We start from the raw sequence: 72,089 nt of genomic DNA on the forward strand, positions 1-72,089 counted from the left end.
TCATAGTACTTTAGTACCGATTAGGTTCTTCGTGTTATCAGATATTTCATTGTACTGTAGTACCGATATGATGATTTTGTGTTATCAAAGATTTCATCGTACTTTAGTGCCGATAATATATTTCGTGTTATCAGAGATTTCATCGTACTTTAGTACCGATCAGGTGATTTCGTGTTATCTGAGATTTCATCGTACTTTAGTACCGATCAGGTGATTTCGTGTTATCTGAGATTTCATCGTACTTTAGTACCAATAAGGTGACTTCGTGTTATCTGAGATTTCATCGTACTTTACTACCGATAAGGTGATTTCGTTTTATCAAAGATTTCATCATACCTTCGTATCGATAAGGTGATTTCGTGTTATCAGAGATTTCATCGTACTTTAGTCCCGATAAGGTGATTTCGTGTTATCAGAAATTTTATCGTACTCTAGTACCGATAAGGTGATTTCGTGTTATCAAAGATTTCATCGTACTTTAGGACCGATAAAGTGATTTCGTGTTATCAGATATTTGATCGTACTTTTGTACCGATAAGGTGATTTCGTGTTATCAGAGATTTCATCGTACTTTAGTACCGATAAAGTGATTTCGTTTTATCAAAGATTTCATCATACCTTCGTACCGATAAGGTGATTTTGTGTTATCAGAGATTTCATCGTACTTTACTGCAGATAAGGTGATTTCGTGTTATCAGACATTTTATCGTACTCTAGTACCGATAAGGTGATTTTGTGTTATCAAAGATTTCATTGTACTTTAGGACCGATAAAGTGGTTTCGTGTTATCAGATATTTGATCGTACTTTTGTACCGATAAGGTGATTGCGTGTTATCAGAGATTTCATCGTACTTTAGTACCGATAAAGTGATTTCGTTTTATCAAAGATTTCACCGTACTTTAGTACCGATCAGGTGATTTCTTGTTATCAGAGATTTCATCGTACTTTAGTCCCGATAAGGGGATTTCGTGTTATCAGAGATTTCGTGGTACTTTAGTACCGATAAGGTGATTTCGTCTGATCAGAGATTTCATCCAACTTTAGTGCCCATAAGGTGATTTCAACTTATCAGCGATCTCATCGTACTTTACTGCTGATAAGGTGATTTCGAGTTATCAGAAATTTCATCGTACTTTAGTGCCGATAAGGTGGTTTCGAGTTATCAGAGATTTTATCGTACCTTAGTGCCGATAAGGTGATTTCATGTTTTCAGAGATTGCATCGTACTTTAGTGCCGATAAGGTGATTTCGTGTTATCAAAGATTTCATCGCACCTTAGTGCCGATAAGGTGATTTCGTGTTGTCAAAGATTTCATCGTACCTTACTGCCGATAAGGTGATTTCGTGTTATCAATGATTTCATCGTACCTTAGTGCCGATAAGGTGATTTCATCTTATCGGGGATTTCATCGTACTTCAGTCCCAATATGGTAAATTAGTGTTGTCAGATATTTCATCGAACTTTAGTACCAATAAGGTGACTTCGTGTTATCAGACATTTCATCGTACATTAGTACCGATAAGGCGATTTCGTGTGATCTGGAATTTCATCGTACTTTAGTACCGATAAGGCGAAATAGTGTTATCTGAGATTTCATCGTACTTTAGTCCCGATATGGAGATTTCGTGTTATCAGATTTCATCGTACTTTAGTCCCGATAAGGGGATTTCGTGTTATCAGAGATTTCATCGTACTTTACTGCCGACAAGGTGATTTCGTGTTATCAGAGATTTCATCGCACTTTAGTACCGATAAGGTGATTTCGTATTATCAGAGATTTCATTGTAATTTAGTACCGATAAGGTGATTTCATGTTATCAGAGATTTTATCAAACTTTAGTACCGATAAGGTATTTCGTGTTATCAGATATTACATCGTACTTTAGTACCGATACGGTGATTTCGTGTTATCAGATATCTCATCGTACTTTCGTACCGATAAGGTGATTTCGTGTTATCAGCGATTTTGTTGTACTTTAGTACTGATATGGTGATTTCGTGTTATCAGATATTTCATCGTACTTTAGTACTGACATGGTGATTTCGTGTTTTGAGATATTTCATCGTTCTGTAGTACCGATAAGGTGATATCGTGTTATCAGAGATTTCATCGTACTTTAGTACCGATAAGGTTTTTCGTGTTATCAGGTTTTTCATCGTACTTTAGTACCGATAAGGTGATTTTGTGTTATCAGAGATTTCATCGTACTTTAGTACCGATAAGGTGATTTCGTGTTATCAGAGATTTCATCATACTTTACCACCAATAAGGTGATTTCGTGTTATCAGATATTTCATCATACTTTAGTACCGATCAGGTGATTTCGTGTTATCAGAGATTTCATAGTACTTTAGTACCGATTAGGTTCTTCGTGTTATCAGATATTTCATTGTACTGTAGTACCGATATGGTGATTTTGTGTTATCAAAGATTTCATCGTACTTTAGTGCCGATAATATATTTCGTGTTTTCAGAGATTTCATCGTACTTTAGTACCGATCAGGTGATTTCATGTTATCTGAGATTTCATCGTACTTTAGTACCGATCAGGTGATTTCATGTTATCTGAGATTTCATCGTACTTTAGTACCAATAAGGTGACTTCGTGTTATCTGAGATTTCATCGTACTTTACTACCGATAAGGTGATTTCGTTTTATCAAAGATTTCATCATACCTTCGTAACTTATAAGGTGATTTCGTGTTATCAGAGATTTCATCGTACTTTAGTACCGATAAGGTGATTTCGTGTTATCAGATATTTCATCGTACTTTAGTCCCGATAAGGTGATTTCGTGTTATCAGAAATTTCATCGTACTTTAGTACGGATAAGGTGATTTCGTGTTATCAGAGATTTGATTGTACTTTAGTACCCATAACGTGATTTCGTGTTATCAGGCATTTCATCGTACTTTAGTACCGATAAGGTGATTTCGTGTTATCTGAGATTTCATTGTGCTTTGGTAGTGTTAAGGTGATTTGCTGTTATCTGAGATTTCATCGTACTTTAGTACCAATAAGGTGATTTCGTTTTATCAAAGATTTCATCGTACCTTAGTACCGACAAGCTCATTTCATGTTATCGGGTATTTCATCGAACTTTGGTCTAGATAAGGTGATTTCGAGCTATCAGAGATTTCATCATACTTTAGTCCCAATAAGGGGATTTCGTGTTATCAGAGATTTCATCGTACTTTAGTACCGATAAGGTGATATCGTGTTATCAGAGATTTCATCGTACTTTAGTACCGATAAGGTGATTTCGTGTTATGAGAGATTTCGTCGTACTTTAGTGCCGATGAGGTGATTTCGTGTTATCAGAGATTTCATCGTACTTTAGTGCCTATAAGGCGATTTCGTGTTATCAGAGATTTCATCGTACTTTACTGCAGATAAGGTGATTTCGTGTTATCAGACATTTTATCCTACTCTAGTACCGATAAGGTGATTTCGTGTTATCAAAGATTTCATCGCACTTTAGTACCGATAAAGTGATTTCGTTTTATCAAAGATTTCATCGTACTTTAGTACCGATCAGGTGATTTCTTGTTATCAGAGATTTCATCGTACTTTAGTCCCGATAAGTGGATTTCGTGTTATCAGATATTTCATCGTTCTTTAGTACCGATAAGGTGATTTCGTCTGATCAGAGATTTCATCCAACTTTAGTGCCCATAAGGTGATTTCAACTTATCAGCGATCTCATCGTACTTTACTGCTGATAAGGTGATTTCGAGTTATCAGAAATTTCATCGTACTTTAGTGCCGATAAGGTGGTTTCGAGTTATCAGAGATTTTATCGTACCTTAGTGCCGATAAGGTGATTTCATGTTTTCAGAGATTGCATCGTACTTTAGTGCCGATAAGGTGATTTCGTGTTATCAAAGATTTCATCGCACCTTAGTGCCGATAAGGTGATTTCGTGTTGTCAAAGATTTCATCGTCCCTTACTGCCGATAAGGTGATTTCGTGTTATCAAAGATTTCATCGTACCTTAGTATCGATAAGGTGATTTCATCTTATCGGGGATTTCATCGTACTTTAGTCCCAATATGGTAAATTCGTGTTGTCACATATTTCATCGAACTTTAGTACCAATAAGGTGACTTCGTGTTATCAGACATTTCATCGTACATTAGTACCGATAAGGCGATTTCGTGTGATCTGGGATTTCATCGTACTTTAGAACCGATAAGGCGAAATAGTGTTATCTGAGATTTCATCGTACTTTAGTCCCGATATGGAGATTTCGTGTTATCAGATTTCATCGTACTTTAGTCCCGATAAGGGGATTTCGTGTTATCAGAGATTTCATCGTACTTTACTGCCGACAAGGTGATTTCGTGTTATCAGAGATTTCATCGTACTTTAGTACCGATAAGGTGATTTCGTATTATCAGAGATTTCATTGTAATTTAGTACCGATAAGGTGATTTCATGTTATCAGAGATTTTATCATACTTTAGTACCGATAAGGTATTTCGTGTTATCAGATATTACATCGTACTTTAGTACCGATACGGTGATTTCGTGTTATCAGATATCTCATCGTACATTCGTACCGATAAGGTGATTTCGTGTTATCAGAGATTTTGTTGTACTTTAGTACTGATAAGGTGATTGCGTGTTATCAGAGATTTCATCGTACTTTAGTACTGACATGGTGATTTCGTGTTTTGAGATATTTCATCGTTCTTTAGTACCGATAAGGTGATATCGTGTTATCAGAGATTTCATCGTACTTTAGTACCGATAAGGTTTTTCGTGTTATCAGATATTTCATCGTACTTTAGTCCCGATAAGGTGATTTTGTGTTATCAGAGATTTCATCGTACTTTAGTACCGATAAGGTGATTTCGTGTTATCAGAGATTTCATCGTACTTTAGTCCCAATAAGGTAATTTCGTATTATCAAATATTTCGTCGTACTTTAGTACCAATAAGGTGATTTCGGGGTTATCAGACATTTCATCGTACTTTAGTACCGATAAGGTTATTTCGTGTTATCAGAGATTTCATCGTACTTTTGTACCGATACGGTGATTTCGTGTTATCTGACATTTCATCGTACTTTAGTACTGATATGGTGATTTCGTTTTATCAAAGATTTCATCGTACTTTAGTACCGATAAGGTGTTTTCGTGTTATCAGATATTTCATCGTACTTTAGCACCGATAAGGTGATTTCGTGTTATCAGAGATTTCATCGTTCTTTAGTCCCGGTAAGGTAATTTCGTATTATCAGATATTTTATCGTACTTTAATACCTCTAAGGTGGTTTCGTGTTATCAGATCTTTCATCGTACTTTAGTACCGATAAGGTGATTTCCTGTTATCGGAGATTTCATCGTACTTTAGTACCGATAAGGTGATTTCGTGTTATCAGATATTTCATCGTACTTTAGTACCGATCAGGTGATTTCGTGTTATCAGAGATTTTATTGTACTTTAGTACCGATAAGGTGATTTCGTGTTATCAGAGATTTCATCGTACTTTATATAGTATTGATATGTACCATTAATGTTATTACATCTAGAATATGAATGTAATACTGGGGTAAACAAAATCTGTCATTAATTGTTCCGCAGCTATAGTTTCGTAAAAATTTGAAGAGTTTAAAAATGATGAGTGGAGCTATGTATGTATTTGGAAGCACTGCACATTTTACTAAGACATATGTAGAGAGATTAAAAAAACGAAATAAATTCGTTTCAGATTTTCACCACCCACCCACCCCACTGTATGCTACAATAAAATACATACATAAGATGCTTATTTGATAATAAAATGAAAGAAACTAACCTTGTATTGCTATAATTTCTTCCTCTCTTCATCATGAGCAATTATTAAATAAAGGATATATGCACGAACTCTGTATGTGCTGTGTATGCATCCATACTACTGTGTCTATAAATTCTTCGGAGAATATAAAATCGTTTGATTAGTTCATGAATTTAATACTAATTTTGTTTTTCTTTTAAATAAAAAATCTATTCAATCCTGATTATAGAATATTCTTCACTTTATCTGTCATGAGGAAACTTGCTGACGAAAAGTATCGATCCCTATCGACTGTAACAGTGATCAGCAACTAAACATGAAAAGAGCATGCAGTCAAATTGTCCCAAGATAGGGTAGTATGAGATTGTTTATCACCATGCATAGCTTTGATATCACAGCACGTGACATTCAATCCGGATTTTACTGGATCACACCTTTAGGTTTATTTTGTCCAAACATTTTGACGTACTGGAGAATTGATTTTGCTATACGTATTTCTCTGTGTTAAATAATGACCTTCCAAAAGCATATGGTTATAATAGGAACCAAATATAGTGAATAATTGCCATTTAAATTGACATGTAATAAAATTCTAAACAAAAATTACAATTACATACCACTAAAATGTTTCGTGTTTAACTCCTTCATGACAAGTATGACTTTTACTATAACTGAGAACAGAGTAATAAATGGTAGCGAATGTGAAAAAAGAAAAATACCCTTTGCAGCAGTGGATCCTTGTGCCTTTTCAATTGCTTCTTCTTCTTTTCTTCTCTGATTTGCTGCAAAAGGCATGATAATGATGTGTGAAATTCATTCTGAGGCATTCCTACAGGTATAACAGTTCCAAATGAACAATACCAGGTGTGCGGAGCTTAAGGTGTAAGGAACATTGTATTCAGAAATAGACAACAAAACTAGAGGTGGTTGGTGTAAGCAGCGGGGAAGGCGAACATACCAAGTTTATTCCTTCGATTGAAGGCTCCTACGAAATAATCATTTGTCAAAACTTCTATTTCCCAAATAAAAGGCTTCCACAGAGAATTAATTTTGCCTCGGCCATCATATAAGACCACACTAGGACATGCCACCATCATCGCTGCAACGTGAAGATTAATTTAAAATATTTTGTCGAGACCGATTTGTAAATTTTTTTATTATTATAAATTAAAATTATTAGTATATTAATATTCATGGATGTCGGAGAACCATATTCTGCTCGACTAGCACGAGAACGACTAGAAGCAATAAAGAAATATATTCCCGTGAGAGAATCTGTCAAACAAAAAAATACGAGCAGTTGAAGATGCAAAACAAGGATTTACTGAGTCAACTGAGTTATTATTTAAACCTATCACTGCAGCCACTGAACGAGTTCTATTAGGAGATACTGAAGATATTGATGTGGGAAAAAAGGTATTCTTCCGGTATTAAAACAAATTGCAGAACAAACTCGACCTGCGCCTCTGCCTCAACTTCAAGCTTTACCTCCACCTCAGGCTCCACGTCAACTTCGAGGTCGACCTAAATCTAAACTTAAACCTGAATTTAAACCTAAACCTCAAGCTCAGGCTCAAGCTCAACTTGCTGAAGAACCACCCGAGGATGACACAGATATAATAGCTGATGATGATGATACAGAACAAACCAAGGCTAAGGTTAATGCGATAGAAAAATTTACCAATGATAGTATTGAAGGTATAAGAGAGATTAAAGGTGTTGATAATTTAGCTGAACTTGCTGCGGTGACTTATAATCAGCGAGAAAATGTTTTAAAATCCGAATATGCTAAAGAAAATTTGGGTTGTGAAGCATGGTACAAATGGACATATTATGTATATTATGGGGTTAATCGGGTCAGTAATACCAACCCTAGATTCATTTCATTTAGTAATGCAATAGACAGATATTTTACACGGATACAACAACAACAACCACAACCTTTATCAAAACAACAACCACAACCTTCCCCTCTACCAAAACGACAACCTTCCCCTCTACCAAAACGACAACATTCCCCTTTACCAGAAAAATCTAAAACTTTACCACCACCTGATATAATGTTTACCTATGATGCTCTTGATGCTTTTGAGGACAAGGAAAAATTAGTTGATATTGCTGCGTTTGGTTATGAGCACAGAAATAGATATCTAAAATCAGATTATACTGATAAAATGGGTTCCTTCAGTATATTTTGCTTCTATGAGGATGAAACCTAATTCATGGGATCCAGGGTATAAAAAATTTATAGAAAGTGCGAAAGAATTAAGAACTGAACGAGCTCTACAACGATAACCTCTAGGAGAAGAATCTCAACAATCACCTCAAGAAGAAAGATCACCAGGTGCTACTGGTCATGGTTTTGGAAATAATTCTATTTGCCCCGATAGTGTCGTTAATGATGTATCACGATTAGAAGTTCTTATTAGAGGATAACGAGCTGGAAATAATTCATCAGAAATAATCAACGAGGCAGCTGATATCTGTCAAAGATTATTTCGCGGCGGCATCATGGACATCAGCGTTTATAGAAATCTCATCGATGAAATTGTCGACGAATACAGCGACTACTTGTTAAATAAATACATAATTAAATAAAATGATCGTGCACAAAAATCATCGTAAACCTACGCAGGTTCGAGTAGTAAATGCGCGGTTGCCCATGTACAGGGTTACATACGGAGACGGACTTGGCGATATTGTTAAAGGATTTGTTACGAGAATAGCCCCTAAAGTTGGACCTATTGCTAAACAATTGTCAATGAAAGCTATGAGCTTTGTTCGCGATAAAACTATCTCTGCTGTCAGTGATGCTGCTAGTAAAGCTTTTAATGCCATCAAGGACAGAATAACAAATTTAATACGCAGAAATAAACAACATGATGTTGCTCCGGTCAAATTACCTAGCACCGAGGTGATGCCCAGCGATGTCAGTAAGGTATGACGCAGCAAATCAAAAATTAGCGAAATTAATAAATCAGGAAACAGATCAAATAATAAATACGAGTATGATATCGGGAAGTGGTCTTCGTTTTCGAAGATAATATTTATAATAAAATGTTTAAGCGGACATACAACGAGGCATTTGACATGGATGAATCTATAGGTAAAGATACGTCAGTACGTGATTATCAACATTTCTCATACGACGCAGTAACACCAAATAGTAATAGTCGTATTGAAATTCAGGTTCATGATACAACCAGATATTTTCTGCCATGTGAGGCGTTTATCGAGGTTGTGGATGAAATTATAAAAGCCGTCCTCCCTATCCCTCCTTTTGCTGACACGTACGTAGACGATTTTAAAATAGGATTTGTCAATTAATCCAGTTTATCTACAATGTCATAATAGTTTGTTATCGAGAAATAATTTCAGATTAACAGATCAGAAAGGAAATTTATTAGATTTAAGGAACGAGACGTTAAGTATCAATTTACTGGTAAAATCTAGATTATCCACCTTAAAAAAAATAGATAAAAATCGGTAAATATTAATAAAATATCATTTTTTAAATCCTCACAATTTTTTTTAACTTTTCGTCATTTACTATTTTTCTTAATTGTCTCACGCGAGTATTAATTATTTTTTTGCTTCATATTCTTCAGACAATTCCGATCTAATTTTCTCAACTGCATTAGATAACGCAACAAAATCTTTTATTTGTGCTTCATCTACGGCAGCTAACGACTGATACATCGATGACTAAATTTTCTTTATAAATTTATATTCGGCTGGTAGAATGTATCTACCTTCGTGTTTGTTTGGTGCTAGTATTTCAAAGTCAACGATTATCTTTTCGGCGGATAACTCATCTGATAATTTTATTTTTTTGTTTTTCAATTTTTTAATGGCGTTAATTATATTGTTGATATTTTCCTCATTCATTATATACTAATATCATTTATTTAAGTAAAAAAGAATATAAGTTGATATACCAAGATGATTTAGTTATCATCATCATCATCTAATATTAGAGGAATATAAGAAAATTTGATCCAACTTCATATGAAAATGCTGATCTGGTTATATTTTCTGCAATCCGTCGTACTGAATCACGGTGAATACTAAAATATTTTCCAGCCGAATACATTGATTGAAATATTTTTTCTTCATCAGTCTCTAAATTTATTGATTTAATCGCTTTGGCATTTTTATCATTGTAACCAGAATTTCCTCGTATGTTATTCTCACTTGGTGTAATCGCTTGAAGATTTGATATGGAATTATTTAATTTATCTCCGTCAACATGATCAATTACAAGACCATTTTTGATTAATCCGTTGAAACATTCGTATTTTGTTGACCATTATGAAGAAGTTGATACAGATTATAGATCACTTGATGTGAAATTAAGTGAACTTAAGAAATTAATTCGATGACAGCCGAATAAAATTCAATGTACAATTATGCGCGAAATAATTTCAGAAACATCAATGAAAAATTTCCTAAATTTATGGAGACCAGATGATTTGATAGTTGCAAGTAGAAAAATAATTCGTGATACTCTTCAACGAGAATTATTTCAATTACAACGAGAAAAATTTCCATTATTACCTGTGCCGTTATGTTGTCGACTAACAGATACGACAAAATATTGACGTTGATATGCCGGGGCAAGAAAAAAAGAATTTAGTATTAAATGATATTGTCGCCGCTGATATTAATTTCGTCGAAGAGGCGTTAAACGCGGAAAAATCTCCGTGGACGCTAGGATACGCAATGACAATTCACTCATCCCAGGGATTAACTATTTCTGATATAGTTGTTTGGATTGTTGATGATCGCATAAAATGGTCAAATTTAGTTTATTTAGCCGTGTCTAGGGTGAGAAAAATATCTCAACTGAGACGAATTATCCTAGATGGGCTGATAATTAACGATGAAACATGCGATGACGTAATTAGGAAAAAATTATCCAGCTATAAATAAAATTACAAAAATAATAATCGTAAATTTGACCTAGATGTTGATTTTGCAATGTCATTGAAACAACAACTGAATAATCACTGTGCGATTTGCAATTGTGTGATGTTATGGAAATATCAGAAAATTGATTCGAGATAATTTACCTTTGACAGAAAAAATAATAATATCGGTCATACACGAGAAAATGTTACTTTGGCGTGTTTAGAATGTAACAGACGCGTTATTTAAGTGAATATAGGTGGCAACTGAGTATCAGCGGGAATTACTTGTAATTCTTCGCGAGTAAATCCACGTTGAGGAGCGAGTGAATCAAGAATATAAATTGCCGGTCTTCCAGATGACCTTGTCACGGTGGATATTTTATGTGCTGTAACGCTCCAGATGGGATCTGTTGCTCTTTTTCTGCCACCTTCAGCTTCACCTGGTTTATATAAATATCTCACAATGATACTACCTAATACCGGCCTGGTTAAAAAATCACGTCTTTTTATTAGTGTAATTCTTTTCGTGATGGCGACGGCTGGTCTCATATTTATTGTTCGTGTTATTTCGTTATTTATCGCCGATATCACATCTGGTAATCTTTCGACCCACTCGTATGATCTTGAATCCTGAATAAATTCTCTCGCATACTGATATCCAAATAACCGCTCAGCAAGTGTTTTATTGAATCTTTCAACAATTGCCTGATCTCGGTGAATTCCAGTATGTCCTCGCCGTATTTTGACATTATTTTGTTTCATTAAAAATGATACCGCACCTAAAAATTCTCTACCAGGGTCAACATGAAGTAAATTTGGCCACCGTAGACCGCCTCGCTGATAAATTTTACTAAATGCAACTGCAACCTCAGTGGCGGTTTTAGTTATTAGCGGTTCTGCTTCTTTATATCTGCCTGCAATATCAACTATCGTCAGGACATATTTGTATGTTTTTTGATCAACAACATCGTGTGGCAGAAACATAATATCAGTTTGATGAACTTCATTAGGGACACTAACGTGAAAGTGTGCGTGTTCAATTCGTTTTTGGTGGCGGAAGATAAATTTGCCACACAGCCTGTTTAGATAACCATAATGCAGCGGTCGGAATCTTTACTCGAGCAGCCTTGGTAAGTTTGCTTATTGCTGCTTTGCCTTTCCAAAATCCAACCGGAAAATAATAAATAGATTCCATAATATTAATTACCAGCACCTAACGCTAATTTACCTTTCATTGCGGTATTAATTAACCAACTAGCTAATCTTTCTCTGATAGATTTATTAGGAATAGAATTTAACGTGTGAATTAAATTTACATCCGCGAGGTGCCTTTGTTGTAGATCGTTGCTTCGGTAAGCAATATCATGAACATAACATGCTTTATCAAAAGCATTTACAGGATTTTCATTTAATTTTGGTATGTCATCGTTGTCAAGTGTAAGATCGAGTCGAGTGCCAGGGACACAATAATTATATCCTGGAAGATGTTTTTCTCCGGGATATTTAGCCCAGGGAGCACCAGGTAATTTTATTAACTTTGCAGCAATGTCACCGCCTTTTTTATCATTTTTTTTAATAATAGATTTCATTTTGGCCGGCTTTGTTCGTTGTCCAGATGAAATAAATCTAAATTTGTTGTGACACTTTTTGCACATGCACCTGTCGCGGTTGATCTGTTATTGCGCGTGACAACCTTAGTTAGGCCTATTGTTGGAGTGCGCGCACGACATTTTACACAATATAAATCCATTAATATAATTATATCATGAATGTAATTGATTTTTCCGCTACAAAAAAACAAGAACAAGTTAAACATGACGCGGCGTTACCAAATTATATTAGATTGATAATAATAGGTCCATCAGGGTCTGGTAAAACACAATTGTTGTTAAATTTAATAATGCGGTGGCTAAAATGGGATAAATTATATTTAGTTGCACCATCAGTTGATGATGATCAGCGATGTTATGAAGTACTAAAAGATTTTAATGAAAATGCGCGATTATTAAATGAACATCACGATGATATTATTGAATTTATCAACGATATCAATGACGCACCATCAGTTGATGATCTTGACGGTAGTATCAATAATTTAGTCGTATACTACGACGTAATGTTAGACAAATAATCGAATCCTGCAAGGATATTTTCTGGAAGACGACATAAAAATACTGATGTTATTTATGTAACTCAGAGATATACGCAGATTCCGAAAGTAATTAGAGATAATTGTAATATTTTAGCAGTATTTAACGGCTCTGACACGCACACGTTAAGGAATATTCATCAAACTTGGTGCAGCGGCGACATGGATATTATTAAATTCAGAAATTTATTTAGTCATGCTCAGTTAACTCCGCATGGATTCATAACGATAAATTTGCATGATCCACGAACACGATATCGGATTGGTCTCGACAAAATATTTTAAATTAATCTTCACGTTGCAGCGATGATGGTGGCATGTCCTAGTGTGGTCTTATATGATGGCCGAGGCAAAATTAATGCTCTGTGGAAGCCTTTTATTTGGGAAATAGAGGCTTTGACAAATGATTATTTCGTAGGAGCCTTCATTCGAAGGAATAAACTTAGTCTGTTCGCCCTCCCTGCTGCTTGGTGTATTATGCAAGAGTCATACTTTTTTGTTATGATTGAGCCTCTTGGCAACAGGTGAGATTATGTTAATTCATATCTAGATCATGTTTTGTATTTTTTATGATTTTTTTTTTAAAATGTGGCACATATGGCTGAAAATGTGTATGTTGTGTCTAGATAACTCTTACCCCTGTCTAATCTTAGAAGAGTTATCTCTCTTAAATACAATGGAGTACCTGGTTTTGTACTTGTCAGATTGACAATCTAACATTGTTCTCTATGACAATGTGTGACATGCATGCTGAGGTAGGATAGAAAGTATATCTTTTTCACAAAACATTAACATTGAGGTATATGGACAAACAATTGGTACCGTGATACCACAGTGTAAGATGTATCACATGTTAATTTTGTTTTGGCAGCAGCAAAACAAAAATATCACTTGCTACATCTTCCTTTGTAGGACTAATTAATTGTGCAGCAGTTCTAATTGGGTTATAGTACAAGTCACACAGGTCATGTAGGCATTCAACACCGACTATCTTACTAATGGGTGTCAGCAGCTTGAAATGGATTAACAAGTAACATTTTCTAACACTGGCAATGAAGCCTGAACCTATCAGGGAGAATTTGCAGATTTGTGTGCAATGTTTTGAAAATGTCTACGGATGTAAATAAACTGGAGCTTTTTTGTTCTGAAGGTTCTGCTTAAAAACCAAAATCTCTAACGTTTGAAGCGCCCTTGTTCCTTACTGGGACCTTAGCCCCACTAATGTGTTCTTGCAAACATTCCAATTCATGAGAGCGTATACTTCTACTATAAAAGTGCAAATTCTAAAGCAATGTGTAGAAATGGCAACACCTTTTAAAAGTGTATTAATGAACTATGTCACAACGGTCAAATATTTCTAAAATTTCATTGAAGAACTGAAAACATTCGTACCTTCCATGAGCAGCCATTTTTGTTGGAACTAGTAAATGCGCATGCTCAGGTTTAAGCAGCAGTTCTGACATCAAAGTTGTATGCGTTCCATTTCGAGACGCGCAGCTGAGTCTGTGAGCCATACATTGGCGTGCTAGGTTTAGCAATTAACCGTTTCGATTGATCTCTGCCATTGGATTTATTACGTGAATCGGATTGTGTAGTGTTCTAGAACCAGTGCTATATGGTAATATAGTTTCACAATGCTGAATCAGCATCTTAGAGATCTGAGATAAGGCTGACTGATAGGGTGCTAGATGTAGGTATGACAAGCAAGTCAGTTATAGCTTGTATGCTATGGAATAAACATGTGTTTGTAAAAAACAGGTCTTTTCATCCCTCATTACAAAACGCAAACATTACAATGGTGACGAGGATATTGCTGGAAAGGCTGAGGATAAAACGGGAAGAATATGGACAGTTGTGCCATTCTAATCAGATAATTATTACAGACCTGCTACCGTGTTGTACACTTGTAGTGAAAGTCTACATCTCTAATAATGGCAGCAAGTTGCCCATTTTCCCACCATTCTCAGTCCACAAAAACGCACCTATTGTTCGATGAAAGGAGAAGGTGAAACGACTTGATAACTTTCTCACTGGAATGGAGATCAGAGACACAAAACGTGGACGTGCATTGCTTTTACAATATGCAGGAGAGTAAGTCAATTACATTTTTGAAACCCTCCAAGAGACAGAAGAAGATTATTCAACCACCATAGAAAAGTTGACCAACTATTTCGCACCAAAGACGAACCACGCATTTGAAGAAAAAAAAGTACTAATTTCAGCTAGAAAAAACAACAAAATGGACATTCGATTGATGATTTACACACCAAGCTAAGGCAGCTTTCAGCAACGTGTGATTTCAGTGATATTGGCAAAGAAATAAAATCACAAATAAATCAAGGATGCTTGTCAACACGTCTTAGGCGTCGTGCTCTTCATGAAGAGATGGACTTAACCCATCTTCTTACGCCTGCTCGTGCCATGGAACTCTGTGACAGACAACCAACAGAAATAGAAATATCCAAAAGAGAGAATGCCAATGCCGTAACAAAACGAAGGACACTGAGTCGTCGCAGACACAAGACGCGTTTCATAGAGAAAGCTAAAGGCAAAATTAAACAACAAGAATACGGAAACCAAAGATTGTGCTGGCAAATATTCACACAAAGATAGGCAGTGTTCTGCAAAAGGGAGACAATGCAATTCCTGCAAGAAGAAAACCCATTTTGCTAAAGCCTGCAGATCACGACTCAAGGCAGAAATTAAAGTTAATCAAGTAGAGAAAGAGAGAGGTCGTACATCTGAGCGATCAGATGAAGAATACACCTTTGGCCTGCGAACTCGCGATAAGTCAATACTCTAAAACAAAAACAACCTCACACAATGGTAGAAGTAGATGGAACGAAAATAGAGGTACTGATTGACACAGGATCAATAGAGGTGCTTATTGACACAGGATCAAGCATTAATGTCATGGATGAACATACATTTGCAAAGCTAAAACCTGAGTCTAAACTGCGGAAAACAGACACAAATGTATTTGCCTATGGATAAGAAACGAAATTACATATAGTTGGCAAATTTCAAGCCAAGACTGAGACAAAATAGAGGATCATTACAGCTCAATGCTATGCAACCAAAGGAAATTTTGGAAACCTACTGAGTTATAAAACAATCATATAGTTACAAATAATTCCAGAAACATGTTACAGTGGATATCTTCAAAGGATTTAGAAAACGAAATGGTGTACTGAGACACCTTCAGTCTGATGATACTGTAACTCAACCCATCGACGAATTACATTCCATATTCGGAAGAAAGTTGAAAAAGAGTTGGAAAGACTTGAATAATTAGACATTATCTTAAAGGTAGACTATCCAATTTTATGGGTATCTCTAACTGTGGTTGCTCCCAAACCCCAAAAACCTGACGAAATCAGGATTTGCGTTGATATGAGTTTGCCCAGTGAAGCAGTACTTCGCGAGCGACACGTCACACCAACAATAACCGACCTTGTAGTAGATCTGAACGTTGCAATCATGTTCTCCAAGCTTGACCTAATTCGGGCTACCATCACCTAGAATTGGATGAAGGATCAAAAAATATTACAACATTCTCAACTCGTATTGGACTACGAAGATTTAAAGGTCTCATTTTCGGAATATCATCTGCAGCGGAAATATTACAAAACACACTCTGTACAGAACTGAAAGGACGAAAAGGCACAAGGAATATTAGCGATGACATTCTAGTATTTGATCGCACTCAGGAAGAACATGACAAAAATCTAGAGTCAGCAATCACTAGCATAAAGCAAAAGGGTTTGACAGTAAATAAACACAAGTGTGTGTTCAACAAAGACAAAATTGAGTTCTTTGTTTACATTTTCAGCAAAGATGGAATTTTTCCAGATCCGAAGAAAGTGGAAGAATTAAAGTGCCAGTATTCCATTATCACAAGTACGCAGTTTTCTAATCAGGGCAAACTATGTGGGATGATTTATCCCAAATTATGCAACAATCAAAAAGCCTCTTCGAGCCTTACCCAGGCAAAATAAACCATGGTAATGGACAGAAAAACACGAAAAAGCGTTTGAAAAACTCAAACAAGACCTAGTTAGTGACACAATAATAACGTATTTTGATCCTAATAAGGAAACATAATTAATTGTACATGTATTAGGACAGAATTTTTCAGTACAAGTAATAAGATTGGAAATTCCTCTAAATTGTGTTAAGAGTAAGTTTTGATTAAATTGTATTAGAAGTAAATTGATAAATCATACTGAAAGTAATCTTCTACTAAAATATATTGAGATTTAATCCAATTATTCGTATCCTACTATTCAACAATGATTGCGCTATTATGATCAAGTACGAACCGTCTTATACAAAATATTACTTGTATCGCAGACTCAGCACAAAACAGTATGTTCAGCAGGTTATAAAAATAGCGAACTAGACAGATTCCAAAAATTCTTATGGAGGGCAAATGTGCTGATCTTGCAGAAGTACTTACGTAATAATGTACATAGACCTAGACAATAATCTGTAAGAGACTACGAAGCCTCGCTTTGAGATTCTGGCCAAACGCAAGAGCTAAAGAACACGCCATATTTGGCGATTGTCTTAAGAAAGCGGGTATATTAAGCCCAGCCGCGGGTCGACACCAGTTTTGCTAGCCAGAAACTCAAGCAGGCTCTGTCTTTTGCAGGTAAGATAACCGTTTATGTACAGTTTTCATAGTATAAGACTTTTTAGTGTTATAAGAATTTTTAGTGTTAAGATGCTAACTTAACATCAGTATGTTTAAACATTAGATTATTTTAATATTTCTTTGCTACTCTTTAATATAATGTATCGGAAAGTTTAATTGTTTGAAGAACTTATATTTACTTATAACTATATTATTGATTTTAGTAAAAGCAACGTTCGCTACCAACTTCATACTCAGTAATAGTTAATTTAGAAATAAAATACTCTTTATATAATAGAATTTAATATGTTGACTTTTTAGAATAAATTCAGTAAAATATATTTCAATTACGGTATTAGTCTGAAATATTGAATTTTAGATTCTTTTGCTATCGTGAATTTACTCGATATTTAATTATCTGTATTACATTCTAAACGGCAGATATTATACAAGTATGATGTTGGTAAGTGAAAGAATATCGGAGTTTTATATGTATTTCTTATATTCGAAAATTGAGCTTGTTGTAGTTTGATATTGAAATGTAAGTTTACATGTTGAGTATTTCAATAAAGTTTTGCTAGCCAGAAACTCAAGCAGGCTCTGTCTTTTGCAGCTCGATCCCGAGTACCTTCAATTCCCCAAGAATGTAGTCACGTCTTCATCATCTAGTGACACCTCTTTCAAGAGGATTGAACTTCCCTTCTTCCTTTTTTTCTCTTCTCTCTCTCCGTCTTCGTAAAAGCTGGTGGAGAAAGAACAAAACAATTCGTAAAAGTTGGAGGAGAATAGAACGAAGTGAAGATAACATGGATAAAGTGTCACCCCGCATAATGAGGATTCACGAGAGAGACTCGCGCCAAAACTTTTGCGACCATCAGATGTCACGCCGCCCAGCTACGCTACATGAACTCCGGAACGATTTGACAACTCTTCTGTGATTTTCGTACTTTTCGCACACAAGAAGGGTTTGTTCTGAAACATCAGCGCCAGAAACATTACAAAGGCAACGAACATATTACAAGTATACAATGTATACGTTGCCGGTGAGAATTCTTCTTGCAGTAACACCTGAAATTCCAGACATGTCGAATGCATACTATACATAGTCCAGCCCCGAAGTCGAGCTACCTACAACCCAGTCTGAAATACATCTATCCATGCCAAAAACAGATTTCCATGGGTCCAACAGCGACATCTCCGCCAGGCCCCAAGTCAACGACAGTAGCAACGACAGTTTCCTTTCCAGTGATAGTGACTCGAACTTTTACAATTTGAACTCTTTCTATATTAAAGACAATAAGTGTATTGTTTACTATTCATTTAATATAGAATTCGTTTCATAAGGAGAATATTTCTGGACTGTGGTAATTCTCACACAGGTATGTTTTTGCTATACCATATTTTGTATCTTGAATTACAAAACAATACAAGGTCAGCCCGTTAATTTCAAAATATTTCCAAACAAAATGATCTAATTTAGGCTGTATTTAATGTCTTACTTAGTAACAGTAACACTTTCTATATACCTACTTCAGTAACATTCATCGCGTTAGCTAAGGTTTCCACTACAGAGAGTGAATGAACCTACCGACTTTAACTTGCATTCCAGACTAAGCTTTTACATCAAACCTGTTCGTACTGAAATCTGAAACCACTGTATACACGTTTCGTAGTCTACACATATAACAACGTCTTACCGTATTCGCATATCTTAGGGAGAATTGTAATTTCCGCCTAACCGTCTCAAACATATTGATGCAGATGTTTATTGTGTCAGCCCAATGGGGTTCGATAATGTTATTGAGAGTTTTCTGTTATGTTTTTATACGAATCGTATGAATATATACCTTATGGTATTGTGTCACGGCGATAACGCCATAGAAACGGCTCTAATGCCTTCAAACCAGTCAGAAGAGGTGCTACCTTCCCTGGTTAGGCAACATCGATTGATGTTGTCGTGTTGTTCATTATATATGTATGCTAAAATGATAAATTAGTCAAAGTGTCGGAGCGATTACTCGAAACCGAGTTTTCCGCGTTGCATAGCTCTCATAAGACATGAGCAGCTATTGGCCTACATACGGCCAACTTCTGCGTCTACTTTGTTTGAAACGATAACGGCGATACATTCTCTTTGCTACGTCACGTGTAACTTCGGTAATACACGCCCATTTCAAAGTTGTACTAGACCACACCAACCAGTGTTACGAGTATAATGATATTTTCACTTTTGCTCTATGTTAGATACGATTTCTATTTGATGCATACGCAGGTCAAGGTTTGATTGCAAGTGAATAGACGTTATGGTTATAAGGTAGGACATAACACAACATTAAAATTGTTACTTTCCTTATTCTTGGTTAATACCAAATTCTTGTGACATTTCTCTTCGCAACCATTTTTACTTCATTGTTGCTGGTATTGCATTGTTGATATTATCTATGCAATAGGAAGATGCACTCAATATCGGCTCACTAGTACTATCCATGAGAACGGGAATTCTTTTCACCACACTTGGCTGAAGCAAAATAATAACCGTAGTCACCCAAAAATATGTTATGCTGATGTTGCACAGAGTAACTTCTTTATAAAAAAAAAAAAAAATAACAAAAAAAGAGTAAAATAACATACAAAAAAGAAAGATTAAAGATAACAAGAACTGCATGCTGATATTAGTGTTATAATTATTTAATAAGCCTCGTGGTAGAAGTAGTTTGCGTAGAATTTCTACTAATATTGGTCAGCGTTATTTGCAATTTTATTTAATGTCGTGCCATGATCTCCTTATTGCATTTATTTTAAGAACAAAAAAATAAGAAAATAAAAGGTGATTTCTAACAGATATTGTCAAATGTTCCATCCATTATATTGAGAATCTTATTAAATATTTTGAAGAAAGAAAAACAAATACTCCCTATTGCATTTTTGTTGTTTGATGCTTTTTTAGTGAGTATTTTAAATTACTCACTGTATCTTTGTATTTTACTAAGTACGTTGCAATGATTTTTCTCATGGTAATTTTTGTATTTTACTAAGTATTTTGCAGTGATTTGTTTCAGTGTATTTTCAATTTTAATGAATATTGTACAGTGATTTTTACAGTGATTTTTCTTATTGTATTTCTTCAAACTATGCTGAGTATGTTGCAGTGACCTTTCTCATTGCATTTGATGTACTTTACCGAGTATTCTGCAGTGATTTTTCTTATTGTATTTTTCAATTTTACTGAGTACCTTGCAGTGATTGTTTTCTCATTGCAATGTTGTATTTTACTGAATATTTTGCAGTGTTTTTGTTCTTCTCTCATTGTACCTTTTGATATTTTATGAATAGTTGCATTGTTTTTCTCATTGTATATTTTGTATTTTATTCTGTGTTTGCAGTGTTTTTCTTATGTATTTTTGAATTTACAATATATTTCACAACATTTTATTATTGAATGTCTTGATCTGTCACCATTTACCTTCTATTTATAAATGTAATTTTTTTCTCTTGAGCCTCGAGGACTCGGCTCAAATGAACCGGAGGGTATTATTAGGACAGAATTTTTCAGTACAAGTAATAAGATTGGAAATTCCTCTAAATTGTGTTAAGAGTAAGTTTTGATTAAATTGTATTAGAAGTAAATTGATAAATCATACTGAAAGTAATCTTCTACTAAAATATATTGAGATTTAATCCAATTATTCGTATCCTACTATTCAACAATGATTGCGCTATTATGATCAAGTACGAACCGTCTTATACAAAATATTACTTGTATCGCAGACTCAGCACAAAACAGTATGTTCAGCAGGTTATAAAAATAGCGAACTAGACAGATTCCAAAAATTCTTATGGAGGGCAAATGTGCTGATCTTGCAGAAGTACTTACGTAATAATGTACATAGACCTAGACAATAATCTGTAAGAGACTACGAAGCCTCGCTTTGAGATTCTGGCCAAACGCCAAGAGCTAAAGAACACGCCATATTTGGCGATTGTCTTAAGAAAGCGGGTATATTAAGCCCAGCCGCGGGTCGACACCAGTTTTGCTAGCCAGAAACTCAAGCAGGCTCTGTCTTTTACAGGTAAGATAACCGTCTATGTACAGTTTTCATAGTATAAGACTTTTTAGTGTTATAAGAATTTTTAGTGTTAAGATGCTAACTTAACATCAGTATGTTTAAACATTAGATTATTTTAATATTTCTTTGCTACTCTTTAATATAATGTATCGGAAAGTTTAATTGTTTGAAGAACTTATATTTACTTATAACTATATTATTGATTTTAGTAAAAGCAACGTTCGCTACCAACTTCATACTCAGTAATAGTTAATTTAGAAATAAAATACTCTTTATATAATAGAATTTAATATGTTGACTTTTTAGAATAAATTCAGTAAAATATATTTCAATTACGGTATTAGTCTGAAATATTGAATTTTAGATTCTTTTGCTATCGTGAATTTACTCGATATTTAATTATCTGTATTACATTCTAAACGGCAGATATTATACAAGTATGATGTTGGTAAGTGAAAGAATATCGTAGTTTTATATGTATTTCTTATATTCGAAAATTGAGCTTGTTGTAGTTTGATATTGAAATGTAAGTTTACATGTTGAGTATTTCAATAAAGTTTTGCTAGCCAGAAACTCAAGCAGGCTCTGTCTTTTGCAGCTCGATCCCGAGTACCTTCAATTCCCCAAGAATGTAGTCACGTCTTCATCATCGAGTGACACTACATCAATGACTTGAACTTCTTCCTTTCTCTTCTCTCTCTCTCTCTCTCTCTCTCTCTCTCTCTCTCTCTCTCGGAATTGAGAAACGGATTAACTTAGACTTTACGAAGTAAAATTCATTCATAAAACATGCAAGTCCTCTCGGTCTAGGCGCGTTATTAACTCAATGGAAAGGTTATTGCCTACGCCAGTAGAGTACTTTCAGAGGTGGAAAAACGATATTCACAGACGGAACATAAAGCACTAGCAAACGTCTGGTGTTGTGAGCACTTCCAGCTGTACCTGTTCGGTCATACGTTTAAGCTAATTAGTGACCACAAGCCCCTGGAAGTCATTTTCAACAATCCAAAATCACGACCCCTTGCAAGAATCGAGAGATGGAGATTGAGATTACAGCACACGGTTTCAAAGTAGTATGCAAGCCAGGTAAAACAAATGCAGCGTATTACATTTCACGACATCCCAAGGCTGGAACTGAATCCTGTAAACATTCTGAAGTTGTAAAAGCTTATGTTCAATTCATGTTCGTCAGTGCTGTACCCAAAGCCATGACCGTTGAAGAAATTCGAACGGTTCCTTTAATGGACCAGGAACTTCAACATGTAATTAAATCAATAGAATCTGGAAATTGGAAACATTCTTACAACCCAAACAAAACTTTGGAAACATTTTCAAGACTCAGACATGAACTCAAGATCATTCCAGTTACAAATGGTTTTGTCCTACTGTGTAACAGGAAACTAGTAATACCAAAAGGCTACAAAACAGAGTGATACAGAAAGTACACGAAGGCAACCAGGGCATAGTCAAGACAAAACAACTTCTTCGTGAGAAAGTATGGTTTCCTAGTACTAACAAACAAGCAGAGGATTTCTGTCAAAGTTGTATACCATGCCTTGCATCAAACGCCAAAGCAAACGACAGAGCCGCTAAAAATGACATTTCTACCAGATAACCCTTGGAGTCAAATTAGCATGGGCTTCAGTGGCACTCTTCCGTCAAGAGCCTAGTTAATGGTACTTGTTTATGACTACTCAAGGTATCCAGTAGTTAAAATTATTAACTCAACATCTGCAAAAACAGTCATTCCGCATCTTCACAAAATATTTTCAATGTTCGGAATATCAGAAGCTGTAAAAACGGATAATGGACCTCCATTCAATGGACAAGAGTTTACAAAGTTTGCAGAATACATAGGATTCAAGCATAGGAAAATCACGCCTTTAAGTCCTCAAGCCAATGACGAAGCAGAAAGGTTTATGAGGACATTTGGGAAATCAATCAAAGCAGCTGATGCTGAACATAAAAGCTGGAAACAAGAAATGAACAGCTTTTTACGCAGTTAGAGCCACACCTCATACAACAACCAACAAATCTCTCGCCGAAATGTTTTTGAACGAGAAATGAGAAATAAACTCCCAAGTATACAAACCAAAACAGGCGATAACATAACTAGGAAAATCGATATTGAGAAACAGGAAAAGATGAAGAGCTATGCATATCCAACTGGAAGGGCTAAGAGGTCAAATTTCAAAGTTGAAGACAGTGTTCCAGCAAATCAAGAAAAGCAAGACAATTTGTCGATTCCATTCGACCCCAAACCATACGAAGTTGTCAACAAAGACGGATCAATGATACCAGCGAGAAGAGAAGACCATCACATAACTAGAAGTTCGTCATTCCTCAAGACAGTAAAGAATTCACCCCTTATTCCACCATCCGTTGACCAGACATATGACACAATACATCTAAAGAAAGATGGAGACAGATGTGACACATCTCCAACATCCAACCTAGCATTAAGAAGATCATTCCGAATCAGAAAACCATCAGACTACCTCAAGGATTATGTGTGTTCAAAATAATATAAACTATTTTAGAAGTTTTACGTCATATATTGTGTTGTATGATGTTTTGCTTATAAATAATGTAGTGTGGTATAACTGTAACCTTTTCTGTTGATCTATACAGTTAACAATAACATGTGTGTCTCATCAAAGGGCAATTTAGTTTAACGTAGTGAATTTGAACTCTGCCATCAATCAAAATCCAGACTATTATTAGGACCAAGCCGTGAGAACTGTAAACCTACTTTACCCAGTTCAAAGTTTACCCATTTGTACATTATCAACAACAACAAAAAATCAAGACGCAAATTTGATTGCACACATAAATTTCTATTGTGAATTTCAGTTGTTAAGAAAAGTATTATTACTATTATTATGACTAGTTCGAAATATTCTGAATCGATTTTCAATTTAAAAACATAAATTTGAAAACTGAAAGAAAAAGAGGGATGTAGTGTACTAGAAGTCGTGCTATACGGTAATAAACTTTCCCCACTGCTGAATCAGCATCAGAAATCTGAGAGAAGGCTGACGGATGCTACATGTAGGTCGGACAAGCAAGTCGGTTATAGTTTAAATACTACGGAATAAACATGTGTTTGTAAGAAACAGGTCTTTCATCCCTCATTACAAAACCCAAACATTTCAGATTAGATAGTATGCGGTTCAGAGAAAATATTTAAAAGAGGCGTTTATGACAAAATATTTGGTTTTAGTGGTAACTGAAAGATACGGATAATGGAAGCTATAGGGGAGAAACCATACAAATGTGAGTTTGTGATGCTAGTTTTATTCTTGGAGGTTCTTTGAAGAAAGACTTGAGGATACACATTGGACGTACACCATTAAAAGGTGAAGTTTGCGATACACTTTTTGGTGACAGTGATGATTTACAGAAGCATGTGAGAATACATACTTAAGAGAAACGTTGCAAATGTGAAATTTGTGATGAAAGATTTGGTGACAGAAAATTTAAAGGTACAAATGATGATGCATACTGGGGATAAACCATTTAAATGTGAAATTTGTGGTAAAAGGTTTCGTCAGAGTGGATATATGAAGGTGCATATGAGGATACATACTGGGGAAACATTATTCAAATGTGAAGTTTGTGATAAAACATTTATTAGTAGCGACAGTTTAAAGAAGCACGCGAAGATACATACAGGAGTGAAACCATTCAAATGTGAAGTTTGTGGTAAAATGTTTATTTGGAGTACGGATTTGAAGAAACACATGATGATACATACAGGAGAGAAACCATTCAAATGCCAAATTTGTTGTAAAAGTTTTAGATGGTGTACTGATTTGAAGAAACACACGATGATACATACAGGAGAGAAACCATTCCAATGTGATGTTTGTAATCAAAGTTTTAGGTGGGGTATTGAGTTGAAGAAGCACATGATGATACATACAGGAGAGAAACCATTCAAATGTGAAGTTTGTAATAAAAGTTTTGGGGTGTGTATTGAGTTGAAGAAACACATTATGATACATACAGGGGAGAAACCCTTCAAATGTGAAGTTTGTGATAAAATGTTTAGGTGTATTGATGATATGAGGAAGCACATAAGCATACATACAGGGCAAAAGCCGTATCATTGTGAAGTATGTGATAAACGGTTTCGTCTAAGTGCACATAAGAAAACGCATATGAGGATACATACTGGGGAAACACCATTCAAATGTGAAGTTTGTGATAAAACTTTTACTGATAGTAGTAGCTTCAAGAAGCACACGAGAATACACACTGGAGAGAAACCATTCCAGTGTGAAATTTGTAATAAAAACTTTAGTCAGAGTGGACATAAGAACGTACATATGAGGATACATACTGGAGAGAAACCGTTCCAGTGTGAAATTTGTGATAAAAGATTTAGTCACAGTGGATATAGGAACGAGCACATGAGGATACATACTGGAGAGAAACCGTTCCAGTGTGAAATTTGTGATAAAAGATTTAGTCACAGTGGATATAGGAACGTGCATATGAGGACACATACTGGAGAAGGAAGATAAAAATGTCAGGTTTGCAATCAGACTTATTCACAACAGTGATTTAAAAAGTGAATAAGGATTCAGGTCAGACTGAAGCCATTCACATGAAGATTACAACATTGGGTTTAGTTTTAAGTGGCTATTTCTAGGCAGGATTTACCTCAATCTACCACAATTAGCCATGTAGAAAAAAACACAATCTTAAACAGTTGACCTTAAAATGACACATCTAGTATATAGACTGTGTTTCATATGACTACTGACAGAACTCAAGAATACTCAGTGCTCAAAGAAATTATTTTGAGAACTAGCCTAGGGGAGGTGACTTAAAAATCAAAAGGCCCTGATTCCATTTCCACAAGGCCTGGGTCCAATTGCCAAACTCACACAGTGTTGCAACTGCTTTACTTCAAATATGAAAAGAAATCAACTAAATCCTATGAAATTGACTTTTGGAGTTATTCAGATCTCAAACTATTTAAAGTAGAGCAATGTTTCCTCCATCTTCTGATGTCAACCATTGTTGGATTGCTCAATCAATGTCCGACGTACTCATTGGATCAGCAATATTGATGCTTATTAGTATCTGAAATATGTCTTGTTTTATGTGTTTATATCGTTTCTCATTAGATGTTTGATGTTGTACATTGGTATTGCTTAATATATTTAACCAGTTTTGCATTACACTTATGTCAACATGAGAAAGTACTTTTGGTATATTTTTTAATTGAAATCAGTATCTTATATCCTATATTTTAAATCGGTGCTTGCAAAAGTTATTGTGTTTTGTATAAAATAACCTTCTGACAATTTAATACGACACAAAATATTTAGTGAACATTTCATAAAGTAATATGCAAACTCAACAGTGTTAAAGATGGCCAATAGGTGAGACACTACAAAGCATTCTTTACACTAGGATTGGTCTCTTCGCTGCTGCCATCCATTCGCCTATGTCACATTTCAATTTTCACAGGATGCCTTAAAAGTTTGATTATGTTTTCTTACAGTTATTTATTGGAAGTTCTGCTTAGTTTAATATTTTTCTCAGTTATTATGGATTTACCTACCATTCTATGCTATGATATTGATATCTACAGTTAATTTTATTAATTCCTGAATCTGAATGTGATACTGGGGTAAACAAAATCTGTCATTAGATGTTTAGCACCTATCGTTTCCTAAAACATTGAAGAGTTTACAAATGATGAATGGAGCTACGTATGCAATTGGAAGCACTGCTCAATTTACTAGGACATACGTAGAAAGATTTAAGAAATGAAATAAGTTCGTTTCAAAGTTTCACCTGCACCCCCCACCCCACTGCATGTCACAGTAAAAGAGATACATAAAATGCTTATTTGATAATAAAAGGAAAGAAACTAACCTTGTATTGCTATAATTTCTTCCTCTTTTCTTCATCATGAGCAATTATTAAAGAAAGGATATATCCGTGAACTCTATATGTGTTGTTTATGTGCATCCATACCAACATAGTGTCTATAGATTCTTCGGAGAATATAAAATCGTTTGATTAGTTTGTGAAGGCCAGAAGAGTAAAGGATGATTTTACCGACAATACTATCATTAAGATTGATAAAAATCCAATGTACAGATAAAAAATCTAACTTTAATCCTTGCACCCTCCTCAGCAGGAGATGTGTTGCCTCCATTGACTTTTCATTGTACTAGGGAGCCAAAAATATTCATGTACCAAAGGAGTGGATTGTATGTGTGCTGGCAAGGGATTGGGTTGATGAGGTGCAGCAGATTAAAGAGTTTTATCTAGAGTGCACAGTTTTCCATGTGCTGAAAAATGAAACTTAGGTGATCGCACGTGCAGTTGCTGAAACCTTATTAAATTAGGCAAATGGCTAGAATTTCATGAAGTAAATACTTTATATAGCAGATTAAATTTTAATTACAATAATCGTGATGGTCATGTGTCATAATGAAGTAAATGTTTGAATAAGCTCCTTCCCAAAATGAAAAGCCTAAAATTGTAGTTTCATCCACTGAATGTAATTCAACTCATTAGCTGACCCTATAAGCAGATGATCTGGGAAAGTGGATAACTGCTTTCTGCCTAACTGAGAGCAAAGTCTAACACAAATGACTACTTTTTCTTGGTAGTCTAGTATAGTCATTGCTTGAAGGCTTCATATAGTACTTGTCTTACATTAAAAGTCATACAGGTTATGCATGTGCATTTAATCATCTTAGAAAAAATATAAATTGTTGAATTTAATAATAATGTTGTTTTTTTATAATACAAGATCTATTCAATCTTGATTATAGAATATTCTTCACTTTAACTGTCATGAAGAAACTTGCTGTCAAAAAGTGCTGATCCCTATCGACTGTAACGGTGATCAGATACTAAACATGAAAAGAGCATGCAGTCAAATTGTCCCAAGATAGGGTAACATGAGATTGTTTATCAACATACATAGCTTTGATATCACAGCATGTGACATTCAATCCGGATTTTACTGGATCACACCTTTAGGTTTATCTTGTCCAAACATTTTGACGTACTGGAGAATTGATTTTGCCGTAAGTATTTCTGTGTGTTAAATAATGACCTTCCAAAAGAATATGGCTGTCACAGGAATCAAATATAGTGACTAATTGCCATTTAAAGTGACATGTAATAAAATTCTAAACAAAAATTATAATTACATACTATTAAAATGTTTCATGTTGAACTCCTTCATGACAAATATGACTTTTAAAATAACTGAGAACAGAGTAATAAATGGTAGCGAAGGTGCAAAAAGAAAAATACCCTTTTCACCAGTAGATCCTGGTGCCTTTTCAATTGCTTCTTCTTCTTTTCTTCTCTGATTTGCTGCAGAAGGCATGATAATGATGTGTGAAATTCATTCTGAGGCATTCCTACAGGTATAACAGTTCCAAATGAACAATACCAGGTTTGCAGAGCTTAAGGTGTAAGGAACATTGTATTAAGAAATAGACAACAAAACTAGCTGTTGTTGGTGCAATATGCAAGGGTCATACTTTCTGTCAGGCTTAAAATGTTGAGCCTCTTGGCAACAATAGAAATTATGTTAATTCTTATCTAGATCATATTTTGTATTTTTATGATCTTATTTTTTACAAATGTGGCACACATGGCTGAAAACGTTTAAGTTGTGACTAGATAATTCTTACCCCTGTCTAGTCTCAGAAGAGTTATCTCTCTTAAATGCAATTTTTGTTCTTGTCAGATTGATAATCTAACATTGTTCTCTATGACAGTGTGTGACATGCTTGCTGTGGTAGGATAGAAAGTATATTTATTTCACAAAACATTAGCATTGAGGTATATGGACAAACAATTGGTACCGTGATATTACAATGTAAGACATATCACATGTTAATTTTGTTTTGGCAGCACCAAAACAAAAATATCACTTGATACATCTTCCATTGTAGGACTAATTAATTGTGCAGCAGCTCTATATGAGTTAAAGTACAAGTCACACAGGTCATGTAGGCATTCAACACCGACTATCTCACTAATGGGTGTCAGCAGCTGGAATTGGATTAACAAATAACATTTTCTAACACTGGCAATGAAGCCTGAACCTATCAGCGAGAATTTGCAGATTTGCGTGCAATATTTTGAAAATGTCTGCTTGTGTAAATAAACTGGAGCTTTTTTGTTCTGAAGGTTCTGCCTAAAAACCAAAATCTCTAACGTCCGAAGCGCCCTTGTTCCTTACTGGGACCTTAGCCCCACTAATGTGTTCTTGCAAACATTCCAATTCATGAGAGCGTATTTCTTCTATAAAAGTGCAAATTCTAAAGCAATGTGTAGAAATGGCAACACTTTTTAAAGGTTTATTAACAAACTATGTCACAACGGTAAAATATTTCTAAAATTTTATTAAAGAACTGAAAACATTCGTACCTTCCTAGGAGCAGCCATTTTTGTTGTTGGAACTAGTAAATGTGCATGCTCAGGTTTAAGCAGCAGTCCTGACATCAAAGTTTTATGTGTTCCATTTCGAGACGTGCAGCCGAGTCTGTGGGCCATACATTGGCGTGCTATTTTTAGCAATTAACCGTTTCGGTTGATCTCTGCGATTTGAATTATTACGTGAATCGGATTTTGTAGTGTTCTAGAACCAGTGCTATATGGTAATATAGTTTCACAATGCTGAATCAGCATCTTAGAGATCTGAGATAAGACTGACTGATAGGGTGCTAGATGTAGGTATGACAAGCAAGTCAGTTATAGCTTGTATACTATGGAATAAACATGTGTTTGTAGAAACAGGTCTTTTCCTCTCTCATTACAAAACCCAAACATTACAATGCCGACAAGGATATAGCTGAAAAGCTAAGGATAACATGAGAAAAATAAAAACAGTTGTGTCATTCTACTTAGAGAATTATTATATGTAGGCCTGCTGCCGTGTTGTATTCTTGTAGTGAAAGTCTATATCTCTAATAATGGCAGCAAGTTTGCCCAATTCCCCATCATTTTCAGTCCATAAAAACGCACCTGATGTTCGATGAAAGGAGAAGATGAAACGACTTGATAACTTTCTCATTGGAATAGACATCAGACACAAAACGTGGACGTGCATTGCTTTTACACTATGCAGGAGAGGAAGTAAATGACATTTTTGAAACCCTCCAAGAAACAGGAAAAGATTATACAACCACCGTAGAAAAGTTGACAAACTATTTCGCACCAAAGAAGAATCACGATTTTTTATAAAAAAATAAAACGGTACTGTAACAATATAATCATCACCCTGTTATTACTATTGTAACAATAAAGTGCAATGCTCTCTATGCCATTGCACATTTTTAGAAATCTCAAAATGAGGAAAATGTTGATTTACTTCATTTTTTAGAATGGGGGTACTAACCTAATATTTCCAGTAACATAAAAATGCTAATCTGTATGTAAAGGAGGGGCATGTGTGCACCGCCTGTCTATCAATTGCATTTTCCTTCCTTTCTCTGTCTCTCTTCATGGTTAGGATTCAAAACAAAATTTACCACTTTAAATGACATTATGAAAGACTGTTGGTTTCACCAACGTTTTCTCCAGTATGTGAAGAAAAATATACCAGGGACTAAGGCAATCTCGAAACAAATTTTAATTTCAGTGAAAATTTTTAATAAAATCTGTATCCTGAACAAGCCCCAATTTTATGTTAGAACTCTAAGGTTTTAAAACTAAGTAACAGAAAGAAATGAGAAAAAAAATCATGATCAGTAAAAATCAACGATTAATTTATTTCCCTAGAATACAAAAGTGAAACTTTAAATGGAGCTTACATTATTGTGAATTTGTTCACAACTAATCTTAAAGTTTCTATCAAAAGTTAAGTAGAGAGTGTTCCAAATCAATTCCAGTACTGAATGTGCCGATGTTCCATTGGCGTGTTAACAATCCTGATGTATCACAATTATATAATCTAGAATGCCTTTGAGTGAATTTAGAAGGAAAAAAAATAGAGACTTAGTCGAAAGGACAACAAGCACTTTGTAAAACCAAAGAATCATTTGAATCAATCCACTCAGATTGTAATTGGACAACTAAAATTGGTTCCAAAAGAACAGATGTGATGATAGGAATGAAGAATTGTTTACTTCTTCATTATACACAAGAATGTAACCTGACTTATTACACAAGAAAGCATGTTTTACCAAGGTTATTATAATGGAAATTTCCATCACATTCATAAACAATGTCGGGTTTACTTAAATATTAGCAAAACACCTGACATACATCAGATATACCATTTGTGGGTTTTCCCCCAAGAAAAAAGACAAATTCCTGAACTCAAATCAAAGTAAATATTTTGCTTACAAATGAATATTAACTTAAAATACATCCTCAGATTATGGGCAAAATTTAGATATATAAATATGTTGTCTAAATGATCATTACAATCTACAATCATGGACAAAATTTAGATATATAAATATGTTGTCTAAATGATCATTACAATCTACAATCATGGACAAAACTTAGATATATAAATATGTTGTCTAAATGATCATTACAATCTACAATCATGGACAAAACTTAGATATATAAATATGTTGTCTAAATGATCATTACAATCTACAATCATGACAAAATTTAGATATTTAAATATGTTGTCTAAATGATCATTACAATCTACAATCATGGACAAAACTTAAATGCACAATATAGATGTTAATTACACTATTGCATGAAACGTAGAAAACAAAGATGTTTCTGACTGAAAATAAATGAACACCTCAAATGCCTTCAAGAATGTGATGTTAGAACGTGTTGATTTGGGCTTTAAATGATACATGGTTTGAAGCCTAGTTTTGATTCATACTTCTAAACATCGTTATTTGTAGACATTGCATTTTAGTTATATACTGAATCAGTATCAGTCTGGTGATATTTATTGCATTATCTTGACTCATGTGTTTTTATATTGTGAAAACAGCAACAAGACAAACATAAATAAAGCAACTCACACAGATCTGAGATAGAGTGCCACACATGACAAACAATTACAGACAATAAATACCAAATTTTATTTAGTCAGTTTAACTTTAAAAATTACAAACATCCATCCATCCATCCAAAGCCCGCCCACACACCCACAAGTCCACACATACATACATACATACTTACTATTATGTATATTGAGTTTGTGTTTCACTTTTGGCATGGCTCAGAAGATTCTATTTCAAGTAGAGTTATAAATAGATTTGATGCAAACTTTAATATTAATATTAAGAATAAACCTGATTATGAGTTTGGGGTGATTTCTAGTTGGCTAGCTAAGTTAGGTGGTTGAGTACTGCGAAATAAGTCATATGGGGATGTAATGTGTAATGTGGGACAAGTAGTGAAGTTTGTCATGTAGAGATGAATTGCATCTTAATATCACAGTGGAACCATGGGGATGTAAGTGTATGTATGTATGTATGTATGTATGTGTTTGTGATTTCAATTTTTAAAGTAGCTTTAACAATTTTAAGTCATATCGCTACGATGTCTGCAGTGTGGCAGTTTATATTGATGTCTAGCACTGGGGCATCATGCCGCAGACACGTAGTTTGATGTCCCACCCAGTCACATTATCCTGACACCAGGCTGACAGTGCTAACACTAACCTCTTAATGCTGAGCGCCAAGCAAGGCAGCTGGCAGATCCACCTTTGTAAGTCTTTGGTATGACTCGGCCGGAGATCGAACCCACGACCTTCCGCATCCGAGGCGGAGGCTCTAACCACTAGGCCACCGGAGTAGTCGTGTGTGTGTGTGTATGTATGTATGTAGAGATGAATTGCATATTAGCATCATAGTGGAACCACGTATGTATGTGCAGAGGGAGAGGGGAGGAGGGAAATGTGCAATTATTTCATTACCAATTCTTCATTCTTATTTGTTCTTGGTTTATGTTTAGTATCCAGATCTATTTAATGTTGTGTTTGGATTTTGTTAGAGAGGAACTGTTTATCTAACCTAATGGAGGTACAGAGTGCTCAAATGACTAAAGCAACATTTTGGGATTGTTGTGAATTTATCCAAAGATTTTCTGGACAATGCCACTATGATTTATCATGACTGATGGTACTTCAACTTGTTCAAGACTGCTTGCACTTCTTTTGGACGATGATAGAACTTCAGCATATCCAAAGATATTGGTACATGGTCACCCTCATGAAAGGACATCCTGATCAGCGGCCTGAATTCCTTGGCGCCAATGTGTTTGTGTTGAAAAGTACTTCTCAAGAAAGACCACCCCTCTAACGTCACCAGCAGCCAACATACTAGTGTGAAAATGTAAACTTTACTCCTCACAAGTGGCCACATTTTATTATTAATATGTGTCCAGAACTAACATTTAATTCATATGGTTAGGTAAATAATCTGATTATCTTTCCTGATGCCTGTTTCCCAATTTCAAGATTTTGTTACTGAAGGAAAGTGTTGGCTAAAGTACATGTATCACTAAGGTTAAATTATATTATTGTCTATATATTTTATCATAAACACCGACGTTTACAAGAAATGGGGTCAGCAATGTTCTGGAAGAGCTGGGTTTCACACAGAGTTTGATTATTATTGTTTTTGCTTTCATGGCTACGACCAGATGTAATTATCAAAAATAACATGGTCATTGGTCAGCAAAGGCTAAATATAGATTTTGTGGATTAATACACGGTGAGAAATTAACCTTGAACAAAACAGGGTACCAGACAGAGACCGAAAAATTATATATATCGCTTCTTTATAAACATGACATTTCGTCTATTCCACAAATGTTTTGTCTGCGTAATTAAAGTGCAAAATTACACAACGAGCAACACAGGAATAAATCGCTACAAAACTTTAACATGTCATCACAAAAATGGAGATTTAATAGTTTAGAAGAAAAAGTCAATGTTATTCAAATTTGACGACAAGAGAGTACATGAATTCTTAAAAAAAAAATTACTTTGGGAAGTCACATGAAAACAAAATCACTAGTACAGAGAATATTCTGTGAAAAATGAAGTGAATGGAAAGGTAATGTTAAATGCCAAGCAATGTGTCCCAAGATTTAAATAATGTTAGTGACTGGTTTTGCAATACATATGACAAACAATAATACCCAACTCACATATCGCACTTAAGAATAAGAACTATTAATTATGTTAACCTTAAAATAAGACAAGAAGAACCTAAGTTATGCTACTTTTAAATGAAGATATTAAATGATTTAAGTTATATGTAGCTTTCTTACTATATAAACATACACACATACTTCTCACACATGTAGCTCTATGGAAAGGCTGTGTTATGCAGCCACATTCCCGGTGCAGAAGGGGTGGTCATATGAAAGGGGGACAACTATTCATCAGCACATTTACAACGTGGAATTCATTGTGAACACTATCCTTTTGGACTTGTGATAGAACTTTTATGATCATTTTGTATTACGTTCACAACACCAAGTTCGTTTTAAATTTTCATTTTATACCTTCAGGATTTAAATTGTTAGGTTTTACAAAACTTGATGGGTTCTCTTCTTTCTGTTACTTAGTTTCTGACCATAGCTGTAACGCATGTATGAATGCGTGCATCCATCTATCCATCCATCTAAACATAAATACTTATGTAAACAAAGACTTTAACTATCTTGTTTTGAAACACAGTCTAGAAAAAAATAAAAAATATTCAATTTTAAACAATTCATTCTATGAAATCAAGAGACAAAAAATATATTCTGCTCTAAAATTACATGTAACAGTAATATATATATATATATATATATATATATATATATATATATATATATATATATATATATATATATATATATATATATATATATATATATATATAATTTAACTGAGTGAACTTTGATTGCGCTGATGAAATGCAGAAATTTGTTTTGAAGATGTTGAAAGACAAGTAAATTATTAATCTTTCTCCCCATATGTGCCCCTTACCCGTATAAAGATCATCTACGTATTATACTTGTACTGAAAGCTATGAACTTTTATGTACAAAGCAAAGCATGTGACCTATAAATGGGTAACATATTGCCTGGGTTAACTATAATTAATGCTCACTGGACTTTAATATACATGTGATTCTACCAGAGGTAGGACAAAATACTGTTTTGGAAATTCACGTACATTATAGAATCCATCCACAGCTAGTTGTGTTTCCTGAAACTGTTTAAGATGTCATTGCAATTGGTGCAATGGTGCATGTCCTAATAATGGGATGAAGGCTATCATGCGTTGCATTGTTAAACTTCAAGATGTTTCCAGTTTAAGTTTAAGGAGTAATAATGGAGCTGTCCCTTGCTAATGCTTTCACTAGTGTAATGCAACCTTAAGAGGCACCTATAAGCAACATCAAAAATGTAATGAGAAACTGTACAAAGTAAGACATGCTTCAGATGCTAATGAACAGAATGATGCTAATAACAGTGCTAATCCAATAAGTGAGGAGGATATTCATAGAGCCATTATATAATGAGCGTGCGTGTGTGTGATTTGGATTTTTAATGTAGGTTTAGCAGTTTTTCAGTCATATCGCTACAATGTCTGCAGTGTGACAGTTGATAATGATGTCTAGCATTGTGGCATCATGTTGAAGACATGCAGCATGATGTCCCACCCAGTCACATTATCCTGACACCAAGCCAACAAGTCCTAATATTAACTCTAAGTGCTGAACGCCAAGTGAGGCATGTGCTAGTACCATTTTTATAAGTTTTTGGTATGACTTGGCCAGAGTTCGAACCCATGACCTCCTGCATCCATGGCTGATGGTCACGCCATTTGCAATCTGTCCTCTTACCAATTTTGTGTCATTTTTTCATCCTGCTGACACATTCATTGGCACATTGCATATTTCAGCTGGAAAACAGATATAAAAAGTACTTCCAAGCAGACTGCCTGCTTCATTTGATTACATACAAGACTCATCTTGATCAGCACACCCTCTGTTCTGCACCGCATACATGTTTTTAAAATATTTTATTATCAATTACATGTCAATTTGGTGCTATTCTTCAAGAAAAGAAGAAACAATGTAAATTCCTCATGCAAATGAGATTTTATCTATGATAAGTCAAAGCATGGGACCGGAGACAACTAAAATCATAATCATTCACAATGTACATCCTTCCGCAGACAGACATTCAGTTCTGCCATTGACAATAGAAATTGTTAACAAAACCCACTCCTTGTCTACAAATGAACAAGGTGACTATACCTCTTGCCATATGGGGTATGTTCGTTTGCCAATTTTCAAACAAAAAAAAAATCCTGCTGGTAAATTCAATGGCACAAAATGTATATCAGCGTAAACGAAGGCATTGCAAACTTGTTTCATATGTACAATTTAAGTACTTTGCAGATAATTTAATGGACAATTTTGCATGATATTTCTCTATTGTTTCTTAATCTAAATTTACCTAGCTTTTATGCCTATACTTCAAGTGCATGATGCAGTGAATCAGCACAACTCTGACTGGTGTTTATTGTTTCTGGAATGGAACAAACAATAACTACCAATTAGACTTGCACGTGACATACTTCTCTCTGAAGCACTGGAGATGTAAGCCCTCAAATTCAATGCAAGCCAACAAGATGCTATGAAACAAAAACTTCGCATAATGTGGTTATTAATTGATCGGTAAGGTACTTAGACCATACATAGGGAAACCAATCTGAAATGTATTCTTTATACTGATACATGTTATCAATGGCTCTGCATAATAAAATAATCAGCATGGAATTGGTGGGGTTTGGACGTGAGGGATATTTCAAACCATACAAGTTAACTGTTTGTGTTATTTAATATTCTGAAAGAACACAATAAGATCAGAGGTCTCGCTAGGATTTTAAAACTAAATCAAGGACTCCCATTTGGGTAACAAATAGGAACCCCACCAACAAAAATTGATATCAAAACTTTAATTCTATTACATTTCCCCACTGGACAAGACTGTTCAAGGACATACATGCATGCATTTTTGTCCTTGCAGCGAGATAACGTAAACTCTACTTCGTGGCGCTGCACTTCTAGAAGCGTCAACGTGAAGTGTCTAGTGACAATACGCCAGCAAAGGAACTTGTTTGTTCAAAGCTATGCTCAGCACACACACACACACACACACACACACTCGGACCAACCCCACGCTGTACCTGACCGTCAGCTAAAGGCACAGGTATATGCCAAGGTAATATGTTGTCAGCATAGCATGTAACATTGGCAGCTAATTGTACAATTTGTACAAAATCAACGCACATTTGAATTATAAGAATAAAAATTACATGTAATGAAAATTGTTGACATATTCAATCCTGACACAGTGGTGATACTAAAGGCAATACTCGTGGAATGAATTTCTAAGAACTTCTCAGAATGTTTGTAGCTTTCGGGATAAAGGCAAGACATTTTCATATAGGTTTAATGTGTCAAGCGCTGGCCCTTCAGTTCCTGCCCAGCGCTCACATACGTCAAGCAGTGCAGATGCTGCAAATGAAGGCTACAACCGATGTTACATGGATCCTTATCGGCTACCTCCTCAGGCAGTAGCTGGACAACCCAGTGTTTCCAGCTGAGGCCTAGTCATTATACCAACAGAAAGTACGAACGAACAACAACGTTGAAGGTAAGCAAAGCAAAAATAAAGCATATCAATATAAAGACATGAGTCTATTAATTTGCATGACATAATTCTCATATATATTACCTTTACGATTCAGTTGTTCGCCATCTGTTATACATTTTCAGGCTGGCACCATCGTCTAAATTCAAGGGCAGTGGACATGGGACTAGGCTTCTACCATTCATTGCCACTGCGGCGGAGGGAGGCCGATCTAGTGAACTTAGCGTAACGACCTAGGACGTGAAACGATGCTACAGATTTTAAATACACTTTGGGACCAATACATGCAGCAGGAGATCAAAACCTCAAAGTTTTTGAGCTCCGTCGGCGAGCTGTATGGTCTCATAGTATTAGTATAAGCACTGTAGCAACAACACAGAGTTCCCACGCTACCGGAAAATCTGGAAAAAGTTGGGAGAAATGACATTTTTTTCCCGACCGAGAAAAGTCTTTGAATTTTGCAAATATTGATGAAAGTCGGGAAAGTCGGGAAAACCCGGGAAATTTTGGGCCAGCACTTGACGCCCGAAACAATCACGTAATTGAGTCGTAACTAAACTGATCGTGAGTTAAATTTACCGAGTTCTAACCTGGTGGTGGCAAAGCGATGCCGCTTACCGGATGGCCTAGCAAACTGTAAACGTTGTTAGATCGAGTGTTACATGGATGAAATCGATATCAAAATTACTTATTTTCTCAGAAATTGTGGGTATTAAAGTCGTAATGTCTTTATTCTGCCGAAAGAGATGATTAAACTACGTCGTTGATGAAATGTGACCTTGTACTTGTGAGTTGCATTGGTAGTCGCATGAGTACACAAATCTAACAACCCACATTTTCAACTGTTGTAGAGAAAGACATTAATAAAAGTCGTATACTGTTTGTAATAAAAAATACAAAAAAGAAAGAACACAAAATTCTCCAAGTTTATATTTTCCGAGAACAATTCCTGGAGTTTTGTTGTATCACGTGACTACCACGTTTGCATATGCTCTGTGCTTGATAAATCAGACTGGCCAGATTGCTGGTTTGTACAAAGAGTATCTGACTTTCATTTAATAAAATTGAATTTCTGTATAACAATATTATAGAGGAGTTTGTTGTTGATATCACGTGACTATTGGACTTCAGATGTCGTCATTTGATATTTTTTAAGTCATGTGACTAGTAATGCAAATGGCGAGTACTGTGTCATGTTTCATCTACCTGTAGTTTCGTCTTGTCTGTTAGCGGATAAACTACATAATGATTATAATACTTGCCATTTATGAGAAAATAAATAATTTTCCTATCGATTTCATGCAAGTATGAGTCGATATAACATAAGTTTAAATAGTCTAGGCCCACTGGTAAGCGACTACCATATGTCGCTACCGCACGGTAGCGGCAAATTCCAAATTTTCGATATGCAGTTGCAATGACCACACACCCAAACCTAAATGTCGAAATATGAAAACTGGGGTAGGAATATAGAGAGGAAACTCGGATTAGAAAACGGACTGCTACTCGTTTTACGTCAAATTTGTAGTCCAAATTGTTGAATCTCAGAGTTGAAATGAGAAATTGTCGTCCCTTGTATTATATTTTAAAAACAAACAATACGAGCCCTGTATCAATACAGGTTTGGAGACTGGTTTAACAAATTACAAGAAGTGTCAGTCCTTGTTTATACAACAGTATATACTTTTGAAGGTCTTTGTCAAAATTTAAATTAACCCTTTAGAAAATGTTTCTTAATGATGGATTTTTAACTCTATCGTCTTAAGGAGACTAGGTCGTTTGAAAAACCTTGTTTGGGATTTTACTGGCACAGATATATTCAGGGTTAAACTCTTTTCTTTACCAGGCAAGATTCATATTATTTTCGTTTATTGTTTGTTTTTTATATACTGTAATAAGACGTGTTACTTTCTATGAGATGCATGTATATATTGCTATAGACTTCTTTGGAATTAAAGATCTGAAAGGAAAAAAAAAATAACATAATTTATGTTCATTATGTTCCCACTTAGCATAATGCAGCAAAATAAAGTTAGAATTTTTATTGTACATTGAAATTACTTTACATGCCAATTTATAGGAATATAATCAAACTTGTTTCTTGTGATACATTTTGTGGTTTTGTGCAAAATCATCTTTTTTGACTTTGATGTTTTTGGAGAGCATTAAAAGAGAAACATTTTTAGATTTAGAAAATGCATGTTTTATAATCTAAAATGATTTTTAATTCCATTCAGTAATTGTCATGTGTGAACATTGAAAAAAGTAATTTCATCTTGGAGAAACCTTGGAAGTCATTTATCTAGTCATTTATCTTTAGAAAAGCGTGTGCACCACGAACAACAATATCCCTTTGTTACTATAGGATTGTATCCTATATCGTAATATTAACGTCGACAACCACTGTTGTGCAATTTTATTAAGCTTTTTGGTTGAAAATTGAATGTCTATGTATGCATGTTTCTATAGTTCAATGATTATTTGTTGCTGTTATTGTAGAATTGGTTACTACGTTTTGCTGTTAAATTTATTTGACAGCCATTATGAGTAATACTGTTGTAGTATTTGATATTAGATTTTAATATTCATGTATTAACAATAATGATAGTTATTATAAATAAATTTATAAATTTTAAATGGCATTAGCGTTTGTTTGTCTTTTTCTGCTTATACTAGTTAGACAAGATATCTTTTCCTCTTTTACTCTTTCTAACCGATCATTAAAAAAATTGTTGTTAATTTTTGTATAAATAACCTGTTATGTCTTTTCCAATTGTGACTGACTTTCATTGCAACCACAAAGCAATAGCGGTGTCTACAAGGCACAGAATATAACAAAATGTCTATTGAAAGCATAAATTATAATCAACGCAAACAAACTACGCATACCCATGTATTAACGATATTGAATGTATGTGAAACAGGAAGAGTCAATAGACTTCGCAAATGAAAATATTCATCCATCGTTAATGAAGTCATCATTACTTAATGAAGGCATTACCATGACAAAGTTGGCATGCACAAACCACACGTGGTTGACACTAACTCGTACTCAGTCCTGATATGTTACAACAAAGATATTACTGATTCGATTTACATACAATGTTTTCTTACACAATTATTATTTGCCTTCTTTGTTCATTTTACATAGAACATGTAGTAGCGTGTCGCAATTAATTTCATGATCAACTGACGTACGATTGTGACATACGGCACAATGATTCTCTACTGCACCTTATTTATAGACATTTAACAGTAAAACAAGGATCAGATATTACGTATTAGTTACTTTTATTAGACATGATACTAGTAGTTGATAATTAATACATAAATGGGCTTTTTTGGGTCAGGCTTTTTCGGACCGGGCCTTTTAAGCACTAGTCCGTTTTGGTAGTGGGCCTTTTTTGGGTCGGTCCGTTTTGACCCTGGTTTAAACTAACCGGCCTAAGGCGAGGGGGCATCTTATAAAGTATGATCAGTCAATGTACCTCTTAATATATTACAGAGCGAAGTCGTTTTCGCTTTCCTAACAGAAGAAGTTTACGTTTCTTAGACGACTTAGTCGCCCACTTCACCTGGTAGCGTGAGCCCATGCCCTCCCAATAAACTAAGAAAATTAGAAGAAATATTGGTTGCCATTGAGTTTAATTTCTACGTTCTTTATAACACTGAGACAGCTCTTGTTTGTCCATTAGAGTGGGTCTGAAATTTGTCAATCCAAGGCTAAGCTAGGCATCACACACTTTCTTACACTTGGCTACTGTCCCATCCGAACTATCAATTCTAGCAGCTTTAGCACTCTTCTGAATATCGTCACAATCTTCGTTAAGTTTGCCGTTTAACCCCAACATACCTGTCCAAATTTGCAAATGGCATCTTGACTAAGTCTGAACATGTCTTGATTCTGAGGTCACGTCCACTGTTTATTCCGCTACATTTGGAAATGAACACAATAATGAAAGCTAAAGTCGTTTATTTGATGTACTCTTATAAATGACCACATGTTCATCTCTGGATCTTTCTGCCTCTGAATTCAATCTCTGTATAGATCAGTACCTTGCCACAAGGCCGCCAGTCAAAGCCTTTGAACTTGCCGCCCAGCTATTGCATCATGTTTTGATGTACTCTTATTCTGTCATTGTAAATATCAGCACAGCTAAGTGACCAACACATTTTCCCCACAAAGCAGGTGGCTGAAGCAGGATTGGCAAGTCTTTGAATACTGCCGCACACCTATTACATGCGTACGGAGGACTCACGCCTCAGTGATTTTCTGCGTCCCAGATATAAAATTGGCGTCTAAATGCGCGCGATTAAGCGTTTCCGAGACGTTTGAAGGTTTTATCAATAGTTCTTCTTTCTTACAGACAGAAATGAGTATATCTTCTTGCTACAGCATCTCAAATGAATTCTCAAATTAAAAAAATTAAAAAGCAAACAATTATTCGTGATTGTTGAAGATGGGCTATAAAATAGCATCAACAGAATTTCAGGACGAGGAGCCCTGGACTCTTCACTCATGGAACTCAAGCGTCCCAAGCCTATATCTGAGAGTCCCTGGCATAAATTTATTCATAAAGAAGTTCATAATGTAGCTCTTAAAAGTAATACTCTGGATACCAATGGTTGATGGGATAAAATATTCATTATCAGCATGGGTTGTATTTCAAACAAAGCAAAGTTTAACCACTTTGTTATTTTAATTCGTAGATGACAAGAAGGTATTATCAATAGTTTTCTTTCTTAAAGACAGAATGAGTGCATGTTCCAGCTTCAGCTGTCTCAAATGAATTCTCAGATTAAATATCATAATCTACCTATTAAAAGGTATTACTCTGGTTAAATATTTTATTGCAAACTATACATTTGAAAGGTCTGTATCCATTATATGCATCTTCATGCATTCCTTCAAAAGTCACAAGCCTATATTGGAGAGTCCTTTGCATCAATTTAGGATTCCCTAAGTCATGTTTGCTTAAGATTAAAATAACTTCCATAGGGTGAGTACTGTTTCGTATTGATTCTTTGCCTATTGTGTGTGTGTGATTTTGATTTTTAACACAGGTTTATCACTTTTCAGTCATATCACTATAATGTCTGCAGTGTGGCAGTTTATAGTGATGTCTAACTCTGGGGCATCATGCCGCAGACATGTAGCATGATGTCCCACCCAGTCACATTATCCTGACACCAGGCTGATCAGTCCTAACACTAACCTCTTAATGCTGGGCACCAAGCGAGGCAGCTGTTAGTACCATTTTTATAAGTCTTTGGTATGACTCAGATAGGGATCAAACCCACAACCTCCCACATCTTTGCCATTTGTATCACTATGTATATGAATATGGGAAAAATACCAATACATCAATATATCATTTCACCCTGACTAGTTAGTGTATATGCACAATACAAGACAGAAACATATAACAGCACTACAACACATAATATATAACAGAACTATAAAGGAATCAAAAGTAAGCAAAAGCTATAACAATACAAGGCAAGATATATAAAAGCAATATACAGGAATCAAAAGGAGCCAAAAGTTAAATATAAAACTACTTTGACAAATGAAACTAAAAGCTATGACCAATCTGATAAAAGTAAATTAAAAGCTATGATAATGCAACCAATGATGCTTATTTGCCAGTATGTATAAAAATAGGCACCTTAAAAGCACGATTCTGTCTAAATATTTAAATTACAAGCTATATATCTGAAAGGTTTGAATCCAGTACATGTATCCTCATGTGTGCCTTCAAAGGTCCGCTCCGATAAAATGCTTTAATGCAAAGGCCACATTTGAATGGTTTCTCCCCCGTATGTTTCCAACTGTGACTTTTCAAAGCACCACTTTCCCGAAATCTTTCATGACAAACTTCACATTCAAATGGTTTCTCTCCAGTATGTATCCTCCTGTGCGTCTTTAAATGACTACTCAGCCTAAACATTTTATCACAATCTTCACATTTGAATGGTTTCTCTCCAGAATGTATCATCATGTGAATTTTCAGATCACTATTCTGCCTAAACATTTTGTTACAAATATTACATTTAAATGGTCTATCTCCAGAATGTATCATCATGTGTATCTTCAAAGAGTTAATGTATCCAAACGTTTTATCACAAACGTCACATTTGAATGGTTTATCTCCAGAATGGTTTCCTCTTTTCCTTTTCAAATCACTACGTTTCTTAAAAGCTTCTTCACAAACTTCAGATTTCAATGTTTTATCTCCAGTATGAATCTTACTGTGCTTTTTCAAATGACTACTCAGCCTGAACATTTTATCACATTCTTCACATTTGAATGGTTTGTCTCCAGTATGTATCTTCATATGAATGTTCAAATCACTAATTTGCTTAAATGTTTTATCACAAACATTACATCTGAATGGTTCATCTCCAGTATGTATCATCATGTGTGTCTTCAAGGATCGGATATGTACAAACGTTTTATCACAAAGTTCACATTTGAATGGTTTGTCTCCAGAATGTATGATCATGTGAGTTTTTAACCCACGACTCTGCCTAAACGTTTTATCACAAAGGCCACATTTGAACAATTTATCTTCTGTGTGTTTTAATGTATGACTTTTCATGTCACCCCTGGCCCTAAATACCTCATGACAAACTGTACATTTAAATGATCTATCTCCAGTATGTATCCTCCTGTGTTTCATCATTTGACTACTCTGTCTAAACATTTTGCCACAGTCTTCACATTTGAATGGTTTATCTCCAGTATGTATCCTCATGTGAATCTTTAAATCACCACTCAACCTAAATTTTTTATTACAAACGTCACATTTGAATGGTTTATCTCCAGTATGTATCATCATGTGCGTCTTCAAGGACCTAACGAATCCAAATCTTTTATCACATACTTCACATTTGAATGGTTTATATGAAACGTGTCGCCTCGTGTGCGCCTTGAAAGACCCGATCTGATCAAACGTTTCATCACAAACTTCACATTTAAATGGTTGATCTCCAGAATTATTGCATCTGTGACTTTTCAAATCAATACTTTCCCTAAATATTTTATAACAAACTTCACATTTGAATGGTTGATCTCCAGAATTATTGCATCTGTGACTTTTCAAATCAATAGTTTCCCTAAATATTTTATGACAAACTTCGCATTTGAACGTTTCATTTTCAGTATCTAGCATTATGAGCATTTTCATTCCTTCGTTCGTGGTCGAGGCTACGAACTGATCCATGTTGGGCCTAATGGAGCGAATAGAAGTACGATTAAAATCAAAGGTATTTTTGGATAATAAAAAAAAAAAACACTCCCTAACTAAAGTTATAATTTGAAAGAAGTTGGACTTACGATTAAGTTATTAAGTCAAAATAAGATAAAATATATTGGTATAGTTACACCAAATGCACCTTCTCCGCCATGGCAGATACCGCGATACATGTATTCAAGGTAGGACGTCGATCCGACTAGTTACCGGAACAAAACGAAACTACCGGAATAAAAATAGATAAATAGTCGAAAATCTAAAAGTAGTTTGGCGAGATATTTTATAATTTTTTCGAAACAGGTATATGTGTAAAATAAAACTGACCACATGGCCATTAGGAAAATATAATTTTATAAACTATTATCTTCATAGAGCAACTGGATTTATTATCCCTATGACAAATCCTACCAAGTAGTCCTTTCTAGATATTGTGAAACAAACGTATACTACATATTGTCTAATAGATTGTTTTAAAAGTAATTTTTCATTAATTTATATTGAAAATAATTTTCCACTAAAAGATATGGAGATACAATTTATATATCTGTGTAATATAACTGTATGCTATTTTATAAAGATCGCACTTTACAAGCAGGTGCAGAAAACCCATACAATAATACAATACATTTCGCTCGTAGCTAAATATCAACAAATTGTCAGCACAAAATATACAATACATTTCGCTCGTAACTAAATGTCAACAAATTGTCAGCACAAAATACATTTTGCTCGTAACTAAATATCAACAAATTGTCAGCACAAAATATACAATACATTTCGCTCGTATCTAAAAATCAACAATTGTCAGCACAAAATACATTTCGTTCGTATCTAAATGTCATCAATTTAGTTTTGGAGGAAAGCTGTAGAACATGCAATTTATTAATATATCAATATTGGATGCGTTGTGCAGATGGTACACACGATCACCATGGAAAAGTTAAAAAGGGCATGTTCTCACTAACACTGAGCAAACGAAAAACTTTATAAATAGCGAATCAGGCTTACGAAGAATTAATTCGTTGCTCCAGTCAGAACAGCTCTGTCTTTTCCTTACAGGTGCGAATCGTCTGCGCTCGCAAACTGCTTTAAAGAATGTGTACTTTTTAATATTTGAGACTTTAACGGTAAAGTTCATACTTTCCAACATTTTTGTGAGTTCTTATATTTTATATTATAATATAATGGAATGTTCAATTGTATTTGTAGTATGTATTATTGGAAAAGAAGAATTCTTTAAGTAATACTGAGTAATGTTTAGTAACCTATTCCAAATTAGTATCCTATTTTAACACGATACATTTCTTCAAACTGATCGTTGCATTATTCGCAACTATTGAATTTTATACTCGTTGGATATCATAAAGTTAATTGACATTTAACTATCTATATTACATTCTAAAGGTTACCAATCAATATATACAATGAAGTTGGTAAGCACGATGGGAAAGTGTAAGTTTATATGTATTTCTTGCATTTTAAATATAAGGCTTTATATATGCATCTTTAAAATTTAGCATTATATATATATATATATATATATATATATATATATATATATATATATATATATATATATATATATATATATATATATATATATATATATATATAATACAAAATTCGTTGCTCCAGTCAGAGGGGCCCCGAGTGGTCTAAGGCGCTCTTCGTTACGGATCACTGCCATCTCACCTCTGCCTGCGTCGGTTCGAGTCTAAGATTCAGCCAATATGGGTATGTGAGAAAGCTTGCCAGTAGCTTCTCGTGGGTCGATGGTTCTTTCTGGGGTTTTCCCGGGTTCTTCCTCCACCATTAATACTGGCCGCCATATATAGCCTATCGTGTGCTGAAAAATGGCGTTAAACCCCACAACAACAAAAACAAGCTCCAGTCAGAACAGATCTGTCTTTTCCTTACAGCGATTCCGTAACTCATTCCCCAAGATATAATAGTAGTGAATGGGGTCACTTTAGCCTCAATGGGAATTAGCATTAAAAACACCCCTGGGCCACTTTAGCCTCAATGGAAAATCTAACATGGGAAAAATGTTTGGGTCTGTTGAGCCTCAAGGGGAATTTAACATGGGAAATTTTTTTGGGTCTGTTGAGCATCAAGGGTAATTGAACATGGAAAATAATCTTGGGTCTGTTGAGCCTCAAGGGGAATTGAACATAGGGAATAAATCGTGGGACTGTCTAGGGACAAGGGGGAATTGAACAGGGGATTTTTTTTTAAACAAAAATAAAAAAAAAAGGGGGTAGGCAATTGAAAGTCTATCTCTTTTCGAGAGATGTGGGTGGCCCTGAAAAGGGCATTTGGGTTTATATATGCCCTTAACATAAAGGGCATCTGTGACTTCTTCTTGTCCTTAGGCTTCGTCTCACTGTAGGATCGTAAATCAGGACTCTTTTGAGGCATCCTTCCCTCTCCACGTAAATCCTACGTATCCATAGGTTGCTGGCGGTCCTATGGACAACTGTCCATTCGGATCGGACATACATCGGTATGTCCGTCCTGAACATCATTGTTGACACAAGGGTGGAAGATTCAACGTCAGTCCATATGCTGAGGCGACGAGAACAGGTAAATCAATGCAGTGAACTGCGCTTATTTATGGGTAGAGGAAGGATTGAAACGGATTGAGTTCATTGACCAATCCAAACACGCGTTACAAAATTCATTCAGCTCGCATCCAATCCGAAGAGAACAGTCTGTGACGTCACGTGGTCTATATAGATTCGCTAGCGCCTGTACGCTCTCAATCCATGCGACAGTTATTCAACATGACGGAAACTCAGAAAACGATCAATTGGGGTGCACCAGCAGTGGAGACTACACAAGGGAACCCGGTCTTACTTTCAGAAGAGGTGAATTGGGACTTTGTGGATTTTCTTACCTCGCAAGAATTTGTTCCGGAACCTTCTTCACCTTCATTACCACACGTGGAGAATTTTAGACAGAGACAGAAAGAAGAATTGGAGAAATTTATGCAACGACAAAAGGAAGCGGAACAAGCTTTTCTTTTACAGCAACAACAGCAAGAAGAGGTAAGAAAAAAACAACAAGAAGAAGAAGCAGCAGCAAAGAAACAAGAGGGTGAAAATCAAACGGTCACGGTACTATTAGACATTTTAGCGGAGTTAAGAAGTCTGAAACAAATGTATCAGACTTCTTTATCACGACCGAAGAGAATACGACCTTCCCGAGCTAAACACGCCAACCCTGTGACTAAGCCTACCGTACCACCCTTAGTGATTTCAACCAAATCATCATCATCAGAAGTAGCCTCGGTCGTGGCAACGGCTTAAGGCAGTTAAAGTTGATTGCTTAAACTCACCCCTACACCAAAAACCAAAGGCCCTTTTCAGGGCCACCCACTTCTCTCGAAAAGAGATAGACTTTCAATTGCCAATAACTCAAAAAAACCCCAAACATTTTACTTGTATAGTACGTGTATATGAGTGCGTGAGTATAGCTTCTTATTTAAAATCAAAACTCAAAGACACTTAACTTTTTATAGCTAAATTATTCTTTTATAAATAGTTACAATTAAATTCACGATTCACAGCAGAGCACTTTAAAAAGTACATTCACTTCTTCTGTCTCACTGTTTAGTCTCTCTGTTTTTCAAATTTCTTCACCGTCACAGTCTTTTCCTCCTCTTCCTCCTCACTTTCTTCCCTTCTTCTCCTGTTTCTTTTTCTTCACCTGTCTGATATCTTCCTCCTCTTCTTCTTCCTCTGAAGAATCCCTCTCTTCTTCTGACTCCTCTTGTTTCTTTTTTGGGCAATCTGGAGACCAATGTATTTTTTCTTGACAATAATAACAGGTATCTTGACTTTTGTCTCTTTTAACCCCTGTTTTTCTTTTTTGACGGTCTGGACACTCTGAAGACCAATGCCCTTTCTTCTGACAGATATAGCAAGTATCTTCACTTTTATCTCGACAAGAAGGAGAGTAGTCCGAAGGCTGGTCTGAAGAAAATTTTCTAATGACCCCTCGCAACGCTCTGATGAAATGTTCGATTTGGCTAGTCTCTTCCATCGTTGTGCTCGGTTAGAGAGTGAAATGAATAGTGAAAGGACAAGACACACACCCTTTTATATAGGCTGGTCTGCCATGACTATAAATTAGTCCATGCTGTTTAAATTTTAGTCATTTGACGTTTTCCACTCAAGATGAAACGATCCAATTCATTTGAGAAGAAAGAAGAAAGTAAGAGGCAGAAACGTGATCTATCGCCTCGTACCAGAGCTGAAGTCTTGGCACAAATTCATGCCAGTGATTTTGAAGAGGACATGAGTGAACCAGAATCCAAACCTCTAAACAAAGTTCACCACCCTTAGTTAACCCTGAAATGTAATATTCCATTCGAGAGACAGAAAAGCACTCCTCTAGAAAATTTAGAACCACGGCTTACAAATACACGGTGAAGTTTAAAGATTTCAAGGCTGAAGTACCGTTAGAGAAAGCAGAAGGGTTCATCACCGGGGTGTGGGATTCTTTACTCACCACACTCAAGCGACAATGTCAACCCAAAGAAGACGATTGCTTGAGACTTTCCATACAACACGACGGCTTGATATCCCCTGTTTGGATCGAGTTTAGCACCCCTGCAGAATTGACCGCTTCCAAAGTCATGGACCAGATTCAACACGTGCAACAATCCAATGACCAGTTTGACATCACCGATAGAAAAAACACATTGGACATGACCCACGTCTCTCCTCCTCAAGGGACTGGCCGCAAAAAGATCTTATTGGTGAACGACCTTCGCAGCACCAAAAAGAGTCTCGTCCGAATTAACAACCATCAAGACCAGATGTGTTTAGCCAGGACTATCGTGGTGGGACGAACCTATGCTAACAAGAATGACACGGCAGAATGGAAAAGAGCCTGGAAAACTATTCGACAATCGGACCGAGCCAAACAACGAAGTGAAGCAGAACTCCTGTTTCAACAAGCCGGCCTGTCCAAAGACACACCCTGTGGCATTCCTGAAATGCAAACATTGCAAGATGTCCTAGCTCCACTCTACACCTTGAAAGTGCACCCTCAAGAAATGCGTGGGCCTCTGTTGTTTCGAGGGAAGGACTTTAAGGAAGGAAAATACATTTATGTCTATTATCACGATGACCATTTCGATACCATTACCAGTATCACCGGATTCCTGGGATATGTTTATTACTGTGAGAAATGTGACCATGGCTATAACAATCGAGAACAACACAAACATTGTGGATCGAAATGCTCAGGATGTTTGGCCTCTCCACCCTGTCTGAACGAAGGGCAAGAACCAGTGCATTGTTCTGCTTGTCTACGCACGTTTGTCAGCCCTGCCTGTTACCAACAACATTTGAAGACGCAAGGTTCACAGCAGAAATGTACTTGTCAACTCCTGAGATTGTGCCCTACGTGTGGACAAGGCATACATACCAACAGTGCCAAGGCACACGTATGTTCAGGAAAGAAAAAATGTCACATTTGTCACCACATCGTGGACTTGGAACACCAATGCTACGTGCAAAAATACCAACTCCAACAAGAGAAAGAGGATGGACACAAGAAGAAAGGCAATTTCATCTTTTTCGATTTCGAATGCATGCAAGAGACCGGCATTCACATTCCTAATTTCTGCGTGGCTCATCGAGCGTGCGAGAAGTGCATTCAAGAACCTATCGTGAGTCATTGCCCTCACTGCAGCAAGATTCCTGGAGGACGTGAAAAAATTTTTCGGGGACCGAACACGCTAGCCGATTTCGCTCGATGGGTCTTAGACCCCATCGACAAGACGTGGAGCCAAGAGGACATCGAACGTTACGGAGATTGTCATCGTCATGCCACGGTGATGGCTCACAATTTCTCCGGATACGATGGAAAGTTTCTTTTGAGATACTATACGGAACAAGGCACCGAGCGTCCTAAAGTCACTTTGAACGGAGCCAAAATCATTTTCATGCAAGTGGGACAAGTACAGTTTAAAGATTCGATGAGTTACTTGGCCATGCCTTTGAGCCGAATGCCTAAAACATTTGGAATGACAGAAATGGCTAAAGGGTATTTTCCTCACTTTTTCAATACCGAAGCCAATCAACAAGCCGTCCTACCCCATTTACCTGAGGCTCAATATTACGACCCTGACAACATGCGTACCGAACAGCGAGACGCTTTCTACGCTTGGTACGAGGCTCAGGCCTCGGACCCTTTCGACTTTCAGGAAGAAATGCTAAAGTATTGTCGTTCCGACGAGGACATTTTACGGCGTTGTTGTGGAAAATTTCGAGAACTGTTCATGGAACACGGAGGGGTCGATCCTTTGAAAGAAGCTTGCACCATTGCCAATTCGTGTTCCTTAGTGTACCGGCAACGATTCATGCCTGAAAACACAGTGGCTGTCATCAGTCCTCAAACGACCAACTATGTCAAACGTCAATACTCGGTCAAAGCCCTACGCTGGTTACGTTACTTGTGCGACAAGGAAGACAAATGGATTCAGCATGCCCGCAACGGAAGGTGGCGAAAAGACCATCGGAACGCATTCGGTCGATGGCTGGGACTTAGAAAACCCCAAGATCGTGTACGAGTTTAACGGTTGCTTATTTCACGGATGCCCCGTCTGCTACCCTGACAGTGGCACTAAAAATCAGTTTTTACAACGAACCATGGAAGACTTGTACCAGGCCACTTGTCAGCGACGCCTGAAGTTAGAACAGCAAGGATACCAAGTGGTGGAAATGTGGGAACACGAATACGATCACCGTTTGAAAACCGACCCCGAGTTTAAACGTCTCCTGGAAAATTACCAGTTCATGGACCCCCCTGAACCCGAGGGATAGTTTGTACGGAGGAAGGACCAATGCCACCTGTTTGCTGTACCAAGCCGACGAAGAGAAAGGAGAAGAAATCAAATACTTGGACGTGTGTTCGCTGTATCCCTACGTGTGCAAATATTGTCGCTTTCCTGCAGAGCACCCACAATTGTTCACGGAACACATCGACCTGAAAAACATTCGACAATACGAAGGCTTGTTCAAGTGCAAAGTTTTGGCTCCCACGGACTTGTACCATCCCGTACTACCTCACCATTGTCAAGGCAAACTGATGTTTCCTTTGTGCCGTACTTGTGCCGAAACGTGCAACCAAGATCAGCCTTGTCAGCACACCCAGGAATAACGGGCTTTGACGGGAACCTGGGTCAGCGTAGAATTGTTCAAAGCTCTGGACATGGGATACCAACTGTTAGAAGTGTACGAAATTTGTCACTTTCCCAAGACACAACAATACCACAAGGGTGACCCCACGCAGAAAGGCATTTTCGCCGACTACGTGGATTTCTTTTTGAAACTGAAACAAGAAGCCAGTGGCTATCCGTCCTGGTGTCACACTCCCGAAGACCAAAAGACATTCAAAGAGAAATACTGGGTACAAGAAGGCATTACTTTAGATCACATCAAGAAAAACGAAGGCAGGCGATCGTTTGCCAAAGTGATGTTAAATTGCTTGTGGGGTAAAATGGCACAACGAACGTGTTTACCCAAGACGGAATATTTGACCGAACCTTCCCTCTACTTCCAGATGATTCACGACAAAACCAAATTCATGAAACACGTGGACGTCGTTCGCGAGGATTTGATCTTGGTCAATTACGAAGAAGATCTGGACTTTGTACAAGACGACCCTTTTGGAAATGTCATCATTGCGGCTTACGTGACAGCTCATGCTCGCTTAAAATTGTACAAAGCTTTAGAACTGTTAGGGGAACGCGTCCTGTACTTTGACACGGACAGTTGCATTTACGTCCATCACCCGAGTCAACAGCACTCTGACATCGAAGGAGACCGTTTAGGAGCCTGGACAGACGAGCATCCCGACGACAAGATTCTAAGTTTCGTCAGTGGCGGTCCAAAAAATTACAGCTACGAATACCGGGACAAACAAGGAGAAGTGCACACGAAGTGTAAAGTGAAAGAATTGACTCTGAATTATCGTAGCAGTCGTGTGGTCAAGTTTGGGGTATTGAAAGAAGCCTTGCAATCTGGAGATAATGAACACTTTAAAGTGACCACCTATCAACCCAACAAGATTGTACGTTTACCAACTCACCACATCGTCAGTCGACCCTTGGAAAAAGTCTATCAAATCGTGTACCAGAAGCGAGTGCGACTTCCCAGACATTTCACCTTGCCGTATGGACACGCCGGTATTGGTCTGTATATAAAAAGGAACCCTAGGCAAGATCAATAGTTAATTGTGACTACCAAGACCATGCGAACAGGATGAATACTTTCAGAGAAACTCAAAACAAGTCCAGACAGGCACAATTCAAGTGTGGGGCTTCTGAAGTGGAATGCGATTGTGAGCCTTGCGATGGGAACGATGCTGTACGCTGTGACCTTAGTGATGCCGTAAAGCATCATGGGAACTTTGTTCTCACTACCCTATCATGGAAAGTGATGCTGTGCGTGTTAAACCTGAGGGATGCGAAAGCGATGCCGTTCGTCCTCTTGGACACTTTACTGGGTTTTGTTTTAAAGGTGGATGTTCACCTTCACGTTTACCACCCACCCCCCACTGATGTCATCCAGCCCTGAGGAAACTCCTGTCCATGTCACCCAACCCTTATTGAAACGAACCTGTGAAAGACCAATATTCGTTCCCTGTGCGTTTGTCGGAATACTGCGACTTTGAAAATCGTCTTCAATCGTTCAAAGGAAAATGGCCTAAGTATCTGGGAGGACCGACACCCGAAGAATTAGCCAGAGCCGGATTGTTCTACTTGGGCGAAGGGGATAAAGTCAAGTGCTTCAGTTGCGGTGTGTCACTTCACCACTGGGAACCGCAAGATTCGGCCTACGTAGAACATGCTAGATGGTCACCGAATTGTCATTACTTACCCTTAGTGGGACCGAGACATTGAAGTAACTTACCATGTCGTTGACGAAGAAGAAGAAACCAGATTGGTTAGGAGTCAAATGTTGGACATCACCGAGACCAGTATTTAAACTTCATTTCAAAAACGATATTGAATCATTACCTAAAGAACTGCAAGAGAAGATTTACAAAGAAGTTTGGCAGGGGTTTGCCAGAGTGAAATCTCAATGGGTGACTGTAGAACTTTTGTGCCGAGAAATTCACAAGAGGAAAGTGAAAAAAGTCAACCAGTGTGTTAGATTTCTCTGGGTCAAGTGTGCATTCGTCCTATTATATTACTCTAGACTGTTTACATCAAAAGAGTTCAATGAGATTCTGGGACGTTAACCTGAATGGCAGTGGCCAGAAATTATTCACTATGTGGATTACTTTTGCTCTAGGAGAAGATTGTGAATTGTACGGACTGACCTATTCATGGATACTTTGCAAGAGAACATTCGTGCTTTGCCTGTGGAGTTGGGAGAACGCATTTACCGAGAGCTGGTCAAAATACAAGTCAAACGTAAAGAACAACTGCATCCGTTACGTCACCAGATCTTTAACCACTGGTACTATTGCTTCCGAAATAAAGAGACTATAAAATCAGGAATCCATGCCACGGCTTATGTCACAAGTGATTGAACAGATTCCGTGGAAGGAACTCAATGACCATATTCAAACCGTGGATCATTACCATCAATTATTACAAGAACTGTATCCATTCAATTTGGGTCGACAAGTGGTGTGTGTCTTAGTGACTTGTTTTCTGGGATTTCGTTTACCAGCCGATTCTTTGTGGAGTCTTTACGAACAGTACTTACCACCCCAATGGCCTTAAATGGTCACGAAAGACTCCTTTTGCTCAAAGCCTTGCGTTTTCATCTGGATACTTCTCGACCTCAACAGGAAAAAAAGATTCGTCAACTTTTAGCTACCGAAGACGTGTATGACGATGTGTGTGTAGCTTGTGTACTTACACCCCCATTGGACAGATGTCCTTGACTGGAAAAAGGGGGGTTTTGAGGCTTGGACCCAAGAAGTGGCCCAGTATGCACGAGAGTTGTTCAAGGAAAAAAGTTACTTTTCAACCTGTGTTAGTGACGGTGCGAGAAGAACCCGTCGCCCAGGACAGGACTGTCGTGGACATGCCTGAAAGACCCTTTCGGGAGGACACTTGTGTGACCTTACCCCCTATAGAACTGGTCAGAACATTACCCAAAACATGTTGTACAGACACTTGTGTTTATTCCACGTTGATGATTATCATGTGCCTTTTATCGTTGTACTTAAGCCTTTGGCTTTTATGTATTTTTGTCTTTCGTGTTCGTGTTTAAAACATTCAATAAACGTGTCCTGAAAAAAGTATATAAACTCTCGTCTTGTTTGTTTTCGTGTCACAAGTGACATTCCTGACACTATGGCTACCTCTGCTGTCTCTGCTCCCTCTTCCTCTACTGTCAAAGTCATCGACGAACACTTAGATCGTGCCAGTTGGGAGGCTTTGTATCTTCGCCATCCCTTTAACATGCTCATTGCTGGACCTAGCGGTTCAGGCAAAACCGAATTCGTCAAACGTTTGATCGAACATAAACATCATTTGATCGATCGACCACCTCAACACATCGTGTGGTGTTACAAAGAGTGGCAATCGGCGTACAGCCTCTTGCGAGAAAGTCAAGGCGATTCCGTCGTGTTTGTGGAAGGCATTCCTAAAGAAGACGACGGCATCGTCTCTGACTCCCGTCAAACCCATTTGGTCATTTTTGACGACATGTTAGGAGAAGACGAAGAAGAAATTAAACTGTGGTTCGCTCGCAAAGGGCATCATCGTAATGCCAGTGTCGTTTACATCAATTAATTTCATTCCACAAAAAAAATCTATAAAAACCTCAGACACTTTTCGTCTGTCTCACACAGTTTGAACATGGCGTCCCTTCAGTCGCATCTTCCCGTCAAATTGATTCCTGCCTTGTATGGCATCAGTCGAGAAAACAAATCCACAAAAACGAGCTCGTGTCTTAGAAGCTGGTCTCAAAGAAGTCTTACGATGGTTCACGGTGACGGCACGTCAATTACTACAAGGAATCATTCAGATTCCTCATCAAACCAAACGCTTTTTTGATCGAAACAAAGTCGCTTTGACCCAACTGGCTGATCCTCGCATCGATACTCAAACCAAAAAACAAATCATTTTGAAACCTGGAGGGAGCGGTACTCTAGGAGGGGTCATCATTCGCTCTCTCTTAAGATGCGATCCTAATACCCCCAAAGTTCTCCCCAAGAAAAAAGTCAAACGAAGCTCCAAGAAGAAGAAAAAGACCAGGTCCCCTAGGAGACCCGTGTCTCCAAGAACTTCTCCAGTGGCGGGACCCTCCTCTTACCAGACACCACCCCGGAAAAAGAAAAGAAGCCACCAGAAAAAGAAACAGAGAAAAAGCCCCCAGGAAAAGAAACGTCCACAGAAGAAAACTAGTCGTAAGAGAGGCACTTCGGCCAGGACTCAACCTTACACTCGCAAAGCACGACCTGCCACGGCGGTGACCGCGTCTCCGGTAGCCTCAGGTTCATTCACTTCTCCGTTAATGTCACCAAGAACTTCCCCAGTGGCAGGACCCTCCAATTTAGTGGCAGTGGCTACTGCTCACAAAGTACCTTCTCCCAAAATCAAAGTCCAAGAAAGATCGGGCATGTTACAAAGTTTACTGGATTTGTCCAAGCAAGAACTGGCTCGATTTAGTCCGTTGCGTACCCCTGCACGACGTGTCATGCCTGTCCTGAAGTTGATACGACGTAAAGACAATCAGTGGCGACGCGTTCCAGTATAAAAAAGGTGTGTGACCGAGTAAGGGTATCAGTGTTTTGGTGCTCCTGAAGATGTCACCCTCCAGAAAACATCCTTCTTCTAAACAACCCCAAGGAAAGAAAAGGAAAGGACTGCCTCCCCGTTTAGTCAAACATGGGGACATGTTATCTGTCCTGTCCAAAGCTTCTCCACCCCTACGAAAAAATCTCATTCAATCAGCTTCCAAAGAGGTCATCGATACCGTGTGCGAATGTTGTTTGAACGTGTTGAAAGGCACGATCCCTTTGTCCAAACACCAGAAACAATGCTTAGGAAAACATCGTCACGTTCTTCGCCAAATGGTTCCAAAAAAAAATTCCCATTCGTCAAAAGAAGAAGATGTTGGTCCAACGTGGAGGCATTTTACCCCTCTTGCTAGGCCCATTGCTGAAAGGAGTCTTGGGAACCATGTTGGGAGGACTGGTGGGAGCAAGATAAAAAGACCCTCTGAAGTACCAAGATCTCAGAATCGACCCTTGAGAACCCCATGGAAGGAAGAAAACTAGCTTTAGTGCCTTACAAACGATGGATGGAATGCCATCGTTGGCAAGAACAACGCACCCCGCATTTACCTCATAATCCCCATTTGAGCGAAATGTCCCAGTTACAACACGAATTGCAGTCCTTGATGGATCGCCAAGATTTATCCGAAACAGAAAAATCGCAAAAGTACGGTCAACTCTTTCAACGACTGCAGCTCTTTCACCAGAAAGCCTCAGACGAAACAGCTCTTCCCACTCTGAAAGATTTTAAGACCTTGATGAAAAGTCCAGCACCATCACCAGTACCACCACCACCACTACCAGTGACCAAGACAGAAAGAGGAGAAGAAGATGGGTTTCAAACTCCACCAGAAAAAGTACGCAAGTTAACAACACCCCCTACCTCCAGAATTGGATAGATTAAAAAGATGATGACCACCCCTTCTTCATCACAAGAGAAAAAGAAAGTGAAGACAGAAGTGAAGACAGAAGTGAAACAAGAACCGATATCCCCTGTTCCGACATCCTCCTCTGCGACACCTATTGCTGGCCGCACACGCAAAGCATTGCAATCGAAGAAAGTACCCCAAGAGAAAAAGAGTAGCATCTTCCAAGAGTGGGTGCCTTATTAACACACAAACCAACAAATGGAAAAAGTGTTAGCCAGCATTTACTACGATCCCTCCCATCCTGCAGGTTACGCAGGAGTTCAAAAATTGTATCGTGCTGCCAAAACTCGACTGAAAAGTCTCCGTTTACCTCAAGTGCAACGATGGTTACAAGAACAAGCTACCTACACTTTACACAAACCCATTCGACGCAAGTTTTCCAGAAGTCGCACCCAAGTGGAAGGCATCGATCATCAATGGCAAGCCGATTTAGCCGATGTCTCTCATTTGACCACCTACAATCGCGGCTACAAATATTTGTTTCGTGTCATCGACGTCTTTTCCAAATTTGCCTGGGTTGTACCCTTGATTTCCAAATCGAGCAGCGAGTTAGTGCGAGCCCTGCAACGAGTGTTGAAACAAAGTGGTCGTGACCCTCTTCGATGGCAAACGGACAAAGGCACCGAATTTCTGAACCAATCTTTCCAAAAAGAATTCAAGAAACGTGACATTCATTTTTTTTACCACCGAGAATCCTGAAACCAAAGCCAGCATCGTGGAACGTTTTCAACGCACTTTGAAAGAACGCATGTGGAAATAGTTTACGCATCACCACACTCTGAAGTACATCGACATCTTACCGCACCTGGTGCAAGCGTACAACCAATCTTACCATCGAAGCATTGGACGTGCCCCGCAAGAAGTGACTCCCGAGAACGAAGTGCTGGTGTTTGAGCGCCTGTTTGGTACGTCCCCGACGAGGGCTGTCCCCAAGAAAAGTGGAGTGTTGACAGTAGGAGATTGGGTGCGCATTGGCAAAACCAAACGCACTTTCGACAAAGGTTACTTACCTAACTGGACGACCGAATTGTTTCGTGTCACTGGACGAATGCATGGCCGTCATCCTGCCGTCTATAAATTGCAAGACATGAACGGAGAAGTGCTCAAAGGAACGTTTTATTTGCCCGAGTTACAACGTGTCACCAAAAATGAAGACGACGTGTACGACATCGAAAGCATTCTCGAACGCAGAACCCGTAAAGTGGGTAAACGACGTGTCAAAGAAGTCAAAGTACGTTGGAAAGGATATCCACCCAGTTTTGATTCTTGGATCGACGCTTCGCAAGTCATCGAGTATAAAAAGAAGTGACCATCATGCCCTTTCACACAGACGCAGCTACGTCGACCACTCCTTCACCCAGTTCTTCTCTGCAAGATTTACAGAAACAACCCTTGTGGGTGTGGTGTGGAGAACGTGTGCCTAAAACGCAAATCGTCTTTTTCTGCCAAATCTTCGTGGTGTATTGTGTCATCGGGGCAGCCATCGCCAATTTAAGTTTGCAACAAGGAGACAAACAATTGTGGACCATTTTACTGAGCAGCTGCATCGGTTACCTGCTACCCAATTCCTCCCTGAAATTCTACTCGAACGGGAACCACGGAAACCTTGTGTCCAGTGCCAGTGTCAGTCACCACTCCAATGACAACAACAACAACAACCCTATTTTGGGCGGAGACACGCCTCTGACGTCCAGTAACCCCTCGGACAGCCACAGAATTCTGGGATTATGAGTCACCAAAACCAATTTTACTTAACCTTACCCAGTGACAGTTCCATGGAGGTGTTTCCCAAGAACACGTTGTGCTGTTACACGGTCAAATTACCTCAGACCATCCAGTTAGATCACGAAGCCCATTGGGAAGTGGCTTTAGTGGAAATCATTCACCCGACTCAAGTCCTCAATGTCCTTCCCAATCAAAATAAATTTGATGTGGAAGTTCATGACGAACAATTGCAACAGTACTTGGATACCTATGGCAAATATGACAAGAAAACCCCTGGCACAAAAAATCAAAAGTACACTACCTATCACTTGTTCGTTCCCCCAGGCTATTATTTTAGTGGTCAACATTTGGTGAGCACCATAGCCTCCAGGTTTAATGTCGTGTTTCTGAAAGCTTTGGAAAGTGTCAAAAAAGTGTCACCGTGGAATACCACAAAGCAGCTCGTCACTTCTTGATGAAATTTGACGGGAGTAAAATCGTGTCCATTTTATTTTGTCCTGAATTGTTTGACATGTTGGGCGGAGACATGGACATGAGAATGGCCATGCTCAAGAAAAACGAATTGCCAATCATTTACGACAACGAGTCTTTTAGCAAGTTATTTCGTGATACGGTAGAACTGAACCAACGAATGAATTTGATGTTTGTGTACTCCGATGTGGTGGAGTATAACGTGGTGGGACACAACTCCGTACCGTTACTGCGTGTCATTCCTTTCAAAGTGGATTCTGCCACGGCCGCTGACGAGGAAGGTGGAAACACTTACCACGTTCACCGCGAATTTGTACATCCTCACTATTTGCCTGTCAGTAAGTCGTATTTGGACACGGTCAACATTGCTATAAAAGGAGATCTTGGACAAAATATTCCATTCACCAATGGAAAAGTCACGGTGAAACTCCATTTTCGAAAACGGTTCTCTCAAGATTCGTAAGTCGTGTATCCAGTGTACCGAGGGGTTGCTCGACAGCGAGGACACGGTTTAGGAGAAATGTTAAAATCGGCCTTTCGTTCAGTGGCTCCGGTGTTGAAACCGATGGTGACACGCGGATTGCACGTCTTGAAAGATGCGGCATTGACACAAGGCAAAGAATTTCTCCAAAATGTCATCATCGACAAACAAAACCCTAAAGAAGCCTTCATGAGGGCAGGCAAAACTGTCTTGCTGCAAACGGGTAAAGACCTTTTGGGCCGACGAGACACACCTATAAATGCCCTGCACGCTACCGAGTCAGGCATTCAGCAAGGACAAAGCAGAAAGAGACGACGAAGAAAACACCCTTTCACCAGACTTCACACTTCTAAAGCTAGAAAGGCAAAGAAAAGGAGAACCGTTCGAGACTTAGACGTTTTCGATTATTGAGAAAGAGAAGAAAATGATGCACCGAGAGTCTTGCGCTTGTTCCAAGTCGGAACTGGATCTGTTTGCCATGCCCCACACCATGATGACCATGCAAGAATCCCAGTGGGTGGAATTTCATCCCGTCTCCTCTTTGACGGATTCCGCTCCCATCGAGTTTGAAATCAAAGGACAGCCCGAAGATTACATCCATCTGAATGGCAGTTACCTGTACTTGAAAGTCAAAGTGATCAAAGCGGACAACACCAATCCAGGAGGCGATGCTAGAGTAGCTCCTGTCAACAATTTCATGCATTCCTTGTTCTGCGAAGTGGACTTGTACTTGAATAACAAACTGGTCAGCAGCAGCATGGATACTTACCCATATCGTGCCTACCTGGAAAATCTCTTGACGTACGGAAAAGAAGCCAAGAATACTCATCTGGATGCTTGCGTGGTATGGAAACCTGACAATGCAGGTGTAGCCACGTTTAACGACACAGTCCTAACAGAAGATGACAATCCTCACAATGTGGGGTTTAACGACCGTCGTAAGAAAATTCTGCAAGGGCGAAGTTTAGAACTGATGGATCGTTTGAATTTGGACATGTGGTTACAAGAAAAGTATTTGCTGAACGGAGTGGATATCCGTCTGAGACTGAATCGTAGCAGTGCCGCTTTCCATTTGATGGCCCATGCCAATGAATACAAAACTATCATTCAAGAAGCCCGACTTTACGTGCGTCGTGTGGAAGTGTTACCTAAAGTGGGAAACGACGTCAGTCAGACGTTGAGCAGAACGACTGCCAAGTATCCGATACGACGCGTAGAAGTGAAAACGTTCACCATTCCCGCTGGACAGCGATCTATGATCGAAGATCATCTGTTCCAAGGACAGTTACCCATGCGTTTGATTGTTGGTATCGTCAGGAATTCAGCCTTCAACGGAACCCACGATCAAAATCCTTTTGAGTTTCAACATTACAATGTGTCCAAGATCAAAGTTAGTCTCGACGGCAAGACCTTGTGTACCCGACCCTTTGAGCCCAACTTTGGTGTCGCGAAGAATTATTTGAGATCGTTCTTGTCCCTGTACGAAGCCACGGGACAGTTAGGAACCAACACCAGTCATGGTATTTCGTACGACGATTATGCAGGATGCTATGCTTTGTGGGGTTTTGATTTCAATCCAGACCAAGGCAGCGACGAGGGACATTTCCACCCTATAAAATCGGGTCAGATTCGTGTGGAACTTCAGTTTGCAAATCCATCTCCAGATCACACAGTGAACGTCCTCCTGTATGCAGAATTTGACAATACCATAGAAATCAACAGTTTGAAAGAAGTCATTCTAGATTATTAGAAGCTATGGTAGACTGTTATCCCTCTTTAACTAGTGGAGAAACTTTGGAGATGGAATGTGAGGAGACCTGGGAAGAAGAATCTCAAGACAAAGACGAAGAAGTTATCATGATGAAGTCAAGATGGCCAGAACAAGAAGCCCATTTAGTCTCCTGTTCTGCCAAACACTTTTTCGAAAAAATGACAGAATTGATCAAGAAAGATTGCTATGGATGTCAAAACGATCATCCCAGTCAAATTCAACACGATAAATGCCTGATGCTGAGTCAAGAAGAAAAATTGAACGAGTATCTGGAGGAAGCTTGGAGTCTCATCTCGGACGAAGTCGTGTTCCATCAGTGGTATAAAGACTTGCGTGAACATTCTTGCCCACCATTAACCACTCAAGAGATCCATCGTATCGAAGCTCTTCTGAATCAGAGTGGGGAGACGAAGCTAAACGCCTTTTACTTGTCAGACATTTTCAAGCAAAAAGTCAGGATCGAATTGATCACTTATTATTACCTGTGAAGAAGAAGAAAAAAACCCACACAAAACATGGATACCTGGGAACTTTATTACCTTTTGAACCACAGCTCGTACACGGCTTCTTGGAATCCTGTCGTCTGTGCTAAAGATGAACTCCTTCATCGCAAACCTCAAGACCATCAAGCTTACGTGATCAACACGGACGACAGTCATCTCCCAGGAACCCACTGGGTAGCCGTCTACTTTCCTCAAGAAGGATGTGTGGAATATTTCGATTCGTATGGATTGCCTCCTTTGGAAGACGATATCATTGACTTTATAAGAAGAAATTCTCAGACCACCCGATTCAATAATGTGAAATTACAAGGCACAGATTCCTTGGTGTGTGGACAGTACTGTGTGTATTTTCTGCATCATCGCAGCCTGGGTTATTCCTTAGAACATTTAGTGACTCATTTTGATCCTCGTTCTTCTTCTAGAAACGATGTAAAAGTAAATCAATGGTTTTGTGACCATTATGCTTATCCTTTGTCTCAAGCTAGGAAACGTAGTGTCCATCAATGGCTTAATGACTTCCAACAATGGAAATCACAATTTCATTCACAACGTTGTCAGCCCTGTTTAAAGTAGAGTGTTAGTTGAAAAAATGTTTGTGATTTGAAAAAAATGTTTGATGTTATATTGTTGGATTATTGTTAAAAATGTTAGAGTTGTTGGTTAGTGATTTTGAATAAAAAATGTTGTGTTTTGAAGAAAAAATGCCTTTGTGGTTTGCTTGACTATAGGAATCTTGATTCATGCTCTTTGACTTCTTACTATCCCTCTCATGACACTCATTGAACGTTGCGGCTCGAAAACCGTGGAGGGATGTTTTCCTTCACGTCCACGCTTTGACTTTAAAGCCGGGGGTAGCCTGCAGTCTAACCATCCATTGTAGACTCATCCTCCTACGAAGATGTGCTCCAAACTAGCTAAACGAAGCCTAAGTGAATTTGCATAAGGTCAGACACAGTCTGATACCGAAGCCAGAAGAGATAGAGATGTGAGAATGCTAAAAGTCACTGAAGACCTGATAGAAGAGCTCTTCAGAGAAGAAGTGAACAGGGAGAAAGAAAAATGGACAGAGAAGTACATACTTCAGAAACAGCAGAGAGAGCAGCAACAGCAGCAACAGCAGCAGCAGCAACCTGAACCTGACAGAGGCTTTGTCGATTGTCGTATCGACACCAAAGAGTTCTTCTTCTCTTTCCGAAGAAGCAGACCTATCGTCAGAATGTCTATCGTCATAGGACATCGCATTCTTAGAAACTAAAAGATTGCCATAGCAAACAAAAAAAAACAGCCCTTTTCAGGGCTACCCAATACTCTAGAAAAGAAATAACAATTGATTTGCCAATGTGTGTATGTAGAGTAGTGTGAATATAAACACTGACTCTTTTTTATAGTGTGAGTGTATGTGTTTGTGTATATGATTGTGTGTTTGTAAGTGCTCACGTAAGTTTGTGTGGATAGTAGATCATGATCATGTTTTGTTTTTTTGCTGTTTGACCTGTGGGGAGAGTAGATTTGGGGTTTGATTGCTTTGCGTATGTGGATAGTATATTGAAGTGATTAATGAAAATTTTAAATTAATAATGGGTAGCATAAAAAAGTGAGTGAGTGTTTCTTTTTAGGTCGGCGCGTTGTTTGGTCATGATTTAGGTAATATCAATTTTGTTTTAGGGGATGTTTTCCTTCACGTCCGCGCTTTTAGTATAAATTGAAAATCGCTGGGCAGTCTAGCTACCCTGTTCATTCGTTAACAAGACAATGAATACCAGAATTGTAAAGCTTCTAGAACTCCAGATGCACCTGGAATATGCCAGGCGCATACTAAATGAACTGGCCGCGGAGGCCATTGTCGAAGAGGGAAGGATGAAAGAGGAGGAGGAAAGAAGAAAAAAAGAAGAGGAGGAAAAGGAGAGAGGAAATTTCAGAATCCCAGAGACAGAAAATTGGGATTCTGAAGCCACTTATCCCGCCTCTGCTCTCCCCCAAAAAAGAGTGAAAAGAGACTGGGGAAGAAGATGTGTGTGTGGTGCCAGGCCTGGAAGGTGCCATCATTAACCAGGTGCCATGGAGTTCAAAAACAAACAGCCCTTTTCAGGGCTACCCAAACCTTTAGAAAAGAAATAGTAATCGATTTGCCAATGTGTGTGTATGTAGAGTAGTGTGAATATAAACACTGACTCTTTTTTATTTGTGTGTGTGTGTGTGTGTGTGTGTGTGTGTGTTTGTTTGTAAGCGATCACGTACGTTTGTGCGGATAGTAGATTATTGGGTTATGTAAGAGCTTAAGTTGGTTTGTGTGATAGTAGATTAGGATTTCATTTTAATGCTTTGCGTGTGTGGATAGTAGATTTGGGTTAGTTTATTGCTGCTTTACGTATGTGGATAGTAGATAATATGAAATGAGAAAAGTAGGGGATGTTTTCCTTCACGTCCGCGCTTTAACTATAAAACTAACAGTGTTTTGCCATTGGTGCCCATTCCACGGAATAAGCAAACAAGATGCCAGCAGCTTCAGCTTTGTATAACAACCTTATGGGAAGTTGGTATTGGATGGTGGATGGATTGAATGTAGCAGAAAGGCTTGAACAGGAATGGAGGCATGCACTGACAAAAGACTTCGTCTCAAGACAAGTAACCAGCCTCCACTTAGTCATCGATATTGTGAAAGAAATGATAGAGGATGAGGAGAAGAGAATCAGAGGTTTCATTAACCCACCGTATGTGAAAGTGTGCAAGTTGAAAGAAGCCATAGTTTCTGTGATGAGTGTAAGGTGTTTATTAGAAGACATTGTAGAATGGACAGATTGGTCTTTTGTGAAGTGGGGCTTAGACAAGCTTAAGAAAGCGGAAGAAGTAATGAGGAAAGTGCTGATCGAAGAGGTCAAGAACATCAAAGAAGAGTGGTCTAAGGAAAGAAAAGAAGAAGAAAATAGAAAGAGAACAGAAAACTTAGACAAACTCAACCATAACTGGATACGAATACAGGAGAAATTCAGAACGCTAGGCCATCCTGACTGGATGCCAGAAACGAAGGAGAAGAAGAAAGGAATTTTAGGAAAGATAAGGGGATGGTGGAAGAAGTGGAGGAGTTAGAAGAAGAAGAAGAAACCCAAAGGCCCTTTTCAGGGCCACCCACATCTCTCGAAAAGAGATAGACTTTCAATTGCCTACCCCTTTTTATATTTTTTTTTATATTTTTTTTTTTAAAAAAATCCCCTGTTCAATTCCCCCTTGTCCCTAGACAGTCCCACGATTTATTCCCTATGTTCAATTCCCCTTGAAGCTCAACAGACCCAAGATTATTTTCCATGTTCAATTCCCCTTGAGGCTCAACAGACCCAAAAAAATTTCCCATGTTAAATTCCCCTTGAGGCTCAACAGACCCAAAAAATTTTCCCATGTTAAATTCCCCTTGAGGCTAAAGTGACCCAGCTGTTTTCGTAATGTTAAATTTCCCATTGAGGCTAATGTGACCCAGGGGTGTTTTTAATGCTAATTCCCATAGAGGCTAAAGTGACCCCATTCACTACTTATAATCGTATCTTCACGATTATTTGTGACACCCTTGTTATGATACAAATCATGTCATAACAGTTGATGGAGAATAAAGAATTAGTGGAGAATATCACGAATAAGGGTGTCACTCTGCATAATTATGATCTACGGAACAGACTCGCACCGAAACTCTTGCAACCATCAGACTTCACGCCACACAGCTGTGATACATCAACTCTGGAACGAATGGACGACTCTTCTGTGATTTTCGTACTTTTTTCCCACAAGAAGGGTCTGTTCTGAAACATCAGCACCAGGTACATCACAATTACTTAGACGATTTCCAGCATAAAATATATACATCGCCGGTGATAATTCTTCTGGCAGTAACACCTGAAATTCCCGACATATCGAATGCATACTATACCTAGTCCAGCCCCGAATTCGAGCTACCTACAACACAGGCTGAAATACATATATCCATGCCATAAAAAGAGATTTCCATGGGTCCATCAGTGACATCTACGCCAGGCCCCAAGTCAACGACAGCCGCATTGACATTTTTCTCTCCAGTGAGAGTGACTTTAAACTTTACAAATTGTACTCTTTCTATATTACAGAAAATATGTGTATTGTTTACTATTCATTAACATATAATTAGTTTCTTAGGAAGAATATTTCTGGAATGTGGTAATTCTTACATAGGTATGTTTTTGTATTACTATGTTTTGTTTCCTGAAATGCAAAATGACAAGGTTAGTGCGTTAATTTCAGAATATTTCCAAAAGCGTATCTAATTTATGCTGTATTTAATTTCTTATTTAGTAACAATAACTTTTTCTATACTTACTTCACTAACATTTATCGCGTTTGCTAAGGTTTCTACTACATAGAGTGTACATGAACCTACTGTTTTAACATGCATTCCATGGACTAAGCTTTTACATCAAACCTGTTCGTACTGAAATTTAAAACCAGTGTATACATATTTCGCTGCATAAACACATGACAAGGTGTTACCGTAATTGCCTATCTTATGGAGAATTGTAGTTTCCGCCTAGCCGTCTCAAACATATTGATGCAGATGTTTATTTTGTCAGCCCAATGGGGTTCGATAATGTTATTGAGGTTTCTCTCTCATGTTTTCATACGAATCGTATGAATGTGTACCTTATGGTATTGTGTCTTGGCGATAACGCCATAGAAACGCCTCGAATGTCTTCAAACCTTCGGAAGAGGTGCTTCCTTCCCTGGCTTGGCAACATCCAATGATGTTGTCGTGTTGTTCATTAGATATGTATATATGTATGTTAAAATGCTATATTAGTCAAAGTGTCGAAGCGATTGCTCGAAACCGAGTTTTCCGCGTTGCATAGCTCTCATAAGACATGAGCAGCTATTGGCCTACAAACGGCCAACTTCTAAGTCAAATTTGTTTGAAACGAAAACGACGATACATTCTCTTTCATACGTCGCAGGTAACATCGGTCATACACCCCCATTTCAAAGTTGCACTGGACCTCACCGAACCAGTGTTACGATTATAATGATATTGTCACTTATTACTCTTCGGTTGGTTTAAATGCGATTTCTATTTCATACAAGCGCAGGTCCAGGTTTGACTGCAAGTGAAAAGGGATCATGGTTATTATGGTCGGACTAACACGATACTAAAATGTTCATTTTCCTTACTCTTGGTTAATAACAAATTTTTACGCGATTCTCTTCGCAAACATTTTTACTTCAATGTCGCTGGTATCTCATTGCTGATAGTATGCATGCTTTAGGAAGATAAATTCAATATCAGTTCAGTAGTAATATCCAGAAGAATGAGAATTCATTTCACCACACGTGGCTGAAGCAAAAATAATTACAGCAGTCACCCATAAATATGTTCTGCTGATGTTATACAAGTAAAAAAGATAATAACAAAAAAAGAGTAAACTAATATATAAAAAGAAAAATAAAATAACAAGAACTGTATGCGAATATTAGTATTATAATTATTTAACAAGACTAGGCGTAAATGTAAATAACGTAGAATTTTATTGTAATATTTTAAAACGTTTTTTTGTCATTGCATCTTTTCAATTTTTATTTAGTGTCGTGCCATTCTTTTTTGCTTGTAATTTTGAATTTTATTGAATGTCGTGAAGTGTCCTTTTCATTCTATTTTTATTTGAATGTTACTAAATAGTTTGGAATGTACTTTTCAATGTATCTTTTCAATGTATCTTTTTTTCATTTTATTTTTGAACTTCATTAAATGTCTGGCGATGTTTTTTCCATTGTATATTTTGAATTTTACCGACTGTTTCAAATATTATTGTATTTTTGATATTTCACCTTTTTGAATGTAATTTATTTTTCCTCTATCGAGCCTCGAGGACTCGGCTCAAATGACCCGGAGGGTATTATTAGGACAGAACTTTAAGTAAAAGTATTACGATTGAAATTTATTCTAAATTGTATTAAAAGTAATTTTTCATTAATTTATATTGAAAATAATTTACCACTAAAATATATGGAGATACAATTTATATAGCTGTGTAATATAACTGTATGCTAATTTATAAAGATCGCACTTTACAAGCAGGTGATCAATGATCTCGACAAAAATCTGGCATCTAACCTAATTGAACTATTTCAATTTGCTGACGACAGTGGACTATGGAGAGCAGGAAACCCCTCCCACCACAAAATAATTACAGAAATACAACATAGCTTAAATAATATAGGGAAATGGGCTGATAAATGGGGATTTAAACTATCACATGAAAAAACTGATGGAGTATTAATTACCCCTAAACGTAAACTAAACCAACAATATCCTAATTAACAGTACGAAACCATGAAATTAAGTTCGTTAAGGTTAAATGATTTCTGGGTATGTATTATGATGAACACCTAAACTGGGACCATCACATTAATGAATTAGTTAAAAGGTGTAATAAAGACCTACATTTATTTAAGAATCTTAAATGAACCAACTTGGGATCCAACCAAGAAACCCTTCTAGCATTATACAGGGCACTGATTAGATCTAAACTAGATTATGGGTGCCAAATATATAACCCAGCACCTAAACATCACTTTAAAAAAACTGGATAGTATACAAAGGAAGGCCCTAATTATAATCACTGGCGCACTACGATCAACAGCACTAGCAGAACTACAAATAATAGCCGGAGAACTGCCGCTCCACCTTAGAAGGCAATAACTTATTCTAATATATGCAGCCAGATTAACAACGCACCCTAGTACACACCCTACACGAATAGTCATTGATAAATGTAACAAACCATTTAGTACCAAACTCAAACACATTATTCCTGCGGGAAAAATAGTACATGAATTAAAGGGACAACTCCCCATAGAAATCCTACAATCGGAGATAACCAGCGATTATGACGCAGAACCTTGGAACAACATATGGCCTAATATGGAAATAAAAACGAACAGGAACACCAACTAAACACTATTTTATCAGCAGCAATTAACACCAAATACCCAAATTTTGTCAAAATATATACAGACGGCTCTAAAGTAACTAATCCACCTAAAACAGCAGCCGCATTCGTCATTTCAGAATTAAACATCCAAATAGGACATAGATTGCCTGACCACTGCTCTATCTTTACGGCAGAATTCTGGGCCATTATAGAGGCCCTTAAATGGATTGAGGAAAGCAACACACCCATGGCAGTGATAACAAGTGACTAGCTCAGCGTCATTTCCTCAATCCTCAACAATAACACCAAATCTAGAGAAAACATCCTTAGACAAACCAACTCAATGCTAAGACAACTAAACAATAATAAACAACAAATATAATTCATGTGGATACCACCACACATTAACATACCAGGAAATGATTTAGCAGACCTAACAGCCAAGCAAAAACTCAATGAACATAATTTTATAGAACTAAATTACAATGTTAGCGAACTCTATCGCTTAACGACTGTATTAATAAATACAAAGTGACAGGACAGCCGGAATGACAACAATAAAGGGAGAAAACTTTACAACATCATTGATGAGGTAAATAGAAGTAGGAAACCACCCAAAATAAATGGTAAAGACCAAAAACTAATTAATAGAAGTTATATAGGCAAAACCAAGCTAGCCAGCAGCTTCGGAAAATATATAGGACCCTCTCCCCACAATCCTAATTGCTATAATTGCTAGGTCCCTGTAGATCTACCACACATTTTCAGTGTGTGCCACAGGCTAACGAAAGAAAGAGAAATATTCAAAATCAGAGCAAAATAAATCGGATCTCCAGTCACATACCCAGAAATCATTAATAAATCCAACCAAAACCTAAACATTACTTACAAAAACATAATATCATATTTGCAAAAAAAACAGGATTATATAATAAAATATAACTAGCTGTAACACAATTGACGTTCTAACAATCGAAAAGTTAGGGAATCAGGCTACTTAAATAGGGATCACCCAGATCAGGTGTTTTTGAGCATCTTCCTAAGACCCGAAAGCTCGGCAAAGACATCTATCAGGGAAAAACTATACCTAGCCTGAAAAATAAAACCAATTAGGCCTCACTAAAACTTTTAAATAAGAAAATAGGAATTTAAAATTTTTATGAAATACTTAATTAAAATAATAATAAAATTAAAAAAAAACAATCAACATTTAATTAAAATTAAAAATTAATTAAATTATAAAAGTATTTATATTTTTCTCAAATTCTTATTTTCCCCCTTTTTACACATTATATATATATATATATATATATATATATATATATATATATATATATATATATATATATATGTGTGTGTGTGTGTGTGTGTGTGTGTGTGTGTGTGGAAATAACAGGCTCACTAACTAGGGAAACTCAGATCAAGTGTCATTGAGCGTCTAACAAAACCCAAAAGCTCGGCAAAGACACCTATCTGAAACAAATAACATTCAGCTTGAAATAATAAAAATAACTCCTAGCCCTAGCATGCACCGTTACCCTCCATCCCTATCATAACACTATATTAATCCAATAACAACATCCTTGGTAAACAACAACCTGCATCTGTACTAATGAACTAACACCTCTGAAATTAATCTACTCAACCTAGATGACAGCCATATAAATGCATAGATCTAACGAGAATACCCCAAATTAGAATGTATAAGGTCGTCTCGAACCCAGACCATCAGGGCCGTCCACAATACATCCAAGGACCACAAATTAGCATATATAAGGTGGTCTAAAACCCAAAGACTATCAGGCCCAGCAGCAGAAGGCTGCAAGTAAAACTTGACCTCGGAAATATGACCCCAAATTAAGACATCAAACTCCAAAGAACACCAGGACCAGCGACACAAGGCTGCACCATAAAAACACTTATATAATAGATCAATAAGACCCCAAACACTCATACCAGCTAAGGTGGTCTCAAAAGCCCAAGACCATTAGGGCCTGCCACACAAGGAGGCAACATCAATAACCATCACTGTCAACCTAGGTTTCCAACTAACCGGCTCTTAAAAC

The 72,089-nt window shown here is 37.3% G+C and overlaps 2 protein-coding genes across 2 annotated transcripts; one reads left to right on the forward strand and one right to left on the reverse strand.

Moving 5' to 3' along the window:
* The first annotated feature begins 22,719 nt into the window (after positions 1–22,719).
* LOC149777939 (uncharacterized) lies at positions 22,720–27,508 on the forward strand. The gene has a single exon (XM_089939048.1). The coding sequence runs from the start codon at positions 25,004–25,006 to the stop codon at positions 26,075–26,077; it is 1,074 nt and encodes a 357-aa protein (XP_089795174.1). The 5' UTR covers positions 22,720–25,003; the 3' UTR covers positions 26,078–27,508.
* A 14,276-nt stretch (positions 27,509–41,784) lies between these two features.
* LOC149777940 (uncharacterized) lies at positions 41,785–45,599 on the reverse strand. Its single transcript, XM_089939049.1, has one exon. It carries the CDS (start codon positions 45,416–45,418, stop codon positions 43,901–43,903), a length of 1,518 nt encoding a protein of 505 aa, XP_089795175.1. The 5' UTR covers positions 45,419–45,599; the 3' UTR covers positions 41,785–43,900.
* Positions 45,600–72,089: the final 26,490 nt, after the last annotated feature.

The sequence above is a fragment of the Sinohyriopsis cumingii genome, chromosome 17 (assembly GCF_028554795.1).
Source record: "Sinohyriopsis cumingii isolate HCF-2022 chromosome 17, ASM2855479v2, whole genome shotgun sequence".
NCBI lineage: Eukaryota > Metazoa > Mollusca > Bivalvia > Unionida > Unionidae > Sinohyriopsis > Sinohyriopsis cumingii.

Coding starts and splice junctions, on each gene's coding strand:
- LOC149777939 (XM_089939048.1), top strand. CDS start 25,004: ATGAAAGATTTGGTGACAGAAAATTTAAAGGTACAAATGATGATGCAT.
- LOC149777940 (XM_089939049.1), bottom strand. CDS start 45,418: ATGGATCAGTTCGTAGCCTCGACCACGAACGAAGGAATGAAAATGCTC.